Source organism: Anopheles arabiensis, chromosome 2, assembly GCF_016920715.1.
Source record: "Anopheles arabiensis isolate DONGOLA chromosome 2, AaraD3, whole genome shotgun sequence".
Lineage (NCBI taxonomy): Eukaryota > Metazoa > Arthropoda > Insecta > Diptera > Culicidae > Anopheles > Anopheles arabiensis.
The window spans coordinates 81,180,270-81,251,414 of record NC_053517.1 but is presented as its reverse complement, the minus strand read 5'-3'; the positions used below and the strand labels follow the sequence as shown (position 1 = coordinate 81,251,414).

Genomic DNA, 71,145 nt, shown 5'->3' with positions numbered 1-71,145 from the left:
TTCGTTGTGCATGGATTTGGATTCGATGTACAAGTTTTATTTAAAAAAATTACATTTACATTATATTTGTAGAAGTTAACCATTGATTTCTGGAAAACATTTTTATTAAATGAATATCTCTTCCTTCACTTCTGTCTTGTCGCTTAGCGGGTACATACAGTATGTGTCAGCCAACTCTGGACATTTACGATTTTCTATGTTTTTGAAGCTAAAATGTGCCATGTTTTTCTTTATTCTTCGTTTTCTTTGGCACAACAACCTTTGACGGGTAAGGCCTGCCCTGTCATCCTAGTTGGCTTGAGTTTCAGTGACTTACTGCTCACACATAGCAAGGAAGTCACAGTCCTACGTAGTTAAGTCGTACGAGTTGACGACTGCACTACCAGATCGGCGGAATTATTTATACACGTGTTCAACAAATACAGTGAACCTTCTCTTATTTGACACCTCTCCAATTTGAAAAACCTCTCTTATTTGAACATTTGGCACAGTCGCTTGATTTCCAGTACATTTTTGTTCCTATAATTTGGAAAACATCTGAAATCTGTATCCCTCTTATTTGAGTATGGTGTTGCCATGGTTATTGAATGATGTATGCTCAAATTGGCAATCCTGTTCGCAGTTTCCTGTAGAAACAGTTAAGGCTGCATACTAAATGTTCTGACTCTTTCTTGTTTGTATGGACCTTTCATTCACTTTCAACCTCTGTAATTTGAAAACCCCTCTTATTCGATAGTCCCTCTCAAATAAGAGAGAGTTGACTGTAGTTATTTCTGATAAAATTATGGACGTTAAAATGAATCAATCATTGCATAATCATTTCAATGTTCATTTGAAAAATTATTTAATTAATTTCCCATTTGCTGAAATAATAAAAATAAACTAGTCTCAAACTGATAAAAAATAATTATTAACGGCTCCCTAATCCTCGTTGAAAGCCCTTTTCTGTTTTTTTCTTCATTATTTTGCTATTTTTCTGCTATAACATTTTGAATTTTCTTTTATTTTGGCTAACATGCATATAGAAAAGGTAGGAAAACAAACGGATAAGGTATTATAACGATAGGCTGCCTGACAATTTGTAGCACAGTGTGTAAAGTTGGACATCTCACCAAATTACGAGTGTCCGGAAATGACTGACGTATACGTTTATATTACAGTGAACCCTCTCTTATTTGAGAGGCGATGGGACTGTCGAATAAGAGGGGTTTTCAAATTACAGAGGTTGAAAGTGAATGAAAGGTCCATACAAGACAAGAAAGAGACAGAACATTTAGTATGCAGCCTTAACTGTTTCTATAGGAAACTGCGAACAGAATCGCTAATTTGAGCATACATCTTTCAATAACCATGGCAACACCATACTCAAATAAGAGGGACACAGATTTCAGAGGTTTTCCAAATTAGAGGAACAAAAATGTACTGGAAATCAAGGGACTGTGCAAAATGTTCAAATAAGAGAGGTTTTTCAAATTGGAGAGGTGTCAAATAAGAGAGGGTTCACTGTATGTTTATATTAAATTTAATGTATTTTACTTTGAATTACCTACCAAAGTGACATTCAATTGTTTATTACTTAAATTATTTTCCACTTATAACTGGGCTTACTTTTCTATTTCTATTTATTCTTCTACTTGGGGTCCTACGCGGGCATGCCGGTCACAGGCTGATGACTGCAACACAGGATTTCTTCTAGCTTAATTTCTATAGTTTTTCAAATATCAGGCTCTAGCTATTGATTAAGTAAAGTGGGTTTTCATTGATATTGCTTTACCGATCCGATCACTTGGATACGCATCACATGCCATAAGTATCAATGAGACTACTTCCCTACACACAAAGGAATTATCGATGGAAATGCTGCATTGAGTCATATTTGTGTTTTTTTTCCTTCTTCGTCATGATCATTAAGTGTTGTTGTACTTAGCAAATCAAGCGTATTAGCCATGGATGAAGTGCCCGTACTATTGAATGCTTTAAGGCAGTACGGGGCTTACAGATAGTGCGATTCTGGAAGCAATAGTAGAACAACCTGTTCATACGGCTTAACAAACCGATAAACTATAATACAAATCAGCGATAAGGCATAGACAGCGCAGAAGATAAGCTGGGTCAGTCTATTACCAAATGATCCTCATTGTTTTATATTGTTCTGTGGTCTTAGTATAAAGAACACAATTATAACATATATTTGATTTGAATTTGTACTATTTTTCGACTCTAATGCTTTAAAATCTATTCAAAGTACGGGCTTATATATTGCTCGTCTGTTCTTGGTTTCTTTATGCCTTCGTGAGTCATAATCTAATGACTGGGAATAATTGGTTTTATTATCCAACACAACTTAGCCTTATAAATCTCTCCTCTGCTAGGCTCTTCCCGTGCAATTAGCGCTGCAAAATCAAGACCCATTTTAGCACGGCACGGGGAATACAATTACATTCCGCGGATGGCTATAAACCCTGCGGTCAGTCCTGCCACCACATCGGCCGGCTAGTGAGGCGTGAAATGAGTGACCGAGGCCACGCTTTGACGAAGATTTGTCGTCGGCTCTTCCCGCTTATTACACCCCGTACCCACGGTTGCACGGTTACGTGAATGCGGTTTTCTGTCCGGTGTGTGTCCACTACATTCTAAGAGCGCTGTCGATTCGAACCGTACGTTCGATCATGATCGATCGGTTTTTGGGTAAGCGAGTCTCCGTATCAGCTGTCGGTACGGAGTGGGCTAAGGAACCTCAAGCAATTTGTGCTACTAATTGCATGAACTGTCAAGCTCACCGAACTCACTTTCTACCGGTTCTAGTCAAATCCATTCTAGGCTCCCGTTTCCACTTTCCACCTGATCGCGGTTTTTACCCCTCCCCGACACAAGTCGTCACGCTAACTCATCGCCTTTCATTCACTTTTTTTCATTCATTTTTGAGTGTTTGTGCACTGGCTATTATGAATGAATGGCGCGGGAGTGTCAGGAGTCGCACCAAACGGTCGGGTGTTAGTGTGTGGCTACTTTCATAATCGCACCTGCAGTCGCAACTGACAGCATCGACTGTGCTACTACTGCTGTGTAATGATGATAAGCAACTCCCACGATTAGTGTGTATGGATGCACTTTTTGCCGTGCCGTGCCGTAGAGCAGGGGTTGGAAGTTGAAGGGGCCCACGATTGTTAATAAAAATGCGCAAATCTTGCGCATATCATCGTCGGAGGAACAAATGACTATGGATGTGCATAGCGTTCGCGTGCATCTCAGCTTCGGTAGTGTTAAGCATACACACACACACTTGATCGAGATGATCGTAAATCGCGTTTAACGCCCGCCATAAAGTTAGGCTAATTGCACCAAAGTGATGCCGGCTGTGGTCGCGCTCAGCTCGGTGACTTCCATCACACATTACCCGAGATAGAGGAATGGCACCGAGGGCGAGTTACGATCACACCGACAGCCTGACAGATGAGATCTTGCTGTCGTACGTTTTGTTACCCATTAAACGCTTGTGATCATCTATTGGAAGCTAATTGGATTTGTACTACGAGCTTGGAATTTCAGAATTCAGAAGAATCTTTAGAAGTAAGGATCATCTACGAGTGCCTGCTACTGATTTATAGACCCCTATATAGATGCTTAAGGGCTATTTTTGGTCGTCCACGGTCATGATCATAACACCGAGACCAAGCAACAGCGCGTGCCTCATCCACTGGAGTGTAATCGTTGTTCACAACCTAGATACCTGGACATGTCTAGTTTGGGTTTGTGATAAGATAGCAGTAATGGGATGCTTATTTGACTCTCGTTTGTTCAGCAAATTTGATGCGCTAGTTGATACGGCTCAACACTTTGAGTCTCGCTTATGATTCAGAATTTACCAGAATTCTTCCGCCACTAGACGCCATTTTTTGTTGCCGTCCGGTACTCATTAGCAAATATATAGTTTTGTTGGTGTGTGGCAAGGGAGTACACCGCATCCAATCGCTAGCAGTAAATCGAATCTAATCGAAATCAGTGCGCCATCGGTATCATCGTCCGATCTTATCCCCCCAGACTCGTGAGATCTGCCACCGGGGCGCCATTGTACGTCGTGTCGCAGGCTCCTGGTGGGCACCTTACACATAGGAAGCAACCGGGAACCAGGTAGCAGCTGGGGAGGCAAAAGGTTAAAGCTTCTCACTACCACTTTGCCCAGGTTTCGAAGGTGTGGAAGTGAGTATGATGTGGGAGAGTGTTTTTAAATTTGCATAATTAAAGTGGCATCTGCTCTGTGTGAACATTAAACATGCGAGGCACAATATGCAGCCGATGGCAACAGGGTGTGTGTGTGTTTTCGATTGGGATTGGCAAATGAAGCTGTTGCTGCCTTACTGGTGTGTTGTTGTTGTGGTTGTTTGATGAATGTTTTTATTTTTTGCTGTTGCCAGAGTCGCGTGGCGGGAAATAAAATCGAAGTAAAAGTAGCCGCTTGTTGAATGGGGAGGCGAATCGGTTATTGCTACGGTACGGTTTCGAGTCACACGCTGTAAAGGAATCTTCCACTGGGAAAACTGGGCAAGCTGGCAGCATAACTAATGGGAGCAATCAATGTATGTGATGTACGTCGGGAAGATGGGAGGGTTTCACACAAGTTTGAGAACAATATTCACCGGTCGATTATCGGTGTAATTGATCGTTTTTAGATTCAAAACAGAAAAAGGAAACGTTGTTGTGGTGTGGATGAGCCCTTGCTAACGTTTGAAATTAATACTAAACGCAGTAAACATGTTTCATAACTCAAAAAGTGTATTCTTTGAGTGGAATAGTGACTCTGTAAAAATGACTAAAGAGTCCTAATTGCTACAAGTAACAGTTACTTACTTACTTATCTGGTGCTACAACCGCTTTGCGGTCTTGGCCTGTCTCAGGAGTGTCTGAAACCGCTCACGGTCTTGCGCCTTCGTCGGGCAATCCTTAATGGCGGACGCCTTCGCGCCACCTTGTCACCTTGATTTGGGCCTACCACGCCTCCTCTGTCCTTGTGGACGGCCTAAAAGACTTTAAAGACTTTAAAAAGAGTGCTGGTAAATAAAAATCTAGAAACAAAACCGTATTTTTTTATAAAGCCCCTGTTCGCCTGTTTGCGAGCTTCTAATGCCTTATCTTATTACACAATATTACGTTATTAGGGTTTATTTTCCATAGAGACTTTGAGCCGATTGGCCTCATTCGCCTCTTAGGTGTTCGGGTCTATGGGATGTACATTTGATCCTTCGGGATTTGACTAGTTTTCGAAAAATAAGTTATTTTTCCACAGACTTTACTGGCAAGTGTCTTTATTTTCACGATATCCTAAAACAGGGGTCTCCAAACTTTTCAGTTCGCGGGCCGCATTGCTTCACAATCATCCTTGTTGAGGGCCATTTTGATGCTACATTTAGAATGAGTGGAAGTTAAAATCTCGTTTTAATAAGAAAATACTATTGAATATATCAAATTTCTGCAGCTTTCTTTTATCGAATCTTGGTTTTCATCCTTTAGAAGTAAAAAAAATAATCCGATAGAAAAGAAAGCTATTTAATTTAACCTGAAGCCAGTCCTCACGGGCCGCATTAAAGGCTCTTGAGAGCCGCATACGGCCCGCGGGTCGTAGTTTGGAGACCCCTGTCCTAAAACATCGGGGCGGTCCCGTGGTACAGTCGTCAACTCAACTCGAGGCCGGGCATGTCCGCGTAGCATGCTACACCAAATAGAAGAAGAAGAAGATCAAAACATCATGATACATTTCACTACCAAGTATCATTCGCTTCAGTGCCATTACATTCGATAATTTGTTTTTTCTCATTCCTAACTGGTTGGCTTGACAGTATTTGCCATGTGAAACAGTTCGAAATCGAATTGGACTTCACACGCTTCATGCTGCAATGCTTTTTGGTGGTATGAATTTGCACTCGTTGGGTCTGTTGCTAAAATTGGTTTATGTTGATTATGCTTTGAATTCCAATTTCACGTTGCGTGGCAGATGCTACTTAGTTGCAATTGTTGCGTTGTCAACAATCAAGGGAACCCGGACAAACCACCAAGTTAGAGTTTAGTAAATTTGAAGTATTTTTGAATTTGAAGAGTTCAGTAAGTTTGAAGCTGTATATTTACTTTGATCATGCTTGATCGTTGCGCGATACCAAACGATATTTTTGTGTTTACGGTTCGTACCGGATGTGTGCAAAGATTCTTTATTTCATTATGCTCCCATCGTGAAGTGTTACTTTTTGTCGGCTTATGTTTATGTTTCTCACTCTTGTTGTACTGCATTAGTCCGGTAGCTCACATTATCGTTCGCTAATATTAATATTGAGCAGACTAAATGGTTTTGTGATTTAAAAAAATACCTTAAACGAAACTTAAACTGTTGCGTTTTCAACAAATTGATTGAATCAGTCTTGAAGAAGGAATGGATGGGTAATGTTAATATCTTTCTACTATCACCCTCGAAATTGTGTCATCACTTTAAACTTTGATTATCATACAAATTAATTCTCACTTGAGCAATCATTCATTAACCTTTCCTGGAGGAATGCATTTACGTTACATCACACTACACACGAAGGGACGTGGTAACATGTCCGTAGTAGCAGACGCATACACTGTTGCTCCGATCGGAAACTTACCTTATGCAAATCAGCTGAATATCCCGCGCCCCGTGATGCTGGAAAGTTTGGACTACGTCAAAAAGTAGTTCTTTGCCGGTAGGGCGATGCCGTCCAGCCCAACACACGGAGGGGAAACCCCATACGCTCGGCGTACCGACTAGAATTCGGAGGCACGTGTGCGGGGGAAGGGCCTACAGTTGGAATTGTATTTGAGTCACCAAGCTGTTGTGCTGTGGTGGTGTGCAGGAAGATAATCCACCACACATCGCGAACCGATCGCACGCTAACCGCAATGTGTCGTTGTGCAGGTAATGTGTCGAGGAGCAGCTGGCAACGTGTCAGGCAAGGGGACTTCCTCGCGGCATTCCACAACACACCAATGTGATCTTTCACTGTGCCGTGGCACATCAGCGGAAAGGTTGTGCCATTAATCGTTTCTACACAGCTGCTCTTCCATAGAACTGCTTCGCTTACGAGTATGCGAGGTTCGACAAGTGCTTCACTTCCAACAAACAATCGATTGCTTTTGCATGAAAGCATACCCGTTCCCGGCCGTGGAAGTTTACCGGATCCGCCAAGAAGTTCCGGTGCGTGAGGAAATGTTTTACGGATCCTCGAGACACGGGAAGGTCAACCTGGACCTGCAGTTACTTCAAACTCGCCAACATTTCCTAATCGACGTTCCTTCGGTCCAATGTCGGAAGTTTGCAAGCCGGTGGGCGGGAGCGACCGACACTCACAAAGCGCGTCTAACACAGATCGATGCTGATCGATACAGTACTCGGGGGGTGGGCGGAGAAGGTAACTTTACATAATAGCTCCCACAGCGCTGCGGTGGTGGCGTCGGTGGGAATGTTACGTCTGTCTGGTACGCTTGACCCTCGGACGCACAGGTAGAACATATGCGCGTGCTGCTACTGCTGCCTGCAGCTAACCGAGTGGGCGGGAAACTTTTCACGCGTACTCTCGCGTACTTCCGCAGCCCCGGAAGCTGCGCGCAAACGAAGCACCCATGTTTACTTTGGCGCACTGATTTCCGCGGGCAAGTATTTCGCTACACGCACCCAACAACGCGTTCCGAGAATGCGTGTAGAAGCTCTCGCTCTCGACACGATCGTTCGTTCTAGGCAACCTTCAGACTCAACTGCGCTGTCGTCCCCGTGTGTTTACGAGTTGCGTCAAGGGAAAGCGCTCACCGTCGGGTTCATGGGAGGCGTTGCTTTGTGGTGAGAGTGAGACCGTTTGTTGCACCTTTCTTAAACGCTTCTATTAGCGTCACTTTTGGGTGCAATTGGGAGCGTTCCTACCCGTGCGTGCCAATGTGCACGATCGTGCGATGAAAACTGCAATGGCCGATAAGCGGCTGCTTCAGGGTCCTGACCGGTGAAGGTTCACTGTGTAGCATCAAAGTGCCAAAAGACGCGGAGGTACTGGAATTGCTTAAACAAATTGACACTCTGTGATGATCGGACACTGATAGGCATAATTGAATTAGTTTGAGCGATTGTGTTGCTTAATTGCTTGCCGGCGAGGTTAGCCGGGGAGCGAATTAAGCACTGGAGATGCGACGCTGGATAGCGGACGATCGTTTCAGCTCTATCATCACCGGTAACTGCTATCTGCCGAGTTCGAGTGGCTTCAATCCATTTCCGTTACCGATAAAGGTGCTCGTCAGACGAGTAGTTTAATGGTGTTTTGATGTGTTTTGATAAAGCAAACGTAAGCGAAAGGGAACATCGTGACATTTGGGATCTGCAGAAGCAACGTTAGGAGTTGCATGTAACGAATAAGAACAACTTGCTAGAATTGCACCATGATGCCTATTATTCTCTGGAATTGATTCTCTACAGCTGTGCGATCGCCACATCAAGTTCACTCCACTAATCGAATTGTATTCTATTAACCCGTCCGTCCGATCACTGTTATTGAGCTCGTAAGCAGCCTGTTCAATGTAGCGAATTATTAATTAAACGAATCCTCAGGAAGTCACAATAACCGGAAGATAGCTTTTGACCTAAAACTGCTCACCCCAGGCGTTCTAGAAGCGCCTTGCGGGGAGCACTTCTTGCACGCTCTTATCTTCACGGCATGTTGCATCACTTTGCCGGCAGCACGTCTGACTCAATATCGGTCACTTCGTGTGTTTGTTTGTTTGTTTTGCTTCCATTCGTCCGTCTGATCCGCACAAGTGCCCAACAAGCTAATCGATGGCAAGCCGTGCGATCGTGTTCAACTCGCACAGTGAAACAATCATTTCCTTCGCTGCAAAGTTCTTATCAAACACTCTCACTGTAGTACGCTAAAAACCCTTACTACCAAGACCTCGGTCAAGTGCGCTCCCGAGTTAATCTAATTAACCAAATAAGGTACTACCTCTTTGAGCCATTGATGATTGGGAGCCATAATTTTTTCCCGCCCTTTGCGATTAGGGAACCGGGCGCGGAGAAGCATTTAAAGGCTGTCGCTCTGTCGGTGAATCGCAACCGACCAGGTGTGCGCAACCAGGGGTTGCCGTCGGGGTTAAGTAACACGGTTCTCACCATTGTGTGTTCCGTGCTTTTCGGAACACGTACCCGATGCCTTGCCTTACTCGATGGCACCCATCTAGGGGGTCGAACCAGCCAGGATTCCATAGTTCGCTGTGCCAGCATCATGCCCCGATTACGTGGTGCGTGTGCATGCGTGTTCGAGAATATTCGCCTCCACCCCGCCCCCAGGAAGGTGAGAATATGTGTGCCCTTGATTGTGGCAGAAAATTAGAGAATAGAATTTATTGGGGCGGTATCTGAGACCGAGGCAGGCACGAACTCAATGCTAATTGTTAATTATTTTAAGCGATTAAAAGCACACCGGGTGTGTGATCTTGCGAGGCGAGGATCTGAAAATGAGATTCGGTTTTTGCTTTGAGCTCCTTTCACTTTTGAAGCAGTTTGTAGTGCGGTGTGCCCGCTCACGGATGACCCTTCAAGTGCGTTTCGCTCGATTGGTGCACCAACGATCACAAAGAGCTCAAGGGCAGTAGTGAGTGTAATTTCTATAAAACACAATAAAACTGTAATTGTATTTTCGGTGTAAATATTCCAATATATTTTCATTGGAAAACACGGGATTAGACCGTAAATCGCTGTTGTTAATTAAGCACGTACCGATTAGTGCCAAATTTTCATTCGTTAATTTTTAACCAGTTTCCACGATTCGGCCGAAGCGGAAACAATGAAAACGTTTCACATACAATTTTGTTATTCTTTCATGTTTTTCAGACATTTTACGTAATTATTCATCGCATTTTTCTTCCTTACCATAAGTTAAAAAAAATAATACTTTTTTAAACATTTTAATGAGAGTAGCAACGTGGAATGAATCTGATAATTTATAATGAATTTATTTTCTTTTAGTGTTTCAAGGGTTTTATTTTCTTACGGTTCTATTTAAGTTCTATTTTTGCTTCCTTACAGCGCAAGGAGAATTTTTAAATGCAATTTAAATGTATCTCTTTCCTTCCTCCTGCATTCATTTTCAAGCTCCTTGTCCAGTATTTTGGCCCATACTATGGTTAGGTGCTAGTTTTTCTTGCATATTTTTGGGCTCGAGGGAGTCTCTATCTCTGTATTTCAAACTATCATACCCTTTTATGAATAATTGTGAGTACTTTTGTGATTTTTCTGCCACGCTACTATCATAATATAACTTTAAATCCAAATTCAAAAATCCAGCAATTGATAATCAGAAAGCTAATTAGGATAATCAGAAAGTTAATTAGGAAAACTTCCGTTTCAATAAAAATGATCCAAACAGTTCTGTAACGCCCAATAGAGCGTTCGACGAATTGAAACAAATATTGTAAGTATCAAAACGCATTCGGGAATCAAAAAAAAACATTGGAAATCCTTTATCACAAGAAAGAAATTAAAAAAACTAATTAAATTATCCTTTAACGAATCAAAACAATAGAAAAATACTACTGTACCTTTCATGCATAGTTTATGATGATGATGATGATACTAGACCCTTAAGACCAGAAAGTTGGCCGATCGCTTGTCTAGTATGATGAGCTCGTAGCATGTTTTAATAAGGTTCATTCTGGTTTTAGAAAGGATAGCCTTGTAGTTTAAGGTATAGTTTGTAAGGAATATGTCAGTTTCCTTCGGTTTTGTCACTAAATGCTAGAAATCAGATATACTAGAAAAAAGACCTCACCTTAGCGAAATATGAATTCGATCAACTAATGAAAAAAATAAACCGATTAACTACAGAAGTATTTAAAGATCGGATCATTCCTTTACATTTCGTAAAAGGAGTGCCTTTTTATTTTATTGGTCAGGATTTCCCCGGGCGTGAAACATCCACTGACTGAGGGGCCCGGTTGTGTTTGCAAATTCTTCACACGTCCGGCACGGGAACCGAAACCACGCCGGTGCGTCTTTCCCGGGGAAACAAAAAATCCCCCCAAAAACAAAACTGGCCCGCTTTATGACCCCGTCCGTCAACCGTCTGGCAAGGGATCGAAGCGTGTGAATGTACTCGCGAAGCTGTTTGCGCGCTCTCATCACTCGTGCTCACACAATGTGCTCGAAGAGAGAGAGAGAGAGAAGGTAAGAGCGCATAGAACAAAAAGCAGCAGCAGCAAAACAAGGGGGGGAGCTAAAACAAACAAAACCATTAGAAAAGAAATGATCGGAACATGATCGCGAGCTCTTCCTCTTTACCTTGGGCATTAGACACAGGTGTGCGTGTCTCCCTCTCCTCTCCTGAAAGGAACCAAAAAACAAAAAAACCCCGGAAGGGTGCGTGCCCCACTGTTAAACAAACGCACCACCTCCAACACCTCCCCACACCCAAAGTGCATCTCATTTGTGGGTGCGCGCGCGCGCGCCCGCCAAACAGTATCGATGAAAGAGGTTGAGTGGGGAGGAGGCTTTGGAAGAATTAAACAAACACCTCCCTACTGTGAACCCGCACGAAAGGGGGGGGGAGGAAGAGGCGAATGATGCGGTTTTGCGAACGCTGGCGGGAGTGATTTAAGATGATAGCAATCGGCAGCAACTGCTCGCACAAACGGCAGGCGAGAAACTGCGCCGGTCCTGATACTAGTGGCTCGTCACCGACCGGAGACGCTCAGTCGTTGGCAGAACGCGGCTTCGAACGGATGTAAGCAACAGACCGTCCCCCTCTCCCCGCCCCGAACCCGTGGATCGTTCCCGTCTGCAGTGTCAGCTCTCGCAGTCGCATCTTATCATCCAGCCTAGTGCCTTAGCCTAGTGCCTTAGGAGGTTCCAACTCGCCGGATCTTCCCCACAAGGGTTGGCGTGAATTGTGCGTGCCCGTGCGAATACGAGGCAAACGGAGAGCAGAAAAAAGGTGAATTTTTGAGTGTGATTGTGTGTGAGCAACGTTTAGAAGAAGAGAACAAAACCGCAGCTGTGTTCCAAAGTGGTGTACAGAGTTTTGTTTTATCAGCAGTTTAGCCGTGCCAAATCGAAGGTACAAAACGGTTGTACCAAGATTTGCTTGTTTTAGAGGCATGCGTGCGCGGTTGAACAACGTGGTCATCATTTCAGGTGTGCCTGAAAGGCTGACAGTTCCTCTAATGGAGAAGAACATGCGTGCGACTGTTTGATATGTGTACTTTTTTTCGGAATACGGCCACAGTGTGTGTGTGTTTCTGTTCAGCTGAGCTAATTGTTGGTGCGTTTTCGCTGGAAAGCATAGCAACAGGGAAAGACATTTGCTACTGTGGGGTACACTATGGAGAAAGAAGCTTAGGGGCGTATAATTAGTGCACACAACATTCCAGCGACTCCTCACAATCGATCAGCTAAACTATCGATCAACGACGATTGCTTTGGCATTTGGTGTGTGCGTGTGCGTATGTGATACATACATGGGGTTTCAAATTCTTGAACCTCATTAAAGTGTGGTGCCGGTGTGCTTGAACTAACGAGCCAGGAAGGTGTGGAACAAATAGTGAAGAATTATACCGAGAACTATGGTGTAGTTAATTGGTGAAGTGTGGTGATCTACACAAATCAAACGACGCGTGTGTGGCGTTTTGCTTTTGGACTGAAACACTAAACTGCTGCGAATCAGAAATGTGGTGTATGGACGAAACGACTTCCTGTTTGCTGTCAACCGCTTCGCATAGAGTTCGTTACGCACGAGACGCCCTTTTTCCCAGTCCGATCTGTGACGGACGGACCAAGTACAGGCAGTGATCAATGGAAGCAGCAACATTTTATGGGATTTAAATTGACAAAAATTGTTCCCAATTTTTTCGTTTTGTTGAAGAAGCTGCATGAGGCCAATGTCTCACACCCTCACGTCAGCAAATCGATTTTATTGATTCGCTACCATCTCTCTTGCCATTTGAAGTGGGTTTTGGATCCATCATCGAATAACGTCACAACACACTACACTGCACTGGTTTGGCCTGGCTGGCTTATTGCGATGATAAAGTGTGATTAATATTCATTTTTGAGGCGCGTCAAACACGTCTGTCAAAAGTCTATTTGCGCGCGATCAATATTTTGCATGCGCAAACGCGAGAGTGTGCGACACGCTTGCGAGAGCCTTGGAGGAGGATCCTCGTGCAGCGATAGACAATTAATTTATGTTAATGGTTGTTTTTTCGTGCTGGTTTGGTTGTCTTTTTTTAATAAGATTTCGGAGATCGTCATAGGTTTTAGTGTGTTTGTCTCATCAGCCTCTGATTCACATTCAGAATTGGAAAGCTGATCTATATTTAACATTTCCCGCCCGTTTTTGTCCATATACTACGGGTGCTCCTCCATTTGGAGATGCTTGAGAATCGATCCGACAATCTGTGATGTATTAGTCAGTACGCTTGGCACAGCACTATGCGGGCAGTTTCATTTGGGCAGGATCTTTACCCATTTTGTGTTTTTGTATTTTTGTAGGGTATAAATCACTTCAAAGAAATTTAAACATAAACATGTATTACGTTTCTATGAAAAATTAAATTCTTATTCGTGTATAACTTCTGTTTAACTGAAACTTCCGTCCGATCGATCATTGTATCATTTAATTGTGCATCCGTCATTGTCGACGAGACAGTATGAATGGGATGCAAATGACATCATTCAGGCATCTGAAGACGAGTGCGGCTCATCACATTCCTATAGTACGAAAGGGAAATTAATCAAAATTGGCACTGAGACGCCCAATACGTAACTCTGGAAGGGCCCGATTCAATTGATGCTAATGAGGCTGCTGTTTCCCGTGCCGAGGATCAAACATTCAAACTCAATCGCAGAAGCTCAGAAGAATCAATCATCTCTTTAAACACCAAGCCCCTCCGTGTCTACCCTTTGTTTGCATTTGATCTTTAGTTGCACAGGTGGCGGTACTACCGTACGGCTGCCGGACTTTTCTTTCGATGAGTGGTGCAAACGTCGAGTCGAGTCAGCGGAATTGCTTGCGTAGATTACGATCTGCGGCCGTTCATTAGCTAGCTGCCGCTGCAATTTCCTTCTACTGTTGGGCGAGGAAGAAGTAGGGTTAGCTCACTCCGCCCACTCTTCCTCCCAATCGATCTATTTATTGTTTGCTGCGGTTGGAAAACTGGAAGAATGTACGGGCGTGATACGATACACACTCCTCCCGCCCCGGGTGACTGCTGGTACGCCGTGTGGCAGAGCATAGTCGACGCGTGTTCGCGTGTCGATCGCGATGGCGAGCTGATTGCCCCCAAGCGTTGGGTTGAGTCGAACGCGAATGCCAAGCCTCGCCTTGCCTGCCGTGATGAGGTTCAAGTGCACTTGATGCTTTGACGCCCGGGTAGTAGTAGCACTTGCAAATTGTAATGAATCAAGAGTCTGCTTGGAATCGGTTCGGTCAGATACTAACAATTCAATGATCAATACTCATAAAGGGGCTATGCGTGTCTGTGTGGCGTCACAGGATTTTAATAGTTTTGAATTTGCATTGCATTCTTCCCTCAACAGAATCCAACGTACTGGAACGGACATTCTCTCTCTCTGGTTCAACGTAATAGGCTAACCCAGCGCCATCATGACGGCCAAAGAGTATCCTCAAGGCAACGGCACGTTTCAGACGATGAATCTCAAGAATGGCAACGGTGCGGACAACATGTCCGTTGCCAGCCACAAAAGCACTAAGGATATATTGGATGTGTAAGTGTCGGACTATGTGAACCTTTGCAAGGTACTAAAGCCATGCTCTAATCCTCTACATAACATCTCTCTCTCTCTCTCCCCACTACAGCAAATTCAGCAAAGCACCAACCAAAGAGCCTGTCTCACAATCCGTATCGTACTTCAAACTGGTAAGTACGCCCGTCTGCTTTGTTTGCTCGCATGCAACAAAGTGTACTACCTCGCACACTCACTTAATCATTTGCGCTCTTCTACTCTCGCTGCACCGTCCATCCAGTTCCGGTTTGCCACGTGGGGCGAAGTCTGTGCGACACTGATGGGCGTCCTGCTGGCATCGATGGCATCGCTCGGCCTCCCGTACGGTGTGATTCTGTACGGTGAGTTTACCACGCTGCTCGTCGATCGTACCATCGGCATCGGCAAATCGACCGACACGGCCATCCTGTCGATATTCGGTGGCGGCAGAGTGCTGTAAGTATACGATTCTTCGCACACGTGCCTTAGTTGACCTCGCATGGCACGTTCGGGGTGCGCGCACACACACACACAGCCACTACCTGCACCGTAGTGAACCAATCGGTAACGATCGGAATCAATTACTAACAAGAGAAGACAATGGGGATGTGTGACAATGCGAGTCTGCCGGATTGGTTTGCCGTGCAGAGCAATTGGCGTTCGCGCCCATACACACGTTCAATCCGACGTTCGCACAAACAAATCAATAAAAGGCACAGCTATCGTTTTGCCGATAATGCTGTTTACACTGCTGAAGAGTTGGCCACACATTCTCGTCCCCGTGCGTGTGTTTACACAATTTGCTATCTCCCTCTCTCTAACCTGTGTTCGTGTTTATCCACTTTCTTTTCGTCGCACTCACAGCGTGAACGCAACCGAGCAGGAGAATGCCGCCGCCATCATGGAGGACGCGAAAGCGTTCGGGCTTGGCGTGGTGGCCGTCACGATACTGCAGTTCATCTTCGCCACGCTCAGCGTGGACGTGATCAACCGGTCGGCCCAGAAGCAGATCAGCCGGATACGGCAGCTGTTTCTGAAGGCGGTGCTGCGCCAAGACATGACCTGGTACGATCTCAACAGCGATGATAGCTTTGCCGTGCGGATTACCGAGTAAGTGTTTGGCAATCGTTTGGATGCTTCGTTGCTGATGTACTAACGAAATGATCGTTTTTCTGTTCCTCCCCCGGTGTAGTGATCTGGACAAGCTGAAGGAGGGTATCGGCGAGAAGCTATCCATCTTTACGTACCTGGTGATGTCATTCGTAATATCTGTGATATTTTCGTTCTTCTACGGTTGGAAGCTGACGCTTGTGATACTCAGCTGCGCTCCGATCATCATTCTGGCGACCGCATTCGTTGCCAAGGTGGGTATACTATTTTAAGACCAACCCGCTTGCTCCAAACTACCGCTTCACTCATAAACATTCCTTTGGCGTAATTGCGTGCTAAGCTCATTGAAATTATCGAATAATTTCTCTTCCAACCCTCCCCAGATGCAAAGTACGCTCACGGAAAAGGAACTCAAATCTTACTCGTCGGCCGGTGCCGTGGCGGAGGAAGTGCTCGGTAGCATCCGCACGGTGGTGGCGTTCGGGGGCGAAAAAAAGGAAGCCGACCGGTACCGGGAGCGTCTGGCCGGTGCCGAACTGAACGGACGCCGCAAGGGCCTGTTCTCGGGCATTGGCGGTGGCATCATGTGGTTCATCATCTACTGCTGTTATGCGTTGGCTTTTTGGTACGGGATCAGTCTGATTCTGGAGGATCGGGACAAGGATTTGAAGGATTACACGCCCGCCGTACTGATCATCGTGCTGTTCGGTGTGCTGGCCGGTGCACAAAACTTGGGCCTCTCGTCTCCGCATTTGGAAGCGTTCTCGACGGCCAAGGGTTCGGCGGCGACCATCTTTTCCGTGATCGATCGCATACCGGCGATCGATTCGCTGGGTGATGCGGGACTGCGACCTGGTTCGATGCAGGGCAACATCAAGTTTAGCAACGTGTTCTTCCGCTATCCGGCGCGAAATGATGTGCAGGTGCTGCAGGGGTTAAATTTGGAAATTAAAACCGGACAAACTGTGGCGCTCGTTGGTCCGTCCGGGTGTGGTAAATCGACGTGTCTGCAGCTGATCCAGCGTCTGTACGATCCCTTGAGTGTGAGTATCAGGTGAAAGTTGAGACTGAGTTTGTTCTTGGTTGATTCTTGTTTAATGTGCTCTTCTTTTTTCTCTTTTGCCAGGGTTCCGTTACGATCGATGGTACTAAGGTGAGCGAGCTAAACATTGGCTGGTTGCGCTCGTTCATCGGGCTCGTCGGTCAGGAGCCGGTCCTGTTCGCCACAACCATCGCAGAGAACATCCGTTACGGCAATCCGGACGCTAGCCAGAGCGAAATCGAGCGTGCGGCTAAAATTGCCAACTGTCACAGCTTCATCACGAAACTACCGAACGGGTACGGTACGATGATCGGTGAACGGGGCGCTCAACTGTCCGGTGGTCAGAAGCAACGCATCGCCATTGCCCGTGCATTGGTGCGCAATCCAAAGATTCTGCTGCTAGATGAAGCAACGTCGGCCCTCGATCCCAACTCGGAAAAGCGCGTACAGGATGCACTGGAGCGAGCAAGTAAGGACGCACGACGCTCGTCGTTTCGCACCGTCTGTCCACCATTACCAATGCGGACAAGATCGTGTACATTGACAAGGGTTTGGTGATGGAGCAGGGTACGCACGAGGAGCTGATGGCTGCCCGGGGCCTCTACTACGACCTGGTTGTCGCGAGCGGTTCACAGAAAACGGTGGATGATGACGAGAGTGTCCCGATGGCACCGAGCGCACTCTCGATGCGCCAGGAATCGGTGGACGATGGAGCGGAAGCTTCGGACGACGAGTCGGACAGTGGCAAATCGGACGAGAAGAACGAGGAAGAGCAGGAAGAGGTGTACCATGTGTCGCTGATGCGGCTGCTGAAGCTTAACGCGCCCGAGTGGCATTACATTCTGTTCGGTTGTGCCGCTGCCATCGTCGTTGGAGCATCGTTCCCAGCGTTTGCTGTGCTTTTCGGAGAAATGTACGGTGTAAGTAGGACCTGAAAAGCCGAGATTTTGAAATTCCTGAAGTCTGATTGATCAACTCTCCCTTGCAGATACTGTCCGTGGCTGACCCAGAGTACGTGAAGGAGGAGTCGAACTTCTACTCCTTCCTGTTCCTAGTTCTCGGGCTGATCACCGGCGTGGGCACGTTCTTCCAGACGTACCTGTTCAACATTGCCGGTGTTAGGCTCACGTCCCGTCTACGACAAAAGTCTTTCAAAGCGATCGTCAGCCAGGATATGGCGTGGTTCGATGAGAGCCGTAACGCGGTCGGTGCACTCTGCGCACGTTTGTCGGGCGATTGTGCCAGCGTACAGGGAGCGACCGGTACTCGCATCGGATCGCTGCTGCAGGCCGCCTCAACCATCTGTATTGGGGTGGGCATTTCGTTCTTCTACTCCTGGAATTTGACGCTCGTCTCGATCGTTGCCATCCCCGTGACGCTCGCATCAATCACGTTGGAATCGCGCTACTCGCAGACGAGCAGCTTGAAGGAAAAGCAGTCGCAGGAAGGCGCTACTAAGCTGGCGGTGGAAGCCATCTCAAACATCCGGACGGTCGCTAGCTTGGGTCAGGAGAAGCACGTGCTGCAGCGCTATGGTGAGGAAACGGTTAAGATTGATGATGCCTGTCGGAGGAAGACGCGCCTGCGCGGGACTGTGTTTGCGCTGGGACAGGTGATGCCTTTCGCCGGGTACGGGTTGGCACTGTTCTACGGTGGTAAGCTGGTGTCGGAAAAGGAGCTGGAATACAAGGACGTTATTAAGTGAGTATTGAAAGGAGGGTGTTTGGATGTCCAAGATGTCCAAGATGTCACTGGTGTTACTAATGCCACTTTACCGTTCTTTACAGAGTGTCGGAAGCCCTAATTTTCGGTGCCTGGATGTTGGGACAAGCGTTGGCATACGCTCCGAACGTGAACTCGGCCATCCTTTCGGCAGGACGCTTGATGAAACTGCTCGACCGTACACCGAGAATGCACAATCCTTCCACTTCATACCATTCACTCTCACAGGTAGGATCAAACGCAAAATTCAGCCTTTTTGTACAATCAACTAAAACTGTTCTTCTTGCTTATGTTTCTCCACAGCGCACGGAAGGTGATATCAAGTTCACAGACGTCGAGTTCCGCTATCCAACACGTCCGACCGTCCCCGTGCTACAGGGACTAAACCTGGACATTGGTAAAGGGCAAACGGTTGCCTTGGTTGGACCATCCGGCTGTGGCAAGTCGACATGCATTCAGCTGCTGCTCCGTTATTACGATCCCGACAGTGGCAAAGTGGTACGTATCGATCTATAGAATCTATCTCCAAAGCTTATATTATCAAAGTACTCATCGATTCCCTCAATCCGGCAGGACATTGACGGTACCACCACGACGGAGTTCTCGCTCAACCGCATCCGCGCCCAGATGGGGCTGGTATCGCAGGAACCGATCCTGTTCGATCGTACCATTGCGGAAAACATCGCCTACGGGGACAATACGCGCGAGATCGCCATGCCGGAAATTATGGAAGCGGCCAAGATGGCCAACATCCACGAGTTTATCGTGAACCTGCCCAAGGGCTACGACACCAGCCTGGGCAGCAAGGGTGCCCAACTGTCCGGTGGCCAGAAGCAGCGCATCGCCATCGCCCGCGCACTGGTGCGCAATCCGCGCGTCCTGCTGCTGGACGAAGCGACCTCGGCACTGGACAATCAGAGCGAAAAGATCGTGCAGAATGCGCTGGATCATGCGCGGACGGGACGAACGTGCATCATCATCGCCCACCGACTGACGACGATCCAGAACGCGAACCTGATCTGCGTCATCCAGAACGGTGTGGTGGTTGAGGCTGGCACGCACGACGAGCTGATGGCGAAGAGCCGAATCTACGCGAAGCTGTACCAGATGCAGCAGGTAGCGTAAATGTGTTGGCCCAGCTCGTCGTGAGCTGATGTTGTTCCTACTACGTAACTGTTGCACCGTACTTTTGATGACTGGCAGATACGCATCCTTCAGATGAACTAGGTTCATTTGCTTGCAGTTCGGTTGCATGTTGCTGCATCGTTTTGTTTTAGGGCGTTGCAGTTGGAATTCTTGGATTGAACAAAAGCATGCCAGCAGCAAAGGCCACAACGTGAAACGTACAAGACAAAATCAAAGACTTTATCAAACTAAGAGACACCGTGCCGTAGAGACCATAGTTCGGAGTCGGAGAGAGCAAGAGATGTATGTTTCAGTACAGCTTTGCGGGGACCGATTCCGGCTATTGCCCACCGTTCTTTTTGCATCGCCATGGCATCATCGCCCTTTTTGCCGACCTTTAAGTGTGTGTGTGCGTGCTTGTGGAGATGGGTTTCTCACGCGGGAACACCAACATACGTGATAATCGAAGCGCCTCCGTAGATTGTAACCTCTTAGTGATAACGATATACCTTTAGGCTAGAAGCAAGCGAGCAAAAACAATGCCAAACCACCACCCCGAGAAGACGGGAAATTGATGCGCACCAAAGACGCACACGACGCAGGGGCGCAATCGGGAGCGCGTGGCACGGTGCGAATGTTGCACGCGGCTGGTGAATGAATCGGTTTTCGCCAGGGGCCACCGCCCCACCTCGCACCCCACCAGTAGCGATTGCCGGTTGTGGTGCAATATTGCCTCCAAAAATTTGTAGAAATAGATAAGCAAGGTCAAACGCGCGCAGTATAAGCAGTAGCTTCGTTTTTTTCCCTAGCCTAACCACTAGTTAGCGACCGTGTAGGTAAACAAATCTCAGCTTCATCAAAACACGGAAACACGCACAGGAACGAATCAATCATGGTGTGGTGGTGGGTGATTGTTAGCAAACTGAAGTGCATAGTGATTGCAAATTATTTATATCTCGCGTGTGTGTGTGTGTGTGTGTGTGTGGGTGAATGAAAATAAGAGTGATTGTGTGTGTGTTTGAAAGTATGACAAGTTAAAAGAATGAACGGGGTAGTTCCGACGATTGATTATATTGACAGTTTGATGATGCACTGCACAAAGCAGCAAAGTGGTGATAAGCGTTTGGCTCAAATCCACCCGCTCAACTGGCTCATCTCTTTGCGGTGAATTCCTTACTACACTTTACACCTTTATTCTGATGCACTATTTAATATTACTTAAATAAATTATACAAAATATATCATGCTACGTGGTTTAGAGAAGTTGTGAGCGTAAGAAAGAACACAAACAAGTGGCGTATGTTTGAGATGACGTATGACATGAACGTAGGAAATGCGCATACCGAGCACGTGCTTTAACAGTGTTTACCAGACATTTTGGGTTGTTTCGCCATTTATTTTTGTGTCGGCCAAGTAGGGCCTAGTAGGGTTTGATTTTATTTTCAAAATGTTATACATTTTTTTACTATATTCCATTACACTTACAGTGATTTTTCTCTAAGATGCAATCTTTAAGATAGTTCTCGTGTAGTTTCTTTTAGATGAACCGAACAGTCTGGTCAACTTCCATACATTTAGGTACTTTCCAAATTGACCTTTATAATTGACCATTATATAAGGGCACGGTCCATAACGGGCTTTATACCACAACGTGCGAGTTGACGACTGTACCACAAGGCCGGTCCTAAAATAGTCAGACGCATTATTTTCTTGTAATTGAGCCACATTAAGTTGTGAATTTATAACCGGAAAAGTTCACTTTGCAGTTCAATTTCACCTCGAATCAAATCGAAATATGAATAGAAAAATCTTGATCACTATGCCTACTTATAATTGAGGTTAGTTTTGCTTAATGACCCCCTTGCCACCTCGAAGTTCTAAGTAGGCGCTTAGTTTGTGGTTGATTCGCTCTTATTCAGTGCAGCACAAACTGATCGATTGTGGTCCCCGTCAGAGCAAGTACCTTTTCCGGTGTACAGGACGTAGCTGCAAAAGAAGGTATCGTTATTAATGTTTAAAAAAGGAAGAAGAATGGTTCGTACACCTAAACATGAACATCATCACTTACCAATCTCTAACCACTCAATCGGCAGTCCAGCATCGCGCCGTGCCGAAGCTAGCGCATACCGTAGAGCGAACTGGACGGTAACTCCCAAGTTGAATGCCGGTTCTCCCGTTGTCTTTGACCGAAGTACACCCGCCGGGTTCGAACTCTTCTGCAGCAACCGTACGCGCATATCTACCGGAATGTCACGCGCACTCGGCGGCTTGTAGTTCCACGTGCGGTAGTTGCTAAGGGCGCCTGTACTCCGATCGTACCGCAGCTCCTCCAGCAGATGAAACCCGACCGCCATCACAAAAGCTCCCTCAATCTGTCCAATGTCCAATAGAGGGTTCATGCTCTCGCCCGTATCCTCCAGAATGTCCACACGCTGCAGCTGTACCTGCCCGGTAAGTACGTCCACCTCTAGCTCGACTGCACAAAGTGCCCACACGGTGTATCCACGTAGATCCGTCTGTTTGGTGTTGTAAGAAGCGGTTAGATCAATCCGTCGCTGGTAGCACATCTGCACGATCGCTTCCCACGGAGCGGTCCGATTATCCTCCCGCACGGGACGAATGCGTTCGAGCAGAGTTTCACAGGCACGCCGGGCCGAGTACGCCACCACATCCGTGCTGATACTGCCTCCCTCTATGAATGCGTTCGGGCTGCCTACAGTCGTGTGTGGCTTTACCGTAACCAACGCCAACGGAATGCCGAGTGTGTGGGCTACAACCTGTGCCACCTTTGTGTTAACACCCTGTCCGATCTCGGCAGTGCCGATCGTGACGGCCACACTCCCATCCACGTGGTAGATTGACACCCAAGCGTTCATGCCACCAAAATAACGAATCGGATGACCCATCGGAACGATCGCAATTCCTCGCTTCTTCCAACGATTCGTCTCGTTGAAACGATCAACAGCTGCTTTACGCTCCTTGAAGTCCACCTGCTCATAGAATGCTGGCAATAGGGTGGCCATGCTGCTGCCTGGTTCCATATTGGCAAGCCGAACTGTAAGAGGATCGAGCCCAGTAACGAACGCCACATGCTCCATGATCGTTTCGATGGTGGCAATCGACTCGGCTGTACCGGGCGATCTTAACCAGGTGGTGCTAGGTGAGTCAGTAAGGGCACCGCGCATCCGTAGTCGCCAGCTGTCATCACTGTAGCAGTTACGGAACGCCTCTCGGAACAGCATCGTCATCGCTTCGTACTGGGACACACCCTCATCCTCGTAGTACGTGTTGGAAAGTCGAACAATGCGTCCATCCATCGGACGCACGTCCACTTCGTACTCGCATTGACCTCCGATACGCTTACCGATTGCCTTCATCGTAGTCTCGAACGGTAATACCATCCGAACCGGACGTCGGGTAAGATAGGCGCCCAGGGCACACGCACTGGCGACCCATGCTCCGCGGGACAGTTTTCCTCCAAACGATCCACCTACAGGGCGTACAATAACGCGTACATTACACTGGCGCCAGTTGAGTGACTTTGCGATCGCGTTCTGGACCATGTGGCTCGATTGGGTAGCACTATACACATCCATCCCGGTCCCGTCCTCCGATGGGATGCATAGACAAGTCTGAGGCTCTAGCGTGAAGTGTGCTTGACTGCGAAAGTGACACTTGCCCGTAACCTTTACGGTGTTGATAGTACTGCCCGCCCGGTTGTACGATCGACCCACTACGTCCGGTTCTAGCGTCAGGATACGATGGCTTGAAGTGCCATGGGCGAGCACATCATCCACCGTGGGAAGTATCGGCTCATCATTGGACTCTCCGTAAGTCATCTTCACCATCGTTGCTGCCTCTGTAGCACATTCGAACGACTCAGCCACCACAATACCAACCGGCTGACCGTGATACAGTACGTAACCACTACACAGAATCTCCTCGGGCACATCCCGAAACGGGAAGGCCGTGTTGAAACCTCCAACAAGTGAGGCGAAATTATTCTTCCCAGGAATATCTTTGGCGGAATAGAACGCCACAACACCCGGCATTGCGAGAGCGGGCGATGGATCAATGGCAGTAATCTTTCGATGCACTACGTTTGCCAGTACGAAGGCGGCGTGCAGCTCGTCCGAACGACTTGGAAGATCGTTGACGTAGATCGCTTCACCGGCCGTCTGGTGAAAGGCTTCCAGCTTGGGCAGTGCTTGCGTAAGCGGCCAGTTTGAGGGATACGTATCGAAAGGACTGAGCGCCGCTGGAAATGGGACGCTGTATTTTCGATCCACCCGAGCGGACTATCGGGTTGGCTACGCGACGATCACGTGGTGCAATATGAAGGACGAAACGGTACAGTAAACCGACTGCTACCTGGCGACGGTATGATGCATCTGCGGCTGGTTCCGTATGTCCACCGGCTAGCTCGGCGTTCAATACAGCAAGCGTTTCCTGCAGCATCACGTTGTTGAACGGGTTCTTGCCCGCGAGGTACTGCTCCGTGCGGGTTGCGCGAGAAAACTGTGGTGAAGAAGATAAGGAGATCAAGGGTTACAATGAGACTTGTAATATACGACCTTGGAGAAGACGAATTTTACTTATATCTATATTCGCTTTGTTCTTTGTTGGATCTCCGGATACAAGATCACAGACATATCTTACACAGCACGGTGATCAATCGAGGCCTTATTTCAATAGTCTTGGATACTCCATAGCAACAAATTGATCTTTTTCCCTAATGTTATTGTATCTGTAAACTGTAGATAAGGTTCTCCTTATAGAGACTTCACATCTCTCTAAGATCAATCGCTCCGGTAATCCGGAAAATGTAACCATCGGTTTCCACAAGGTTAGTTCCTTACCTTAGTTCTTATCACAAGTTATACAATATCTTCAGTATTTCTGAAAACATTGGTGCATGGGAGATATAAAGTCTCAACGGCCTCAAGCAAAGTAGATGTGTGTGATCGATGAATGATCATACCTCTAATCCCAACTGAGCAGTTCAGATAAAGATTTTCTACATCAAGAAGCAGTGGAACATCACACCTCATGTGCAACGTCGTGCATAACTCACCGCAAAGCATACCAAACCTTCCCAAGTATTTGGAAAATACATCTAATTTGGTAAAATAAGACATAACGTTCATCGCGTGATCTATCAACCAAAACCGAATGAATAAAACAAATCGTTCTCGGTTCAATCTGTTACCAGAGCTTCTTTAACGATTCCTTTCACTTACTACAACTCCTCAATCCTCACAGTAGGCGCGAATAGCATAAAACAACACCAGCAAAACAGTACCCACCTTCGGTCCGATGCCGCCGAAGCAAAGACACGCTTGCTCGACGTTAATTTTGCGTGCGCACAGGCGCAACAGAAAGGCGGCGTTGACATGGGCGCTCGCGTTCTGCGCCCTTGCGGCTACCTTGTACGAGCGAAACACGCACCGGTCCGAGTCGAGCGGGGGAAGCGTTACGTTCAGCAGCACCCGTCTGTGCATGTTATAGCTGAGAAACTGGCCGGGCAGCAGCTTTTCCATCGCACCACTGGGGGAAGCTGCAAAGAAAAGGTAGCAAAAAAGTGAACACCGTGAAAGAGGAGTTGCCTGATTGTTTTTCCCTCTTCTAGCTTACCAATCGTCATCTCGACACCGATAGCTTCGAACAAAACGAACAGATCGGATGGAAACTCGGGATGGCGATGTTTGAGCGTTAGATTCCCGGCGATCGTCCCGACGTGCCGCACTGCGGGATGTGCGACCTCTTCCACATGACGTGCCAGCTCGCCACAGTACGTAAAGCGCCGATCGGCTTTGGCCGCCTCTCGCAATATCTCAATCAGCTCACTGAGCGTCACATTCGCACCGACGATCACCGAACTTCCGATCCAGTAGTTGCGCAGCTCCTCCACGTGACGCACATCGATGAACACTCGCAAGTCTGCGGCTCTCCGGTACACACCGTGACCCGTGTTGCCCGCCACCAGCATGTACGTCCCAGGACTCACGTCCTCCTCTCGCAGGATGTCAAATATCTCGTCCACTGTGCGCACTCGAAACCACCGACGATCTTGATGCATGAACTGCAGCTCAATCGTCTCATCGGAGCAACCCTTGGCTGAACATTCCCGCTCACAACCGACACAGCTCGCCCGGGGCAGATCTTCGATGTCTGAGGCACAGGTGATGCCCATAGCCCGTCGAGCTAGCCTATCCTCGGGTGGTGCATCGACCGCGAATGACTTGAACGCATCCAGAATCGGTCGATAGCCGGTACAGCGACAGATGTTCCCTGCCAGTGCCTTCTCCACATCTACCATCGTGACGCTGCCATTGTTCGCCTCCAGCAGGCTGTACATGCTCATCACCATGCCGGGCGAACAGTAACCGCACTGTGTGCCGTTGAACTGTGCCAATCGCTCCTGCACCGGATGGTATCCGGTCGCCTTCGACCCAATGCCTTCCACCGTAAGAATGTCCATGCCATGGCAGGAGAACACCGAAAACAGACACTAAAAGAAACGGAAACCAATCAGAACTAGCACAAACACACACCGAACTAGAATGCCGACTGAAGAAATGAAGCACCACTGACCGAGTTCACTGAGAAGGTGATGCGTTGCTTGGTAACCGGATGCGTGTCGACCACGTTCACGATGCACACGCCACAGCCCCCCTCGAGACACATAAACTTGGTGCCCGTCAGGTGTGCCTTGGTGCGTATGAAGCGGTTCAGCGACGCATCGATCGGCAGCTCGTCCCTGGTAACTGACCACGACAAGGGAAGAAGGGAAAGGAAAGGCACGAAACATCAGTTTTGAGCATAAAAACAACCGAATTTCGCTTTTCGTACCCTGGTACAGCTTCCCGTTGATGGTGAACTTCACGCGCATGGTGACGCACTGACGACGACGTGGCTATGCGCAGGTTTCACACGGAGTACGCAATTCAAGCGCAAATCCAACACTGACGGGGGAAGACTGCGCACCAGCGGTCAGTAGGCTCCAAACGGCAACACGATTGCACGCATCACCGAGCTCACCAACACGGGGAAAATGAACGGGACTAGTTGTCCTTACACGTTCACTCAACGAGGGGTGTATGTGAAGACGACTGGGAAAGTGAAAGCTTAGAACATTATATAGAGCAAAGCCCTACATGCGCGTGTGAGGTTTTAAATGTGCGCATAGAGCATGATGAGTCCGTTGTTATTTCTTCCTCCACAGCGAAGCTACCGTTTGAAAGCTATTCGGTGGCGCACGATCGGTACGATCGCCACGCGAATCCGTTCGAAGGCGCACGGTCGGTTGGGTTCGAAGATTTGGAAAAGCAGCGTGCCAGTTCCCCGGTTGCTGCGATCGAGTGCACAACGTTTTACCAGCACTGCCCTGCCAGGAAAAATGGAGGGAAATGCTAAGAAAGTAATCGCTATGCTTGGTACGACAAGTCAATAGTCTAATGTTAGTTTTCCGACAAGAAACAAAGTAGCGTTTTTCTAATTCATACATGTTGGTTTCTTAGTCGTACACCAACTATATTTCGATACAATGACAAGATACAAGTGTTCACATCGGCGGTCGGAATGATAAGAGAACGATCGCCCGGTGCGAATTCCATAAGTTCTTGATGGGTCCTCCTTTTCGTATGTTTTTTTAGGATACTACGATTTCTCACACTTGGCTTGGCGTTTAACAGCTAACTTGACTCTTTTATAGTGAAAGTGACTTATATACGACGGGAAATGGACTCTACGACACATTTTTTTGAGAGACACTAAAACACTAAAAAATCCTCATTCTTGTTCGCAAATCACATAAAAATCACTTTTCATAAGAAACAGTCAAGAAAGGGTACCAAAACTCTGGAAACACATAAAAAACACTGTAAGTACCATTTTTTGAAATCTGATTGCTTTCTCTGTTTCATCTGAAGCATGATCATTTATAATTTTATCTCTCGACTAATGAAATAGGAAGGACACTTTTGCCTATTTAAACCTTAAAAAATGAATTGCAAATAAATTCGGAACTTTATAAAGTTAGCAATTGTCAAACAATTCAATTCTCTTTATTTCTTCGTTTAATGAGAAATATCATTATTTGGGCCGATCTGGTGGTACAATCGTCAACTCGAACGACTTAACAACATGCCCGTCATGGATTCAAGCCCCGAATAGACCGTGCCTCCATACGTAGGACTGACTTTCCTGCTACGGTATCAAAAAGTCACTGAAAGTCAAGCCCACTTCACTAGTGGGTACAGGCAGGATCATTATTTTCAGATCTTAGTGTACTTTATTAGCGCCGTTTGATATAGCAAATGATATATTATACTTTGGGTTGATTATACATAGTAATTAGAAAGTATGCCACAGATTTTTACAGTGTTTTATATGTACAGCAGTCGCCAATGAAGCCACGATGCTGCCCTACAAGATTACAGTACCTTGCACTTCATTCGTATTTGTACTGATCGATGGAACTCTCCAACAGGGCAAATATTTTCTCCGGCGTCATGCCACTACCTACAAGTAATTGAAAACCAAGAATGAAGATTGTAATTAAATACACAATAGCAAAAAACCCACAATATGTACTAACCCATATGCAACCAAATGTCCGGTAGGCCTGCATCTCGTCTTGCCGCTCGCAAAGCATTACGCACGGCGTAAACGATCACCGGACTTAGCGAAAAGGCCGGCTCTCCGGTGGCCTTGGAGCGCAGGACGCCACCAGCGTTGGAGCTTTTACTCAAAAACGACACACGGAAGTCAACGGGAATGTCCCGATGGCCCGGCATCTTGTAGTTCCAGGTACGATCGTTCACCAGCGCACCATTTTTCGGATCATACACCAGCACTTCGGTCAGGTAGTAGCCCAACCCCATCACGAACGCACCCTCGATTTGGCCAACATCGATGCCGGGGTTTATGCTTTCGCCTACATCCTCCAGTATGTCTACTCGCCGTACAAGCACCTGCCCGGTGAGTACATCCAGCTCAATCTCACCACATGCCAATCCCCAGATGGTGTAAGTGCGCATATCGGTCGGAGTGGCGTAAAACGACACCTGCATATCCACGTCGTCCATAGCGGCATTGCGTACCATCTCTTCCCAGCTAGTGCGCCGTAGCAGTGTACGGTAAGGACGGAGTCGTTCGAGCAGTATCTCGCAACATCGTTTGACGGCCTGTGGAAGAAAAGTGTCATAAATAAAAATCACAATTCCACACGAAAATCCATTTCTGGACACCTACGAAAGCGACACTATCCGTTGCCTGCGTATGCTGGGAACCGTTCGAGTTGGCATTCAACAAACTGTCCGTAGGCTGTACGACAATCTTCTCGATCGGTATGCCCAGCAGATGGGCCGCCACCTGCGCTACCTTCGTGTTAATGCCCTGTCCCATCTCGATGCCGCCGTGCACGATCGTCACCGTACCATCGTCACTGTACACCGACAGCACCGCGTTCTTCATCGAGTTCAGCTCCAGCGGGTACTGCATGGGCATGATCGCGATACCCCGCTTGTTCCACCGATTTTCCCCATTGAATTGGTCAATCTGTCGCCTACGCTCGTCGTACTCCACCTGACGCCGGAAGCGTGGCAGCAGCGTGTGCATCTTGTTCTCGCGCGAAATGTTTGCCATCCGCACGTCCACCGCATCCAGCCCTGTCTGGTGCGCAATGTGCTCCATGATGTTTTCCGCCATTGCGATACCTTCGGACGAGCCCGGAGCCCGGGCCCACGTGTTTGGTGGAGCGTCCGTGCGAGCGATCTTTGTGCGCAGCTTCCAGTAGTCCGTTCGGTAGCAGTTTTTAAACATATCGCTCGTTATCGCGCCGAGCATCACGTTCAGCGTGGCCCCAGCATCGTGTATGAAGGTGTGCGACAGCCGGCTGATGCGTCCGCTCGCGTCAAACGACACCTCATACTCGCTGACACTTCCGCACCGCTTGCCCGAACCGGACATTGACGTCTCGAGTGGAAGGATCATCCGAACTGGGGACCCCTGTTCGGTAGGCGGCCACTGCACAGGCACAGGCGATCTGAGTCGCTCGCGTTAGCTTCGCACCGTACGCACCTCCAACGCGCCGAACGGTAAGGTTTAGTGAGCTTTCACGAACCTGCAGCGCTTGGGAGACGGCGATCTGCACGTGATCCAGCCACTGGGTCGCACAGTACACGTCCATCGAGTCGGCGTGCGGAACGCAAAGGGCGATCTGCGTCTCGAGCTGCCCATGGTACTGACCACGCAGATCGAACCGGCCACTGACGCTGTACGGACCTTCCTTGGCAAGATGATACCGGGCACCGTGACGATCGTATGGTTGATCGCTAACACGACTATAGTCCAGTGCGTCCACCACGTCCTGCACGGTCGGCAGAATGATCCTATTGCTGGCCGGTTTATACTCAATCCGAACCTTCGCCACGGCAGCATTGGCCAGCTCGAAACTATCTGCACAGATCATCCCCACAACCTGTCCGGCGAACTGTACCTCTCCGCTGCAGAAGATCTCCTCCACCTCCGGGGAACCCATCTCTAGTGGCATAAAGTTGTTGAATCCTGGAACATCTTGCGCGCAGAAGAACGCCCTCACTCCGGGCAGAGCAAGCGCTTCAGATGCATCAATCGTCACGATCTTTCCCCGGATCTCGTTCGAGAGTACCAGCGCACCGTGCAGTTCGTTCGGCAACACTGGCATATCGTTAATGTACTCTGCCTCACCGGAACACTGCGCCAACCCTTCCAGCTTCGGTATGCTTTGGGTGAGTGGCCACCGTTTCTGGTAGGTGTCGTACGTTTGCCGACCGCTTGAGACGAGCGGCCGCTCGATCGGTTCCATACCACTGCGATACGTTCGACCAACGGAGGGATGCACACTGAGCGCAAAGCGATAGAAGGCGGCAAGAGCGAGCTGTTTGCGATAGGTTGGAGATGCATCGGGAAGTATCCAGTCGGGTTTTAGCTCACGCTCGAGGGCTTTCAACGCCTGGGAGAGTGTGCTGTCAAGGAAGAGGGGCTTGCCGGTGAGGAAGCTTTCCGTTTGTTGCGCATGTACAAAAGCAGGATTGATGCCACCGTAGCAGATGCGGATGGAGGTGCAGAGCTTGCGATCGGGACACAGTTGTAGCAGGAAGCCGGCATTTACGTAGGCTCGGGAGTTCTGGGCAACGGGCATAATTTTGTACGATCGTAACGTCGTGCTAACGTGATCGTGGGGTGGAAGTCGGACGGATGTTAGGATGCATTTGTGCATGTTGAGCTTCAGGAATTCGAGTGGTGATACGACGAGAGGATCACTGTCAGTGGAGGACACTAAAAAGGGTGGAAAAGCAAGGGAATAAGGACATTGAGAGTCTAAATATTAAGGATCATCTCGGGATACTTACGAACAGTCAGCTTGGCGCCTACAGTTTCTAGTAGTAGAAATATATCCGAAGGAAACTCTGGATGTTGATGCTTGATCATCAGATTGCCCCCGATTGTACCGACATTGCGCACGGGCAGATTAGCCACCTTTCTGATGTGCTTTGCCATCGGTATGCAGTAAGTAAAGTTTAGATGTGCTTCCGCCGTTTGCTCTAGCAGTGCAATAAACTCGGTCAAACGTAGGCCAGCTCCCACCACAAGATCTTGATCAACCGAGTGCCGATGAAGCTCCTCTACTGCGTTTACGTCTATGAACACCTTCAACCGATCGGAACGTCTATACACTCCATGCGCCGTATTCCCGCTGACGAAGGTGTACGGTTCGCTGTTGGCGATCGTCTGCAGCACATCGAAGGCTTCCGAGAGCGTCAACACTTTAAACCACTTTCGTCCATCGGCAAACTTGAGACATTTTGATGGTGAGACAGAACCCTTTCCCATAGCTCCAGCCGTTGGCGTGCTGCCCACCAAATCCTCAATGTCCACAATCGGTGGCTCTTGATCTTGATCGTTTGCGAACGATTTGAAAGCATCCAGGATCGGACGATAGCCGGTACACCGACAGACGTTCCCATCGAAGGCCTGTTCGATCTGTGCCGCTGTCAGCGCAGGCTCAACTGTTCCTTCCTCAGCTTGCTGCTGTTGGCCGTGCTTTCGGGAGGCAAGCAAGCTGTACATGCTCATCACCATGCCCGGAGAACAGTATCCACACTGTGAGCCACCGTACTCTGCCAGCCGGCGCTGGATGGGATGGTAGGAACCTTTCCTGTGCCCACCGATTCCCTCAATTGTGACAATATCCTTTCCATCGCAGGAGAACACCGATACTAGGCACTTTTAAAAGATACGTAAAATCATAGAATTATAACGAGCTTCACGTTACGCTTGAGGGCATTCAAGCAGATCAAACTAGTTACCGAATTTGCTGCCCACGAACGACGTTCGCGCGTGGCCGGATGATAGTCCGACACGGTAACGACACAGGCGCCACATCCACCCTCCCGGCACATGAACTTGGTCCCTTTCAGATGGGCATGATCGCGGATGAACGTGTTTAGCGATGTGTCCGCCGGAGCGGTCGTGGCGCGTACTAAAACGAGATAGCCAAAACAAGGAATAGTTCAATAATCGAACATATAGCCCTTCAACTTGGTCTTTGGATCCAATAAAGAGCACCGTAATGATCGTAAAGAAAAAGGAAAAGTAAATTCCCCTTCAGGCGTCAGTGCTGTTGATTTTATGGTCAAGAAATATCCAACTTTTACGGCCAGACACGAGCCAACCGTTACGGTTTGTGGGTTTGCGAGTCGAATAGGTGATTTTTAAAGCCCCATTTAACAAATACCGCCGATTAAGCGCTCCGATGGTATACGTTAACATTGTAGTAACCTTCAACGATCGATTATTCAGCTTCATTCAAGCAAGAAATTATGCGAATGCTTCCAACAATGATAATGTACGCGCAGCCATCATAAACAGCACTTCACATGTTGGAAACATCCTTTGAATGTGGGTACCCAAGCGACAAAATCGACATGCTTTCTCGCTCTCTCAGGTTTACTGATCTATTGGGTAGAATGAGAAAGCATGTCGATTTTGTTACTTGGGTATTAAGCTACAGATTGCTCTATTAACCACTCGTACGTATAGGTTTCTCTTTCACACGACAACGCTTTCGCTACGACTTTTACATCTAATCACTCTGACTGCTTTAATATTGAAGCTCTCAACGTCGAAATAGTCACCAAGATTCCCAACAGTCCGGCTCACACATTCCGACATTCCAAAGGCGTGCAGTGCTGCAGATCAAATCACGCCCATTTGAAATTCGATCACACGTCCACTTCGCTTCCCTTACCCGTGTACTGCTTGCCGTTGATTGTGAAGCGCACCACGTCGTCCATAATGATTTTTCCCGCCACGGGACGCACGCACGGGCGCACGCTAGCCTATGGGCGTAATATAAGCAAGTACCAAGTGTACTGATCACTCTCAGCCTCAGGAAAAACGTTGTGCACTCGTTCGCGGCAACCGGGGAACTGGCACGCTGCTTTTCCAAATCTTCGAACCCAACCGACCGTGCGCCTTCGAACGGATTCGCGTGGCGATCGTACCGATCGTGCGCCACCGAATAGCTTTCAAACGGTAGCTTCGCTGTGGAGGAAGAAATAACAACGGACTCATCATGCTCTATGCGCACATTTAAAACCTCACACGCGCATGTAGGGCTTTGCTCTATATAATGTTCTAAGCTTTCACTTTTCCAGTCGTCTTCACTTACACCCCTCGTTGAGTGAACGTGTAAGGACGACTAGTCCCGTTCATTTCCCCCGTCTTGGTGAGCTCGGTGATGCGTGCAATCGTGTTGCCGTTTGGAGCCTACTGACCGCTGGTGCGCAGTCTTCCCCCGTCAGTGTTGGATTTGCGCTTGAATTGCGTACTCCGTGTGAAACCTGCGCATAGCCACGTCGTCGTCAGTGCGTCACCATGCGCGTGAAGTTCACCATCAACGGGAAGCTGTACCAGGGTACGAAAAGCGAAATTCGGTTGTTTCTATCCACAAAACTGATGTTTCGTGTATTTCCTTTCCCTTTTCCCCTTGTCGTGGTCAGTTACCCCGGACGAGCTGCCGATCGATGCGTCGCTGAACCGCTTCATACGCACCAAGGCACACCTGACGGGCACCAAGTTTATGTGTCTCGAGGGGGGCTGTGGCGTGTGCATCGTGAACGTGGTCGACACGCATCCGGTTACCAAGCAACGCATCACCTTCTCAGTGAACTCGGTCAGTGGTGCTTCATTTCTTCAGTCGGCATTCTAGTTCGGTGTGTGTTTGTGCTAGTTCTGATTGGTTTCCGTTTCTTTTAGTGTCTGTTTTCGGTGTTCTCCTGCCATGGCATGGACATTCTTACGGTGGAAGGCATTGGGTCGAAGGCGACCGGATACCATCCGGTGCAGGAGCGATTGGCACAGTTCAACGGCACACAGTGCGGGTACTGTTCGCCCGGCATGGTGATGAGCATGTACAGCCTGCTGGAGGCAAACAATGGCAGCGTCACGATGGAAGATGTGGAGAAAGCACTGGCAGGGAACATCTGTCGCTGTACCGGCTATCGACCGATTCTGGATGCGTTCAAGTCATTCGCGGTCGATGCACCACCTGAGGATAGGCTGGCTCGACGGGCTATGGGCATCACCTGTGCCTCAGACATCGAAGATCTGCCCCGGGCAGGCTGTGTCGGTTGTGAGCGGGAATGTTCAGCCAAGGGTTGCTCCGATGAGACGATTGAGCTGCAGTTCATGCATCAAGATCGTCGGTGGTTTCGAGTGCGCACAGTGGACGAGATATTTGACATTCTGCGAGAGGAGGACGTGAGCCCTGGGACGTACATGCTGGTGGCGGGCAACACGGGTCACGGTGTGTACCGGAGAGCCGCAGACTTGCGAGTGTTCATCGATGTGCGCCACGTGGAGGAGCTGCGCAACTACTGGATCGGAAGTTCGGTGATCGTCGGTGCGAATGTGACCCTCAGTGAGCTGATTGAGATATTGCGAGAGGCGGCCAAAGCCGATCGGCGCTTTACGTACTGTGGCGAGCTGGCACGTCATGTGGAAGAGGTCGCACATCCCGCAGTGCGGCACGTCGGGACGATCGCCGGGAATCTAACGCTCAAACATCGCCATCCCGAGTTTCCTTCCGATCTGTTCGTTTTGTTCGAAGCTATCGGTGTCGAGATGACGATTGGTAAGCTAGAAGAGGGAAAAACAATCAGGCAACTCCTCTTTCACGGTGTTCACTTTTTTTCTACACCTTTTCTTTGCAGCTTCCCCCAGTGGTGCGATGGAAAAGCTGCTGCCCGGCCAGTTTCTCAGCTATAACATGCACAGACGGGTGCTGCTGAACATAACGCTTCCCCCGCTCGACTCGGACCGGTGCGTGTTTCGCTCGTACAAGGTAGCGGCAAGGGCGCAGAACGCGAGCGCCCATGTCAACGCCGCCTTTCTGTTGCGCCTGTGCGCACGCAAAATTAACGTCGAGCAAGCGTGTCTTTGCTTCGGCGGCATCGGACCGAAGGTGGGTACTGTTTTGCTGGTGTTGTTTTATGCTATTCGCGCCTACTGTGAGGATTGAGGAGTTGTAGTAAGTGAAAGGAATCGTTAAAGAAGCTCTGGTAACAGATTGAACCGAGAACGATTTGTTTTATTCATTCGGTTTTGGTTGATAGATCACGCGATGAACGTTATGTCTTATTTTACCAAATTAGATGTATTTTCCAAATACTTGGGAAGGTTTGGTATGCTTTGCGGTGAGTTATGCTCGACGTTGCACATGAGATGTGATGTTCCCACTGCTTTTTGGTGTAGACAATCTTTATCTGTACTGCTCAGTTGGGATTACAAGTATGATCATTCACATCGATCACACACATCTACTTTGCTTGAGGCCGTTGAGACTTTATATCTCCCATGCACCAATGTTTTCAGAAATACTGAAGATATTGTATAACTTGTGATAAGAACTAAGGTAAGGAACTAACCTTGTGGAAACCGATGGTTACATTTTCTGGATTACCGGAGCGATTGATCTTAGAGAGATGTGAAGTCTCTATAAGGAGAACCTTATCTACAGTTTACAGATACAATAACATTAGGGAAAAAGATCAATTTGTTGCTATGGAGTATCCAAGACTATTGAAATAAGGCCTCGATTGATCACCGTGCTGTGTAAGATATGTCTATGATCTTGTATTCGGAGATCCAACTAAGAAGAAATCGAATATAGATATAAGTAAAATTCGTCTTCTCCAAAGTCGTATATTACAAGACTCATTGTAACCCTTGATCTCCTTATCTTCTTCGCCACAGTTTTCTCGCGCAACCCGCACGGAGCAGTACCTCGCGGGTAAGAACCCGTTCAACAACGTGATGCTGCAGGAAACGCTTGCCGTACTGAACGCCGAGCTAGCCGGTGGACATACGGAACCAGCCGCAGATGCATCATACCGTCGCCAGGTAGCAGTCGGTTTACTGTACCGTTTCGTCCTTCATATTGCGCCACGTGATCGTCGCGTAGCCAACCCGATAGTCCGCTCGGGTGGATCGACAATACAGCGTCCCATTTCCAGCGGCGCTCAGTCCTTCGATACGTATCCCTCAAACTGGCCGCTTACGCAAGCACTGCCCAAGCTGGAAGCCTTTCACCAGACGGCCGGTGAAGCGATCTACGTCAACGATCTTCCAAGTCGTTCGGACGAGCTGCACGCCGCCTTCGTACTGGCAAACGTAGTGCATCGAAAGATTACTGCCATTGATCCATCGCCCGCTCTCGCAATGCCGGGTGTTGTGGCGTTCTATTCCGCCAAAGATATTCCTGGGAAGAATAATTTCGCCTCACTTGTTGGAGGTTTCAACACGGCCTTCCCGTTTCGGGATGTGCCCGAGGAGATTCTGTGTAGTGGTTACGTACTGTATCACGGTCAGCCGGTTGGTATTGTGGTGGCTGAGTCGTTCGAGTGTGCTACAGAGGCAGCAACGATGGTGAAGATGACTTACGGAGAGTCCAATGATGAGCCGATACTTCCCACCGTGGATGATGTGCTCGCCCATGGGACTTCAGGCCATCGTATCCTGACGCTTGAACCGGACGTAGTGGGTCGATCGTACAACCGGGTGGGCAGTACTGTCAACACCGTGAAGGTTACGGGCAAGTGTCACTTTCGCAGTCAAGCACACTTCACGCTAGAGCCTCAGACTTGTCTTTGCATCCCATCGGAGGACGGAACCGGGATGGATGTGTATAGTGCTACCCAATCGAGCCACATGGTCCAAAACGCGATCGCAAAGTCACTCAACTGGCGCCAGTGTAATGTACGCGTTATTGTACGCCCTGTAGGTGGATCGTTTGGTGCGAAACTGTCCCGCGGAGCATGGGTCGCCAGTGCGTGTGCCCTGGGCGCCTATCTTACCCGACGTCCGGTTCGGATGGTATTACCGTTCGAGACTACGATGAAGGCAATCGGTAAACGTAACGGAGGTCAGTGCCAGTATGAGGTAGATGTAAGGCCTACCGATGGACGCATCGTTCGACTATCCAACACCTACTACGAAGACGAAGGTGTGTCCCAATACGAAGCGATGGCGTTTGTATTCCGAGGTGCATTCCGCAACTGCTACAGTGATGACAGCTGGCAACAACTGTTACGTGGTACACTTTCCGACTCACCTAGCACCACCTGGTTACGATCACCCGGTACAGCCGAGGCGATCTCAACCATCGAAACGATCATGGAGCATGTGGCGTTCGTTACTGGGCTCGATCCTCTCACAGTTCGGCTTGCCAACATGGAACCAGGCAGCAGTATGGCCACCTTACTGCCAGCATTCTATGAGCAGGTGGACTTCAAGGAGCGTAAAGCAGCTGTCGATCGTTTCAACGAGACAAATCGTTGGAAAAAGCGAGGAATTGCGATCGTTCCTTTGGCTCATCCAATTAGCTATTACGGAGGTATGAATGCTTGGGTATCTATCTACCACGTGGATGGAAGTGTGGCTGTTACGATCGGAGCACCAGAGATAGGGCAGGGCATAAACACAAAGGTTGCACAGGTGGTGGCACACACGTTCGGTATTCCTTTGGCACTAATTACGGTGAAGCCACATACCTCTGTTGGCAGCCCAAACGCATTCGTTGAAGGCAGTAGTATCAGTACGGATCTAGTGGCGTACTCGGCCCGGCGTGCCTGTGAAACTCTGCTCGAACGCATTCGTCCCGTGCGGGAAGATAATCGGACCGCTCCGTGGGAAGCGATCGTGCAGACGTGCTACCAGCGACGGATTGATCTAACCGCTTCTTACAACGCCAAGCAGACGGATCTACGTGGATACACCGTGTGGGCACTTTGTGCAGTCGAGCTAGAGGTGGACGTACTTACCGGGCAGGTACAGCTGCAGCGTGTGGACATTCTGGAGGATACGGGCGAGAGCATGAACCCTCTGTTGGACATTGGACAAATTGAGGGAGCTTTTGTGATGGCGGTCGGGCTTCATCTACTCGAGGAGCTGCGGTACGATCGGAGTACGGGAGCGCTTAGCAACTACCGCACGTGGAACTACAAGCCGCCGAGTGCGCGTGACATTCCGGTAGATATGCGCGTACGGTTGCTGCAGAAGAGCTCGAACCCGGCGGGTGTACTTCGATCGAAGACAACGGGAGAACCGGCGTACAATCTGGCAGTTGCTGTGCAGTTCGCTCTGCGGTATGCCCTAGCTTCTGCACGGCGCGATGCTGGATTGCCGATTGAATGGCTAGAGCTCGGTAAGTGATAATGGTTACGATCTGCATTATGTCCAGGAAGTTCTCAGCTTAACTATTCCATTTTTACATTCCAGCTACATCCTGTACACCGGAGAAAATACTTGCCATGACAGGGACCACTATTGATCAGTTTGTGCTGCATTGAGGCAACACTTTTAGTAGTTAGTACGATATAAACATATTGTTAGTCAACTCTTCAGGTGGAATCTTGGAAAAAAAATTCTAGATGTTAGATTGTTGAATGTAAGAATATATCAGTAGTTAACAAACTGCTCAGTAGTTAACAAGGCTGAACACACTCAATTAATAATAAGCTATAAAATATAAAAAGATAAGTCTATTCCGTAATTCCTAGGTCACTATTCAATACAATATAATAAAGCTCCAAACAGGTAAAGCTTATCTTATAACTGACCCCGAACCAATGACGACTATTGAAATGGTCCTCAACCTATGCCGGTCCTGGAGCAGTGCTGGAGATCCTGAACCGATATTTGACCCTAAACTTGTAGTGTAATTGGAACTAAACTTAAAGTCATACCAGTACCTACAATTGATCTCGAACCCATGTCAATCCGGGAACTGATTCTGTTCTTGCCGGAATATACTGGAACTGATCGTGAACCCGGTTAGTTCCTAGAAGCGATCCTAGACCCATATCGGTATTGTAATTGATCATGAATCCACACCGATTCTAGAGCTGATCCTGAACTAAGATGAGTCTAGGAATTGTTCTGGAAGCCAGTTCGGTATAAGTTCTGAACGTTTATCGATCCAGCAATAGATTTCGATGTCATATCAGCTCCAGAACTGATTCAAGCAAATACTGTTCCTAAAACCTTTACTGAACCCACCTGACCATGTTACTGATATGAAATCCGATGGATCCGATATGAATACCGACCCTGAAACTGTTCATGAATGTATAGCAATACTGGATGCAATCGGGTCGCAACACTACAATCGATAATGGTCATGGAACTGATACCGTACCAAAACAATCTAGAAACTGATCCCGAATCATTAACTGTCCTAGAACTGAACCTGAACTTATACAAGTTCTGGAATTCATCCTAACGCCACATCGCTCCTGTAACTGAAGCCGCATCCCAAACCCATATCGATAAAAAAAATGGTTCTGTTTAATATGCCATTCTAAAAAGTGAACCTGGAACTGTCTTAATGCACGAATTGCTAACCTGTTCCAGTTCCGGAACCGGTACAGTAAAAAGTATTCCCGGCAACAGCTGTTTAAAAAATACAGATGAGAAATGTTCCCATCTAAGTGCTCAAAAAGAGGCACAATTAACGCACTCTCCAGAATTGAATTTATAAAACGAATAATAATTAAAAAAAAAACATCTTCACGATTTCATCGGCGGCATCCCACTGTGCCGTAGCAACAACACAAATCAGCTGACAAGCAAACTGTCAAACGGCGAACGTCATGCGAGGCAGTGCGAGTACGGAACGGTGCTGTTGTTTGGCTACATTTTATGGGTTTCGTAGGTGTTAATTTTCGTTTCTTGTTGTTTTTTCGGTTTAATTTGTTCGCGTGTTTTGCGGAACGCGAAGGTGTAAATTTTATTGCAGCCCGTCGTGAGCCGTGAGTTATATTGAGGTGGAAAAGTTTCGTGCCTATTGGAGGACGCTTTTGCGGGCCCAAACCATCGAAAAGCTGTTCCGTGGTGTCAACGCACACCTACACGGGGAGGGGGGCCTAGGGAGCGTTCCAAGGCAATGGGAGCAGCATCATTTGCGGAAGTAATCTAGCAAACAGCAAACAGTGTGGTTTTGTTCTTTTTGCGGGATCATCAACTCCTCGATCATCCAGCAGCTGGAGCCTGTGCGTTCATCACAACCAATCTTCATCGACACCATTTGTTGGGGCTAGTGTTCCAAATCCGTCCCACGCACCAGTGCGTACATGAAGCAGAGGCAACCCGTCAAACCGTAAATAGGTAAGATATTTATCTCCACTTTTCCCCTTCACCCACGCAACGCAACAAGAAACTGCTGACTCATCGCGGAACCTCGCGCAAGAGAAAGATGCGGTCAGTGTACCTGGGGCCCAAGGATATCTTTGGCCGTGGCGAATCTGGTGCCATCTCCTACCTGTATAAGGTGTCCGGTACAGCTGCATATCGATTGAGATTTATGGAATATCAGTGCGATGCTAACACGTATGATGTCTCACCCTTTCGGAAGGTCACACATCACGTACAACACATGCCCTTACTAATGTTGTGTCCCGCTCCGATGGGCTCGAGGTGTTTCTATCGTGTTTTCCCCCCCGTAGCTGATCTGAGTGTTTGTGTGTGTGTGTTTAGAGGGGGAAACCAACTCGGTCCACTATTCATTGTGTGAACTTTTCTCCACACCCGTTTCTCGTAACCTTGGCAACCGCGCAGTTAGCGATGGACCGTCATAACGAACAGCAACAACAACACCGGCAGCATCTCCGTTCGGAGCAGCAGCAGCAACAACAATGCGATCTGGCGGAACAGCAGCTGCTGGTGGAAGAAGAGGGCGTATTTGCAGCAGAAACAGAACACCAAGCACCGTTCGTCCAGTGCGGGGCAGCGGAAGCCAGCGTGGAACTGGCCGGTGCAGAATGTTCCGGCTCGGCTCGCGGACCCGCTAACGGTTTGTCCTTGCCTAGAAGCACCTGAATGTATTAGCTGTATACACTTGTGCCAAAGGAAACAACATTACATACGGCTGACTCGAATGTAATGTTGCTCTTCCTTCTACTCCTCTCTATCGCGCTCTCTTTTTCCTTCTCTGATTTGTTGTTTTTTTTGTTACCTTCAAACGATTCGTTTAAATTATAATTTTCCATTTTCTTCTCTTCTCTTCCAACGCTTCCAAAATGTAGTAAATATTTACCATCGCACACAACACACCCACACACACACGCTGCATGTGAAACGAGGTGAGCAAACGCGCTACCCCGTCCGGCACGTTGCCTTTTCTGGTTTGCGGCTGCTTGAAATGAAAATCCACCCAATATTGTTGTCGTTCCACACTGGCGCCCCTCGTCAAAACTACGCACCCCGCACATGGCGTGCGGCATGAGAAAAAGCACATGCAAGTGCGACCCCACACAACCACCACCTTCCCAACCGGGGTAGAATAGGATGAACAATATTTTTCCTTTACCCCATACCTCTGAAACCTTTCCCTGCGCTTGACCGCGTGCGAATTGGTCCCGAGTGGCCCGCAGCCATTCAGCGCAGAAATGTGTTGACAATGAGTCAAACAAACTCAGTACATAGGAGCAAAACAGCTCATCAACAACAACTCTGCCCGGCATTGACACGGCTCTGCAACCTGAGATGGGCAGCGTACGGCCTGCTGACCGCGTGTGAAGCGATGGAAGTGATAGAGAGGAAGCTGCGGACAGGAACACAACAGTCCTCCGAGCACATTGTGCAGGCTCGTGTTTCTGTGCACTTTTACTATTATCAGTTACGGCAGGTCTGGCTTCCCGTTTCCTCTCCCGCCGGTACGAATGATCTTTAAAGTAGCAAATCGCGAATCGCGACCGACACAAACACACACACCCACAAAAGACTGTTTAAATTGCGATGTAATCTTTTAGAAATATTTGTACACATTCCTGTATGATTAATTTGTCGTATGCCCTCTATATGGTCCAGTCTCGTCCAGTGACACGCTGTCTGATCGTGCTTAGTATTCGTTCTTTCTTTGCTGTAATCCGCCGGGTATAATTTACTCGATTCATTGAACTTTCAAGTTTCCAAATATGCATGCGTCTTCACTTCGGTTAATTACACCCAAAACTGTGCTAAAACAATCCGATGACTCAAAGCACGTGTTGTTTAATTATTCCGGTTATTCACGGTTTTAAAGCAAACACGTCCGATACGGGAGAATTTTTATTGCCTTTCTCTTCCTCCCCCACGTTCCTCCGCTTTAGGATGCAATTTTCAAAATTTCCTCTATCATATTTGTTCGCCCCTCCTCGCAAACACACCCTGCCAGATAAATACGATTGCACCTTTCCGTATCACTGATCGCGACCGGCGCGACATTTGTTGACAGAACTGCCCGAACTGAAACAGTGCCCTCGACTACCTTGTTACACATACCCACCCACCCCCTTTTACCTTTTACCCTTCCGTTGGGCTTCCGTGTGCAGTGTACGTACGCATGAACTGGCTCTATAAATGGTCCTGATAAGCTAGAAAATGCAGGGGGTGGTGGATCTCGGACCGGTGGAGGCATATCCCCCTGCCTCTCTCTCTCTCTCTTTCCCTTCAAATGCCATAAAAACCCCCACTAACCCGCGACACGGACGGAGGATGCGGTCCGAATACGTTGATCCATGCGCAAACATGTTGTTTGCCTCCTTTGCTCAAGGCGCCCATCACACCAACACACAGCAGCAGCCGTGTGGTGCGTGATCACGGCCAACCCCAACACGGCGCGATCGGATTGTCCGATGGCAGTACGTGTTTGGCACCGTTTGCGAGCAGATCGTTGCGCTGCATTTGCGCGAAACGTTCCTTGCGTGTGAATTTCGTGGTGTGTTTGTGTGTGGCACCACCATGTTTGAAGTGATATTTTTGGAAAGAATGGAAATTGAGCATCTGCTGAGATACCTGGACACGGACAGGGAAGGCAAAAATGGGGAGGAACGAACGTCACAGTTGCATCGAATCCGATCCCGCCACATAAGTGAGTTGGAGCTGAAATGGGTTTTAACAAATCGTTACGAAAATGTGTTTCAAATTGCGTGTACACGTAAAGAGACTGGTTGAAATCCATTGAACTATGGATATGTGAATGTATATTATGGACATTTATTCCAAGTGACCCAGAGTGGTATAATATTTACATTAAGCCAATGCAAACTTATCAAAAATTCAGTTGTAATATACAGTTTTGTCTAAAAGCCACGTTTAACAGTCGTCATGAAACGTCGCACGTTAGGATAAAACAATGAGTTGTGTTGATTGTTTTTAGTTCTTTAATTTATTACTAAAGATGTTGAACCTCGTATTTCATCGCTTAAAAATGAAAAGAACAACTTCACTTTTCACATCCATTCTTAGCAAGAAACAGAAACTCTTTGTGTGTTCCATTTGTAGCCTTCAACTCCTCGATCTCTTTCACGCAGCATGAAGAGAACACTCCTACTGTTTCCGTACCTATATTTGTTCTTATTTAATTTATCCTTTTTTAACTACGTTCAAGTACGAAATGTAGAGAAAAAAAGTTACCCTACAATGGCACTAATTGTTTTCACTCTTTAGCTCATCATTACGATCGGTTTCACCTTTCTTTGCACCTGTATGCCCTCCTCCTCTTTTAGCTTCTCTATAAACTCCGTTTTTGTGCGTGTGTTTGTCGATGTTTCAGCCTCACTTTTTCCACCGATTGCACGGTTAATTTTCTTCTGTACAACTCAATATGAAATGTGTCAAACGGCACTGTTCAAAACACCCTTACTAATCGTTACTTTCTTCCCGCTTGTTTCCAGTTCGATCCCGGGTACGCTACTGGCTGAACGATATCGTCGATGAAATGCGAAAGAAAAGCCCGGCCTCGGTACAGAAATGGGTCGATTCGATACAGATACCGTCCGGTGCCGGTGCGGGAGAGCAATCGACCGGTTCCGATGCACAGATCGCCACAGGACAAGACAATGATCCGTCGGCGTACGTGTCCAACTACACCCGGTCCGATCAGCTAGCGGCGGGAACGGTGCCACAAACAGAAGGACACGATCGGCCTGACCGCGGCTGGACGGGTGCCGGCGAAACCGGTGAACCGCTCGAAACGGACAGCGAAGAGGAGCGGCAAGCATTCGCGTACGAGCATCAGCAGCAGCACAGTGACCAACCGGACCGCGTACTTATCGATAGCGACCTGAACAAGCACAGCAGTACAAGCAGCACCACTAACCATGGCCTTCCTTCGGAGCCACCGATCAGTTCTCTTGCCACCAGCACACCGAAAGCGGCCAAGCCGGACGAGGGTGCGAAACAGATGCCAGTAAGCGAAGGAGCAGCACCGTCCGGGCTGTCGATTCGGAACTTTTTGTCGAAAAAATCGCTGCTCGGAAAGTTCAATCGATCCGGATCGAATCTCGAGCAGAGTCCGCCGACGACGACGACGACAGCAGGGGAAGGTGTGGCTGAGATGGGAAATCCGGAACATGTCGAGCATGGCCGGCACAGTACGGAGAAGGGAGAAGTCACAGCCGCACCTTCACCCTTCGTGGTGGGAAAGAGCAAAATAAACGAGTTCTATGACAAGCTGAACATGAACAAGGCCAAGTACGGTTTGATGAAGGCGAAAAATCTGGACATTCGCAACATGCTGAGCGGCGGGAGTCGAGAAAGCGCCGACGCTCGAAAGGCACACGAAGCGCAGCCCGTCCAGTCGGGTGCGGATGAGCCAAACCCCGTTGAGAGTGGCTTCGAGGGTGAGCTAGAACCGCCGGCGAGTGAATCGGAGCACGAGCGATCCGTATCGCCGCAGCATCACGAACCGCTGGAGGTCAGCGTCGTCGACGTGGATCCGACCGATCCGTACGAGTTTTCCTTCGACGAATCGTTCCCCAAGTCGGACGAGCTCATCCCGGGCATGATCAGCGAGGAGGACGAGGAGGAGAAGGAAAACATACTCGACGGTGCGTCCGTCCTGCCGGGCTACGGGTACGATGCGTACCTGAACCCGCCGAAGCCGAAGACGCACCGCATGGGCATTGGGCGGATCGGGCGCAGCTCGAGTGAAAATCCGCGTGCCACTGCCCGGCGCTACAATCTGATGGAGATTGGGCGCAGCTTCAGCGAGATGAACGACGACGACGATTCGTTCGCGATCAGCGAGTGCAACAACAGCTGCCCGAATCCGTCCTCGCTCAACACGAGCTCGAGCATTAACGAGCATGGAAGCGTGAGTAATCTCACCCGCTCCGTGCCAGTCAGCCCGATACCGCGCACGTCGAGCAAGCTCAGCATTCAGCAGGACCACCCGTCGCAACACCAGCTCCACCACCAGCAGCAGCAACAGCAACCGCTGCACCAGCAGCAATCGTCCCCGAGGCGGCGCAGCACGATGCTGGTGAAGGACAGCTCACTGCAGTCCGACTCGAGCCGATGCTCCAGCGTGGAGAGTTTGCTGAACGCGCGCAAACCGGACCCGGAGAAGATACTGCTCAATCTGGGCTTTGGGCCCGCACCGCACAGTACGGACGTGTTGGCGAAAATACCCAAACGGTACGGGTTGCCTTTTTGCGTGGCAGCTGTTTTGCCCACGGAACACTAACGGGTTTCATCTTATTGTTTGCAGGTTTTTAAAACCCTCCCAAGTGCGTGGCGTCGATACGGAAGCGTTCCTGCGCCAGCAGCAGCTGTCGATGCACATCCACGAGAACAGCGTGCTCGGCTATCGGGGGCTTGTAGGTAAGTTTGCCGGTCCGCCGGGACACAACTTCAAACGATTCATAACTGCGCGTCCAAAACAAGCGCCGGTACATGGTGACAGGGTGGTGTAGGGGTACAGTCAATGCTTTTTCACCCACCGTTACCAGTCATAGACAACAGGCAAAGGTGACTCACATGTGTAAAACTACATCGTTTCCTTCGATTTCGATTCTTTCTTCCATCCCCGTGCCGTGATGGTGTCGCGTTCGTCTATTTAGCCGATTACGAAAAGCTGCACATACTGCAGCGCTTTCAGTCGCGACCCATGTAAAAAAAACCGACCCATGCTCACAAACTTCACTCCATGGTGGTGGTGGTAATGGTGGAGGGATATGCCACCCGTAAGCATACGCATTCATCCTCATCATATAGCCAAGGGATCGTTGCTGCGGTGTCCATCCATCCAGGCGGGTTGTTACAATCGTACTTTCGTGTGTCCATCTCGTCGTCTCGCTCACTGCACAACTGTGCGCACAATCATCAAACAGACACATGCACACTTACCTGTCCCGTCCTGTCTCTCTAACGCTAGTCTAGTCTATTAGCACCTACTTAATGTACACTACACGACATGTTGTGCATACGATTAACAACGGACGAAAAGGGGGCGCAGTAGTTCGTTGCGTGGAGGATACGAAAATAAGGTGGCTAGCAACAAGGAGTTACAGTGTCAAACTTGTGGTAAACAACCATTTCCACTATAGTGTGTGTTTATTATGTCTGCTTGTTTTCGAATGTTCTTTGTGCTGCTGTTCGTGTTGTTCGTTTCGGGTGCATTTGTTTTTATTTGTTCTTAGTTTATTAACTGCATGATTGACACTTTTTCAATTTAATAAACATTTCACATTTATTGTACTATAACAACTATTTAACATACCTTATGCTTTGTCGTTAGATTGTTCTTTATTAAATTTTAATGTAGAAACTATACGATCAAAATGTAGAAAGTTTGTCTGTTAATCATGTTTGAGTTTTACTAAATTTATAATTTATACCCACGAATTTCTGTACATACTTACCATTATTTTTGTGTACTTCGTTTCGCCTGAGTTTCGTGTTTCGCAACATTATGATTTTTAAATATTGCATTTGTGTGATTTGATTGATTTGATTGGTAAACACACCAAAAGCAAACTTGAACATTTCTTTAACCGATCTCGCCCTTTCCCGCCCCCGGCAGGTAATCCACACATTCCACCGTCGATGATAGTGGCCAAAATTATGGAACGGTTTCAGGAGAATGACTCAAAGACTCGTCTGACGGCGGCGGGCGTGCCGCTGCTGCAGCCCGACAGCCGCAACTCGTCCGGCCCACCGTCACCGGTACCGATGTCACGGCATGCCTCTCTAGCGACGGCCGATGGTCGTTTGAAGTACTAACTCTAACCACTACTCACCCCTCCAATGGGAGGCGCCAACGCCGCCGCCGCCGCCGCCGTACACGCCGAACAGCGAGACACAGCGGACGACGTCCTCCTCAAAGTGATACTTTTTTATCGTACTACCGGGTACCGCTCAGCATATCGCTGCTCATACAATCAAAACACAACACCGTTAAGGAGAATTACCATTTTTACCAACCTTTCGAGAAAACCGCCACAAATTACGTGCGATGCAGATGAGATTTTAGACAGTTAGCGTTAGGCAGCGAACCCCGACAGATAGGGGCAGGGCGACCTTTTACCACTCCTTACTCTGAGCATCTATTTTAACAAATGCATCGACCATGTTTGTGAACCTTTTATGCACTGCTTTGTGGAACTGCTATACTTAGTCAAAGTGGAACGCGTACTATTGTACCGCTTTAAACAAAAAATCCACTTTCTCCAAACGAGCTTTTATGAGATTGTAGACTTTGTATATCTTCGATATTCCCTGTTTCTCTATATTTGTTTCTATCGATCAGCATTATTTATATCAAACTCAAACAATACACACACACAGTAAAGGTTGAGTTGGGGGAGTTTTAGCTACAAGCGAAGAGTTTTTAAAAAGTCTGTGAAAATAGACATTTAAACGAATTAACAAGCGAAGAGAGAGACTGTAAAACAGACGAGAAACCCGATACGGCGTCGCACGCATTCCTTTTCGTGGAAAAGTTTGTTTTCTTTCGTACCCTGCAGCCCAAGGCGCACACTCACAGCTTTAGAGACTCCTTTATATAGGCCTTGTTGTGAAGCGGAATCAGTGTTGTGTAGCATGATTTACCCCCCGTAGGATGTGAAGTAGGTTCGGTGTAAGATGAAATGGTGTAAGATATTAGTAGAAATCCACTGATTTGTTAGCAAAAGAGCAAGAAAAAAAATTTAAAAGGCACAAGCTGTCGGTGGCTAAAATAAGAACAGTTTCGTAAGTGATTGCACCAAGCCGTGACGAAATGAATAGCAGGGAAAAAAAGGAGATGAAATTAATAGATAAAAAGCAGGAATCTTGCGGGATAAGATAGCACCTCAGTCTAGAAGTAGTATCTTTTATCGAAATTCAAGAAAACAAATCATTAAAAAATCTCTCTCACTCTCTCTTTATAAATGCATATCTATCATATCAGTGATGCGTGCTCTCCCGTGTTGTTGCACAGGTGTCGGAAGCATGTAGTGAGATCGTTCCAGATTGAAACTTAATAGCAATAGTTTTATTGTACTTCATTTCACATACAACCATTTCGGAGCTAGGGAGCAAAAGTTATAGTATTTCTTCATAAACTACTACTTTTATAAAGTTACACATTTTACGGCTAGGAAGGGGATCTATTTCGCGCGAGGGCTCTATTGCGGTCATTTATCTAGCGTTAGAATCTCCTATCACGCGACACTGGGGAAACTAAAAGCACTTGTTAGAAATGAATAAACGTTGTAACGTAAAAGCTCTTGAACGGTATTGTAATGTAAAGATGGCAAATTTCATCACAAATCAATGGATTTGTAGCCAAATATGCGAAAGAAATGATCTTCGATCTTCGGTCTTCCACAGAAGACAAGACAATAGTTTCTCCATTATACTTCTTGACTGATTCCCCGTTCAGAAACATGAATGTACAAACTACAAACTACAACTACATTTAATGAACATACAAACTTGATTTTTTCCTTCATTTATTCAATTGATCTGATACAGTCATACACTTAAGAGAACTTCTAACCTCTTCTAATCGTCAGCAAAATAGTATAGAAGTCCGATACGAACTGGGTCACGGAACATAATATAAGCTTCGTGCGTACGATATTTCCCTCAAAAATGAGCACCAAAAAGCACACTCCATTGAAAGAGAGCATTACCGCACCAACATGCCCCGAACAAGACAGGTTCTCTCAGACCCGTACACGCAGCGCACAAGACAGAGAGCCACAAATCGACCACCAATCGACATTGCTAGTGGTGATGGTGGTAGTGGTGCATCGGTGCACTGGTATTGGTGGCCGCAGCAACCGCACGCAAGAAGTGGCCCACACAAGCGGGGAAAAGGTTAGCTTCACTTCTGTCCGCACCGTGGAAGCCAACGGTTCTCGCGCAACTGCCGTGACGGTCGGTCCGCTCTACACATTCGCGTCCATCACAAAGCGATCACCTTCCATCCCCTTCCCTTTGCCAACATTCGACCAACATTCGAAAGCGCGTTCGTTGCTTGGTGCGCGTTGATGTCGTGGCGACTTCTTTGCGCGAACGCTCCCTCGTATATTCCCTTCACTTGAGCGCGTGAGGGAAGTGTGTGACATTTAAGAGATCGGTGCACACAAAGCACACAGATACGCATCGGTGGCCCCGTAGACGGTGATGAAAAAAAATCGTTTAAAATTGTGCATTTTGTGTTGTTTACGCTTATCTTTACGCTGGAGCGCCGCGCACACGCCAAAGGAAGTGAGTGATAGTGATCTATTTAGGGGCGGTAGGCGGTAGAGAAGAAACGCGCACACGGAAAAAAATCATTGAAAACAAGAAACAAACCCCGTCGAACAAGTGTTGCGCGATATAATACCGCCAAAGTGCGAGAAGCAAGAACTGATAAGGAAACAAGAGGAAGAGCAAGATCGATTCCCAGAGACTTGGTGTGCTCGAGACAGAAGCCAGCAGACAACATAATTATGCTGCTGCCGACGGTGAATCGATTGCCGAGGATTGGCTGTTGCCTAACGCTGGTCGCTCTGTCGGTGCTGCTGCTACACGCCCGTTCTGGGAGCGGCGCCGTCGGTATGTATAATATCTCACCATTTGGGCCTAGCCCAAGCGGGCAAAGTTGCTCGCGATCATAGAAAGTAAGAGCTTAATAGGCCACATGTTAGCAGCAGCTAGGCACTGGTGGCCCCTCAGATGGTTCATCTTCCTCCCTTCCCGTGGGATGTGACCAGTATGCTTGCCCCATAGGACGTAGAACGAGTTCCACAGCTTGTTCTACCATCAGCGTCTCATTTCTCTAGCGCGTTGATGGGATGGATTGCCATCTCGCATGCGCGCATACACCTCAGATTGCACCTGAGGTGGTTTGGCCTTGGAGCAGTTCGTTGAAACGATCGCTAAGCTCCGGAGTCCATTCCACGCTCGACTTCCTGATCGCGTCCAAATACGCGTGCAGGATCTAGAATGCTCGCTCTGTGGGAAAGTGGCAATCAAGCTCAAGCAAAGCGCGTAAAAGCATAGAAGATTGCGAATAAATGTATGATTTACATGAGGGTGCATGGGATCAGGATGGGACGGAATATTAATCGTCATTAGCATCTGCTTGAGCCTTCTTCGGATCCATTCCTACCGAAGAAGAACCAGCCCAAGAACCTGTTTGTTTCACGTTAGACAAATTCCGAACGTTATTACTAATCGTTCGCTTCTAGGTATTGGCCGCTCATACTTCCTCATTGCTGGTTTCCTCAAACGCAACCGCAATTCTTAACCCATTCTTGGTTGGTTGTTGTGTTTGGCTTAGTTTTTGTCTTCCTTTTGTTGCTCCCGTAAAAGGGGCACACCGCCAATAGCATGACTCATGCAGCCGCGATCGTGGGTCGCTCTGCATTCACTAGCTGTGTAAAGTGCGCCAATTAATCCTCACACATACCTCGTCTCACCACCATTTTTTCGCTGTGAAAGTTTCCCCGCTTTTTTCACAAAATGACGGTAGAACGTATCATGAGCAATTTCCGACACCGCACACGTAGCGTCGTTGTTGTAGGTCACCATCCGATGAACGTTAAGACTCTTAGGTTTCGTAGCGGAGTGGAATATTTGGATGTTTTTCGGCTGTCGGACGGTTCCTATCTGCGATCTTGTAAGGTGTTAATTTAAATGCTGATCGCAGCCGATCGTAGAATTTGAAACATTGCGAAACTCACCCATTAACACTTGCTCAAACATTTGAAACATTCAGTTTTATTGTATACAGTGGAAAGTAGTCAACAATTCTCAAAAATTTAGCTTTTCCATCGAATTTTGTGGATGCAACCACAGGGGCCCAGCATTTGGGGACCGGAAGATGAACCACGCGTATTGTCAAACGCCCAAAGTGCGTCTAAACACGAACACGATAATGAACGGTGTGGTATTTGTTTTTTTCTTTCCTCATCTGCCGTTTTGTAAACAAACATTACACTCCCGCGCCCCAATTTAAGGGCCTTTGGACTGGCCTGGTGTTTGAGGAAGACCCCCCCCCCCCCCAACCGTGTGATGAATGTACCGACTCAATGTACGCGAACCGGTAGGGCGTTTCTGTATCAGGTTTCCCGGAAGAGCAAGCCGAACAAGCGAACGCATTATTCAACTCCCTGCTCAGCAGAGGTTCCATTATGGAAGATATGAGTTACTTCTTGAAGTTACTATTACGGGGTAGGACCCAGTGGCCTATTCCATAGACGTACCTACTCTAACAAGACTGGACGTTGTTCAAGGAAGAGTCGAGGAAGCCTATTTTTCTGGACAGTATGATCGCGCCTAGTTCATTACGTCAAATCAGGAAAAAAATCGAAGTAGAAGTACCTATTCCTAGAAACATGATATCAAAAGGTTCTTCTAGGATCTTTAGTTTAAATAATAAAAAGAAGAAGAATCACATATTCCTAGCAACAGATTAACAACAAGTTCCTCAAGGATCTGTAGTTTAAGTCTTCCCCTAACGACATTAGCCAACACAGACTTCGAGGACCGAAACTGGAATTTGGAATTATTGAATTCGGTAACCATTTTAATCACTATCACAAGTATCTTCACATAAACCCCTATCTAGATATGCCACTTTCACCTTCGGCAGGCCCAATAGTGTGCCATTTCTTTGCCGAATAGCTTCCGAATGAATTCCTTCCTTTAGGTCATTTGCCCTGTAGCTCAAGATTCCTCGTAGCATTAATGCGCCACAAAGAAAAACCATCAAATGGATGGCCCTACCGAAGGGCGCTATCAAGGATTGAGTCGAGTCATGTAATGCTATGCCGGTAATGAACACAAACAAACACACACACACACACCCACAACACCATACATATCCGATACAAGCCACTAAGCTAGACGCTCCGATGCCTCTTGGTTGCCGCGCAAACCAGTTATCCAACCATGACGCCATGGCCGTGGGGGTTTTCAGTGGCCGCATACTTGCAAATACTGCGCACAAACTACACCTTTTTCTTGCCCACTTCCCGGTTTGAGGCGTGACAATTTCCTGGCCCTTGCTGTGGCGGTACCACTTATCCAACCTCTCGCTATGCTTTTCACAGTGACGGACCACGATCGGGTGGTGACGTGCTACATCTCCACCTGGGCCGTTTACCGTACCGGTAGCGCGTCCTACCCGCTCGACGCCTTCGATCCCACCCTCTGTACGCATGCCATCTACGCGTTTGCCGGGCTGGATGAGGAGAAGAATGCCATCAAATCGCTGGGTAAGTTTGCAAAAGGCTTCTAGTGTTCCCTAATCTAACTAATGCTTCTTACGAATTGCTTCCGTTGCTCCCCTTCGCCACAGATGCCTGGCAGGACCTGAAAGACAACTACGGTAAGGGTGGGTACGAAAAGCTGACCGGCATGAGGGCCGCACATCCCCATCTGAAGGTGCTGCTCGCCATCGGTGGCTGGAACGAGGGCTCGGAGAAGTACTCTAACCTGGCGGCGAACCCGGAACGGCGCCAAGCGTTCGTGAAGAATGCACTCGACTTTGTCAAGTAAGTGCCAGTACCCAAAGGCGAACCTTTCGCAAACTCACTCACCTTCTTCCTTGGCTCCCTTTGCAGACAGTACGGGTTCGATGGGCTTGACCTGGACTGGGAGTATCCGACGCAGCGCGGCGGCAAACCGGCCGATCGGGAAAACTTTGTCGCGCTCGTGCGCGAACTGAGCCAGCTGTTCCGCAAGCACAACCTGCTGCTAACGTCCGCGTTCGGTGCGGGCAAGGACACGATCGATTCGGCGTACGACGTGAAGGCGCTCTCGAAGTACCTGGACTTTCTGCACATCATGTGCTACGACTACAAGGGCAGCTGGGACGGACGGATCGGGCCGAACGCACCACTAACCAGCCGCGACTTCCTGAACGTTGAGTACTCGATCGAGCATCTGCTCGAGCTGGGCGCACCGGCCAGCAAGCTCGTGCTGGGACTCCCGTTCTACGGTCGCACCTTCGTCAGCCCGATGGCGAAGGCCCGGTTGGGCGACACGTCCGATAAGGTCGGGTTTGCCGGGCCCTCCACCAAAGAGAACGGGTTCATGGGCTACAACGAGGTGTGCGAGGAGCTGAAGCGCAATCCGGACGACTGGACGCTCGAGTGGGACGCGGCCGCCTCCGAGATGGTGGCGATCAAGTCGAACGGCACTGCCTCGCAGGTGGTCGTGTACGATAGTACGCGCTCGATCGCAAACAAGGTACGATTTGCTGTGCGGCAAAAACTGGCCGGCCTGATGGTGTGGTCGGTCGATACGGACGACTTCAATGGGCTGTGCGCACCGGAAGCGGACACGTACAAAGACTTTGGCGGAGCGGGGTTGACGATACCGCCGCCTGTTAGTGGCAAGTACCCGCTGCTGAAGACGATCAGCAACGCCGTGCTGGTGGCGACCGACGAGCAGACGCAGGAGAACGTCATCCCGAACGGGCCGGAAGAGGTGCCGTCGGCCGGCGGTACGTCGACTGGACCGTCTGGGGCCGCATCAGTTGCCGGGGCTAGTTGGCTGCTGTCGGTGGTGCTCCTCGTTGCCACCGTGACCGTCACTGTGCGAACGCTGTAAAGTAGTGCGTAATCAAAATTCTGTAAGTTTACCTGTGTTAATGAAACTCCCAATCGAAATGTTGCCAAAACATTATTTCGCCTTACCAAACTCGGCTCCTGTTCGGCCTGTTCTTTCATAGATGACAATTTTCAACAGGAATATTAAACACGTGTTGCGGTGTTGTGTTGAGTATTTTATTTAATACAAAGCTGAGGAACAATAGGCATACACACTAGTGATGGGCAGATCGACCCGAACCTACCAGGTCGGAGCCATCCGTAAGCGATCCGGAGTCGTTCGGATCGACCTTAAAAGTAAAAGTAGGTTCAGTAGGTGCAAGAAAGCATAAGCGACTCCGACCCGTTGGTGCAGCAAGTTCGGGTCGGGTCGGTCCAAGGTGGTTTTATTACTCGACCCGAACTCGCGGCCCCAACGGGTCGGAGTCGCTTATGCTTTTTGCACCTACTCATCATTCGGGTCGACCCGAACTCGTTGCACCCGCGGGTCGGATTTGATTCCGACAGTATTTGAGTATTTGGATTTGACCTAGCGACAGTATGACGGTCTTAATGAAAACAAGGCTTGGATGCTGTTTCTCTAGCACTTGTAGATGCATTGAACCAAAATACTGTTGTGCGAATCGACGATCTTTCCAGTACGGCCATCTTAGCGATGTTTAGTGATAGGTTAGGAGTCGACAAAAATCTGGAGTCGACTCCGATCTGCCTGCGACAATTTCGGAACCGATTCGGAAAGGCAGATCCGCCCAGCATTATCCGGAGTCGTTCGAAATCGTCCGGAATCGCCCGGGGTCATCCGGATTCGGAGTCATCTGAAGTCGGCCTGAATCGGCAGGAGTCGCCCTTCAAAACAAAGGCCTGTATACAAAGTGCACGAGCAAAGTAAAAGACAAAAAAAAACACAACGTAATGTAATGCCTGCTTACAAGCACATTGCACCTGTTGACTCCAATGGCTCCTGTTGACTCCAATCGATACCGATTCCAGTCAACTCTGATCGATTCTGAACGACTCCGAAAGACTTTGATTCTGATCGACTCCGGCCGACTCCGGACGACCTCAACTCAAACGTCTCCGGCCTAGTCCAGACGACTCCGAACGACTCCGGATGACTCCAAACGACATCGAGCGACTCCGGACGGCACCGAACAACTCCAAATCCGGGCGGAACTAGTGGTTCGAATTTTGCCTTGTTTTATTATGGTAAAATGTCGGTAAATCCTTAGAAATAAAAAAGGAAGGCAACTATGAAGAAAACTTAAGTAAGCTTGCGAAAGTGCTAAGATCATTAATTTATTTTATTGTCTCACCTTTGATGTTTAAAATGATATCCGATCAGTTTGTTTCTAGTATAATGTGCGATATTGTTATTTGCTGTATGTCGTTTACAGGGTTTCTCGCTTTATTTTAAGGCTATGGGACAATTTCCTGAATCTTTCGTATGCTGATGTACACACGTACGTATCAACAATTTGTTAAACCGTATGTCCAGGTCTAGCTGTAAATGTTCGGGAAACGTGCCACAGATTTAGCACGATGTCCTGGTGAGTTCAGGCATTATCAACGAAACCCTGTGTTACCAATCCCTGTGTTGGCCACCTAATTTCAAGAGAGCCCGATCGTGCTTGTCTTATGTGTTTTGTAGGGATTAGAAACAGTTCCTTGTTTAAAAACAACTTGACTTCAACAACGAACTTGAGTCAAACTCGAATTCTCTCTAGCACAAGTTATGGCATAACTCATTACTCAGTATTCGCCGAAAAGGGAAAATAGCGATCAAACAATAGTGCAAGGGATGGAGCAAGAGCACAGTATGCTTTTATTTTGTGGCCTATGGAATAGTATGCAGCCGAATACTGCGCTACATCCGGTGTGAAGCAAAAATAACTCTTAATCTCTCCACCGGATCGCATCATCGCATGTGTCTGGTTAAGATCATCAGCAAGCACACATGCTAGGAGCTGCTGTTGCTCCTCGACCCATTGATACATATTCTCTAGTGAGGGTAAGTGAAGCTCGATCGATTCGTTTTGCTTGCTTTCAAATAACCGAATCTGCAGCCTGTTAAACACCAAGGCATTGACTGTCTTTTTCACGTCCCCACTGCCGGAGAGCATGTTGTAGCAGAGCGAGTCGTGCGCCAGCAGGTTCCGATAGTTTCTGCCCTGTATTATCGGTATGCCCTGTTTGATGCGCTGAAATCTGTCGCCAAAGTATCCAACTGCGGTCAGTATTGCACACAGCTCTAGCTGCAGCTGCTCCATCGTAGCATTCATGTCTTCCTGTACGAAGATATTCCGTCGCACCGGATCCACCTGTTGAAAGTCTGGCCGGGCCAGAATCGTTTGCAGTTTGCGGTGGCGCTCGTCGTACAGTGTCTGCAGCTGTTGCTCGTCCCGCTGGCGCAGCTTTTGTGTATCCGTTTCGTTCCATGGTAAGCGTCGCTGTTTACAGAATGACTTCAGCACGCTCCACTTTTTGTCCAGCAAGAATATGTTCTCGTAGTACGGAGCTAGCAGCTCAGTTAGCTGTTCAACACCCTCGACATCGTCGACTCCTTCACTTATGTTAAGATCTTCGATCAGTTGGCGTGTATGGTTTTCATAAGATGTTTTCGCCTCTCTAGTAGCATCAACAATCCGCGCAAGCTCATTGCACACGAGTTCGGTATCGATACCTGATAGTCGAACAACCATCCCGGGGACGCGCAATATGCTCGAGCCATTGCCGATCCATCTGTTGCAAATGCTTTCCAGCACCGCATTCGGCCGGTACGCATTAATCTTCGAGTGCAGCAGCCTCCGTATTGTAGGTAGATCGTTGCACGAAATGCACTTTTGGCGCAAGCTCTCGTAATCGAGCTCCTTTTCGGGTGCTAGCATCGCCTTCACCTCATCCACAATGCCACACTGGACTTGGAATATGTCCTCTAGCTGTGAGAACTCAACTGTATTACCAACAGGATTTTCACTCAGCTCCTCCAACAGCCCCTTTACTTTGGCAAAATACTGCGTAACCTGCCCGAAAACTGTCTGTATCGGGGTAGAAAACACATCCTGCTCGCTGGTATAGATCAGTAGCGATCGTAGCGCATCTAGCGAACCGAACCGCATCAACATCCCGTAGAAGCTGCGCCGCACCTCTGCCATCACCACGACAAAGAGCAGATTCATTACCATCCTTATGACGACTGTCTGTTGGGGAAGAGAGCTATACACTCGCCGTTCCAAATTTGCGTCAATCAGCAATTGTGAGAGGGAAAATGGTCGTGCATAGCTGTTGCGCAAAGAAATGACAATGTCTGCGAACCGGCGCGTAATCATGCAGCCCACGGCCTGCTTCAGCCGACCGTTTGGCATGTTCGGGGTACTTTTGGTGTTTTTCAGCATCTCACCCAGCGTCATGACGGTGCGCTTTAAGCAGTCCTGAAACGTTTCCACGTTGGCTGGTTGCACTCTGGACACATGTGAGAAGACGATGTAGATTTTGTGCAGTGAGTATAGTTGCCTCAACTGGCCGTAACATTTGATCAGCTTGCGCCTGGTGCGTCGATCTTTCCCTCGCATCAAATGCTCCAAATCGAACGATTCGCTTGCTACGATTGTAGCGGCAATTCTGTCCACTGGGTTCCGTTTCAATTCTGCCAATATACGGTCGGCAACGTTTTGCGGCTGCTTGATGCAACTTAACCTATCCTCAAATTGTTCAATGAGCCATTGTTTCTGCATTTGTTGAAGTGCTTTTAGATCGTGTGCCTTTGAATTTGCCCATTCGTTATCTTCCTTCCTTATTCTTTTTATCATTTCTATTATGAGCGTGTCAGGATTTTGGTTGCTACTTCCGATTGCGATCCATTTCGCTTCATACTGTTGGCATATGGTCCCTTTACATGATATCTTCATTTTCTCCATCAACTCCGCGATCAACGATTCTTTTTTGTGGACTATCGTACTTTCGCATTCGCCAATTATCTCCCTTAACTTCTGCTCCGTCTGCTCGAGAAAGCATTTTACCTTCACCAACTGAAATGCAATCATACGAACAAATTCCATCACGATGCGTTTGTTGATGCTGAATCGGTAAATGGCAAACTTAGGTGGATCTGTCAGAGTGTTCCAAAACACGGCCAAACAAAATATTGCCTCATGCAGCCTCAGATGTTCGAGGAATTTTCTTTGATGGTTTTGGTTTAGGTAGTGCAGAAAGTACAGGTGGTTATGTATCACCAGCAATCGATGCAGCAACCGGTTATCAATATCGTTACACGACGCATTATCGTACCTCTTCCCAATCACGGACCAGCAGTCGATCACAACACCAGCTTGAGCCTTCCATTCGTCAACCGTTTTACCGCGACCGCCCGTCCACTTGCCCGACAAATGCCGAAACTCATAGTCAGCCAGTATGCCGAGGACAAACAGTTCCAAATCCACCGCTAAAATGGACAGTTTTACTCTTAGCTTCGTTAGCGCGCAGGTAAGGCATTCGAACAGCCGACCCTCGTCGTACTGCTTGAGCGAAAGAAACGCTTTAAACAGCGGTAAGGAGTTGTGCTTCAGCATCCTATAGCAGGCGGTGGAGTCGTCGGCTCCTTCGATGACGATTTCGATCATCCGCTCGAGAAAGCCGGCAGCCGCAGTGCTTTCGGTTTGCGCATGTGCCTCCACTAAGCCGGCCAGCACTGTACGGCCCTTGCTATCAACCGTCTCACTATCACACAAGCCACTCCTCAGCAGACAGCGCACCAATCCGAGATGACTCATGTCGCCGGTCCGTGCACAGTGCAGCAGCGGGGAAATGCCGTACACAGATTCGAACAACAGCATGGTTTTGATGGACGATCGTTCCAGGGTACGGGCCAATGTCTGCTCATCTTTACCGGCAATCGATTCGAAGATTTCGCCGAATGCACAATATATCGCCATGTTTTGTTTCACCGCCGGACATTGAACGAACGCACACACACACACACCGCTTGTTGAATGGGTTTCTCTTGACTGGCTGTTTGTTTGTGGAGATTGTCCGTGACGATGAGACTGCTTCGTGAATGCCCCCAAAATTAAGCTGGTCCACAGCACGCATACGCGCGGACGCTTTTGCGAATGTGCAAAACTCTCTTTCCATCTCTCAATCGTTCTGCGAAATCAAACTGAGAGACTTATCGCTATAAACCAGGGGTCGGCAAAGTCCAGCCCTGTGGACTAATTGAACTAAAGATACTCATTTAATCCTTGATTGTAGAGTACAGAAGGATGAAATGAATGAATGAAATTCAGCAAGCGAATCCATACTAATGGGAAGTACTTGAATCGAAAACAATAGAACGTTAAAATAGTTTGATAATTTTGGTGAATAGCTTTTGAATTTATAATACAGAAATGTATTGCAAATGGCTAAGCTATAGCACGAGAAAACAGCAATCCTGACATTTGATTGTAAACTGTGCGTTAAATTTCAGTACAACAACTTAGTAGCTTTTAATTTATGTACTGTTATTATTTAAATCAAAAATAAATTAAATAAAAAAACTAATTTTTATTAAATAATTAACACTATTATATAAAACTAGTACACAGTGGTTTCTTGATAGCGGCAAAACTGTAAACTTTTGTGATACAATATGTCAATATGCCCTAATGCGACCAAAATCTTAGTTGAGAAATCAAACAATCAAATGAATGTTTTCAAACATATTTCCTGAGTACTTTTCACGTTACATTCTAGTTGATTTGGCATCCCGAAGACTCACTTCAACCAAGACCAAAAGATGAGATTTCAAGCTTAGAATTAGGCCAAGTGGCTCAAAGACTCTAGAAAAATAAACAAAAACAAAGACTAAACGAATGGTTTACACTAGTGATTGGTAAAGTTGGCAAAAATCCGGAGTCGACTCCGATCCGGCTCCGATAATTTCGGAATCGACTCCGGAAGGTAGGACCGCACTGCAATATCCGGAGTCGTTCGGAATCGTCCGAAATGGCCCGGAGTCGTCTGGAGTCGTCCGGAGTCGAAGTCGCCCGGAGTCGCCCAGAGTCGTTCGGAGTCGTCCGGAGTCATCTGGAATCGCCCGGAGTCGTTCGGAATCGTCCGGAGTCGACAGGAGTCATCCAGAATCGGCTGCAAACGGAGTTATCTGGAGTCGGCCGAGGTCGGCTTGTATAGGAAGTGCACGCGCAAAGTGTAAGACAAAAAACACAACGAAAGGAAATGTTTGATCACAAGCACATTATACCACACGGCTCCTGTTGACTCCGACCAACTCCGATTCCGAACGACTCCGGACGACTCCGGGCGACTCCGAACAACTCCGAATGACTCCGGACGACTCGAACTCCGGGCGACTCTGGACGACACCGAACGAATCCGGACGACTCCGGGCGACTCCGGACGACTCCGGATGACTCCGGGCGGATCTAGTGGTTCCATTTTGCCGGAGTTGGAATCGGAAAAAATGAAAATCATGGTCAAAGTTTCATCAAATTTATGGCGACTGGATAATTTAGGAATACCAATATTTAATATTGTAAAAAAACAAATGCCCGACACGGGTTCAAGCCCCGAGTAGACCGTGCGTAGGACTGACTTTCCTGCTATGGTGAATACATAGATTACTGAAATCCAAGCCTACTAGAATGGAGGGCATACAGTGACGTGGTCGTATACAGTGACCCATGACCGACATAGGTTGTTGTGCCAAAAAAGAAGAATAAGAAGATTATTACCATTTTCTCTTTTGACGTTGGTGTAATGGTGGTGTTAAAAGAATAGAAGATTAGGAGAAACATTATTGCAAAACTTTACTTAAAAAACTTGCCGACCCCTGCTGTACAGTGCTAGGGATGAATGAGTTTGCGTGTGCACGCAAACATCAACATAAAACACGTTTTTCTTCTTCTTTCTTCGCATTATGGCTGTCTTCGTATCATTTTTATTATTATTATTATTAACCACATTTGCGCGGATTTCTCGGTCTCGGGGTTTCGGTTTGTGTTTGTGTCATTGCATTTCTTTTCTAACAAATGAATACATAATATTTATTTCGCGTTTTGCTTTGTTCGTGCGATTGTTCGCATCTGGTGCACCACATACAAACACACACATACACATTTTACACGTATTTTTGTCTGTTGCTTGCTGCTCTCTGCGGTGAAGAGTCGATTGGCAAACGTTAGAATATTACCTCGCTACAGAACTAGAAACCGTCGGAAGTGACACTTTCGGGTGCGAACTCAATCCCACCGGCGATCTTTATAGTACACCTAGTAGCAAATAGTCTCCATACGGTCCAGTAGTCGCAGTAGTAGTAGTAGTTGTTGTTGTTGTATTAGTAGTGCGGATTCGTTTGTACATGGCAACAGATCTGTTGTGTGTGTGGCTCCCTCTGATGGAAACGCGCTAAACTATTAAACTATTATTTGAGCGATTTGTTCTTTTTTTTTTCTTCTATTACCATTCTTTCCCACACTGACCGACCGACTTTAGTATATTTGTGTGTGTGTGTGCATTTTGTTCCTCTAACGCCACTAAGGATAACTTAACTACACTGTTTTAAGGTTCTACGGGAAGGGGAACACACGATCATTGTGGGTGATGCCGGCGGGGAGTCCACCAACCCCGCGTGAAGTGTAAAGACAGAGTGTAAACGAAATTCCTACAAACATTAAATTGCATAAAGCTTTACCTAGTTAACAGCAATGTCAGCATCGGGATGCTGTTAAGTGTGTATGTAACGAGGGTTTTCTTCCTGTCTACTAATGAGTGAGGAGCGTACATCTATTTACACTAAATATCTATACCGACGTAGGGGTATGAACGAAATATTTGGAGTATTTTGAATATTTGTAGCCTAATTTGCTAGTTTGGTGGCTCTAAACGAGACGCGAACGTATTAAAGCTGCTGCAAACAACAAAACAAAAAAACACTGATGATCGGGGGAGATCATGTACGCGGACGATCACATCCTCTGGCCTAATTTTGCCTTTAGGTGCCAACAAAAAAAAGAGTTCCTAACAACTCCTAACTGGGGATTGGGATTAACGACGATTAACAGGCTGGACTTTGGAGGAAAGAACCCCCACGTTGCCTAGATCTGATGGACGCGATCGTTCCGGATGGATAGGTTGTCAAGTAGATGCATGCTGCTGGAGGGCGTACACTTGGCCTTTAAAGTTGCTAACATAAATCAACAATTCCTTGATGCAGTAGGGGCCTCTGTTGGGTTTGTTGAGCTGAATGCTTGCATCGCACCGAATCTTGGAATAGCCACTTCTCTGTCATAGCCGCATAAAGAATCCTACTCTTAAACAAGCTTCATCATTCATGAACCTCCCTGGACCTTGGAGGACCACATCTACACGAGCTGCAGGATAGCCGGGCCGGTGAGCGATGCTCACACGTACACTTCGTCTCACAACCGCCGATCATTGGCCGCCCGTCTCCGCTCACCCTCACTCGATGGATGATCCTCATTGTCCTCGTTGCTGCTAATGCTATCATTCACGTCCGTCGGCACCGTCCGACGACTGCCCGTCACCGTCACCGCGATCGTGCCCTCCCCGTTGGAGGACGAACCGTCCGACGAGCCGATACCACCGCCCCCGGTATGGTACGCCCCATGGGTCCGTCCCTCCGGATACAGCAGCCCCACGTCGCTGCCGCTCAGGTTCTGGATGATCGAGCTGATGTTCGTGCCCAGGCTCTGCCGCTTGATTGGCGTGATGTTGAGATTCTTGGGCGATTTCGGCTTCGTCGAATGGCTGCTGGCCGGCGTCGTCGTCGTCGTCGTCGCCATCGTCGCCGCCGACGCCGACGTCCCCGCACCATACGGTCCCGGCGGCAGGTCCTGGCAGAGCGAAGTGGATGAGCGACCACCGTCCGGCGGCGGTTCGAAGGGTGTTAGCGTTAGTGGTGTCGACTTAAACCTATGCAATTCCTTCATTACCTCGTACTGCGAGTCGGGCGCCAGGAAGATGTCGTGCAGGTTTTTCGTCGACCGCCGGTGCGCCTCCTGGCTCTGCTCGTTCGACGAGTACGGGTAGGAGGCGATAAAGTTGCCATCGGTCGCTGAGGTTTGCTGCGGTTGCTGTTGCTGCTGGTGCGATTTCCCACCAGCCGGACCACCACCGATCGATGGGAAGTTTGTACTGGGTGTGGCCGGGGACAGATCGGTGTAGTCCGTCCGCTCGCCCGAATCCATCGAGCACATGCTCTGGCGGGAGTGGTCCTTCGGCAGCAGGGACGATCGCGGCATGACGGGGGCTTCTCACCCAGCCCACCGCCATGCACCGCCGACTGGGGGAACGGTTGCCGGCTCCGGACCGATGCCTCACGCTTCCCAAACCGCTGGGCGATGTACTCGTCCGCTTGGTCTTGCTGCTGCTGCTGCTGCTGTTTCTCCTTTTTGCGTCTTTGGTTGGCATCTTCGTAGTAGTTGTCGTTCTTGACCGACATGTTGCAGCAGCTGCTCACGTCCGCAAAGTACACCTCGGACTCGGTCGGCTCGAGCAGCTTGCCACCAGCCGCCTCAGCCTCGAGCGTTTCCACCGTCTGGAAGGCGCCGTTCTCGATGCCGACCGCGTTGGGGAGTTTTGGGCGCCGGTTGCGCGGTGGCTGAGAGACGTGAGGGGCAACGTGCACTAGCCCGTGCGATGGAGAGCCTCGTGCCGGCTCATCCACACCTGCTCCTCCTCCGGTGGCGGGAGGTAGGTTCGGTTCGTTGTACTCGTTCTCGGACGTTTCGAGCGAACCGGGGCCACCGTTTGCACCGAACACGTTTTGTACATTAACCCGGCCACCACCGCCCCCTCCACCCGTCGACTGACCGTTGCTGTTGTTGGCCGGTCCGATACTCTTGGCGCCCGCCTCTACCCGTTTCTTCGCCTTGCGTGCGGGCAGTGTGTTGGAAAACCGATCCCGCCCTGGGCCGTCACTATCGGAGGGTGTGTTTTCGTACGCTTCCTTCGACTGTGGTTTGCAGTAGCTGGTCGTCGTCTGCTGTTGCAGCCGTTTGCTGCCACCGAGATTGCTGCCACTGGAAGAGGCTCCTCCAGTACCGCCACCACCACCACCACCACCCCGGCCATAGTTGGAAGGGAGTGGCTGCTGGTTCGGGCCGTTCAGTGCCGCTGGTCCTCCACCGACGTACTGCTGCGGGATGCCGTGCACGTCCACGCCCATCACCGCGTGCTGATGGCACTCCAGCATGGCAATCCCTGGTCCAGCGGCACCCGGTTGCATAAGCGGTGAACCTGCCATGCCACCACCCCCACTGGTCGGATCTAGCAGCGGCGGGCCACACTGCACCGGATGGATGTACTGATAGCGACCACGCCGGGCCGGACTGTTCGGGTCGCTGTACGGTGGCGGTGGGCCCCAAATCCCGTACTGCTGATCGATCACGTTGTACCGCGGCTGTCCCGGATCGCCGAGCAGGGTACCGCCGGCCGGTAGCATCGGCCCCGTCACTCCCGCCCGATTCGAAAACCCGTACTGCGAGTCGGGACTGTGCGGGGACAACCGTTGCGCGGTATCGTTCCGCTGCCAGGGCATGCGGGGCCAGCTCCAGCCCGGCATACGCCGTCCGCTCGACGCATTCAATCGACCCCCGACACCCGGTTCCTCCCCGCCCGGGTTGGGCGAGTAAAAGTTGCCCGCCTGACCCGGCGTCCAGAAGCGACCGTCCCCTTCCCACGGGTACGCTGACGGTGGCAGTACGCTCCGATGCGCATGGCACTGCTCACAGCACCGACAATTGCCCGCCCGTCCTGCACCTCCTCCAAGCCCTGGGCCAGCACCACCACCGACCCCACCAAGCATGGCCGGACCGGCCGGTAGCACCGACCCGGGAGGACCACCCGGCTGGCCCGAGTACAGCGAGCGACATCGCAACTCCAGCTGCTCCCAGTACATCTTTTTCCGCTCATGGCTCAGCAGCTGGTACACGAGCATGCAGCTAAACACGGCCACCAACACACCCGCCACCGACAGGCCAAAGACGGCCCGCAAGCAAGAGTACAGTGCCCCATGCACGACGCCACAGTCGGAGGTCGAGTCGAACACGAACCGGACGCTATCGTCCACGCCCGACTCCGTCTGCTTGTCGGCCGTCACCGAGTAGCAGGTGCAGGTGCGCGTCTTCTGCGTGTACTCGCACTCGCGCAACACCTGCAGCCGGCTCATGTGCAGGACGGTCGTGGTGACCGTCACCAGGGCGCAGGTTAGAGCCGACGCTAGCCCACACGCACCGGACAGTTTGATCTGCAGGAGAAAAAAAGCATTCAATTAGACAAGGGAACTTCCAGTGTATGAAGAGCTAACTCCCTTACCAAGTAACTGTACCGGTTGCGGCGTCTTGCCAGGCTCATAATGCAGATACCCGTCAGCATGAGCTACAGAGAAAGAACAGGAAGACAAAAATTAGGTCAGAATTCATTTATACTCCAACAAGAATGCAAGAATGACTCACCAGCGTGGCAGGGACGAACGTTGGCACCGTTTCGAAGTAGCCGACCGTGCTGGTGTATGATCGCAGCAGGAAGTAGATGCCGAGAAAGAGCACCCCGAGCAGGCTGGAGATGCCGCCACATATCAAACACCAGATGACGTACTTCCGCACGCCGGACGTTGAGGAAGCTGTGGAGGATAAGGGAACAAACAAAACAGGAAACTCAGTCAGTACGGATGACGTATGTCACTCGGCGGGATGCACTGGAAGTAGAAACTTTGGGCTGGAGGACAGTGTTGGAATATTAACCCGCTGTGGCTGATGGTGGACGCGGTGGTTCTACCGGTGGTGGGGCCCACGTGCACGTCGGCACACTGTACTGGACGACCTGCATGAACGGATATCCGTGCATGGTTATGGCAGGTGGTGGGCAACACTTATGGAAACTTCCGACGTACGACAACTAATCCTGAACTAGGCTCACCCACTAACTAACACTTAGGTACTAACACATCGTTCGATTGCAGGACTCTCTTTCACGATTCCCAAACACTTACGAAGCAAATACTATACTACACTAAACTATCGACTACTATTGTTGCTGGCTGTTGTACTATCGGTTTTAGCTATGGCGGAATCTTCCAAAGAGAACCTTCTTCCTGTCGTCTACAATCCGCGCACTGTTTATTGTACTTTGTACTAGTTTGTTTTGGACACACGTTGTGTTGTATTATACAATCATGCCTGCTCTTTCCTGCCTATGCACACATCTATTGCTGCAAAACACACAGCCTCCACATGGTAGCCAGCAGGAGGGTTTCCGCGCGCACCTCCACAATCTACTGTTGAGCGGTCTTAACACAACCATAGGACTGGTTTTGGGACGTTGGTTTCAGTGTCTCGCTCCCTTATAGCAGTAGGACACGGTACCACCCACCCACATAGCCTCTTATCAACACATTCTGGTTGTAGGGCCTGGTCGAGATTCACACATTCCCACACCCAGCCCAAGCACACGGTCGCGCGCGCACACACACAGGGTAGGGGTGTTGTCACTGTTTTCATCGAACAGCTTGCAAAACTTCGCCAAACACCTTTCTCCTTCGGTAGCACTAGCAATTCTAGTGCGAATAAAAACTGTTTACTTCCTTTCCGCGCAAAGGCGCACAGACCACCCCCATTCGCGTAGGACACGGGAACACACACACACACACCCAGTCGGTTCACCAAACTTTTGACAGGCGAAATGAGTTTGCTGACTTGTCGCCTCGGCGCGCCGTCGTCGTCGTCCTTGCTTAAGTTTGGTCGACCCGTGGCCCGTGCCCGCACCTCGTCATGCTTGGTTTTGATGCTGTGGCATTTCTGCAAAACAGTTTCGCCAGCATCAATGCATACCAATGCATATGCCACGCCAAGGTGAGAAAGAGAGAGAGAGAGAGAGGGTCCGATTGTTTTGTGTGGACGGAGGTGGAAGGATGGTGTGGTTGGCTCGTGTGCGCAGGATCCGCCCGTCACGTGCCGCGCAATGGTCCTGGGCGAAACAGTGGAGCGAAACAAGTGGGACGATGCCGATGTTGCGACTCGATGAGGGTTAAAAGGATTCAAAATGACGGTTGAGCTGCTCATGCTTGCTTATCGAATGGATGGGGATGAATAATAGCGTTTCAAAAAAAGTTCATCACATTTGACGGTTTTAAACGACGTAAGGAGTTCAAGAAATTCCAACAAATCAAGGGAATCGAGAGCTGCTCCAGGAGTGTTGATTCCTTGGACCTCTTCCTATTAATTCCTTGTACTTGGATTAGTTCCTTCAATATTGGCCTTGGTTATAGGTCAATTAAATGGCACATTCATTATTTCCTTATTCGAACAGGAGCTTGGTAGATTTAAGTTGTAGTGACCTACTCGAAGTTAAAGGGAACCTTGAATTTTCTACGCGCCCTGTAACCGAGCCAAAATTAAGTAATTTAAAACAAAAGCCACTGCATGATAAGTCCTACTTAATATGGTAATGAGTATATACAGGGATTTACAGGGGTTCTCATAGTTGCGGGACACTTCCTAGATTATATCTTAAGTGAACTATGAAATGAATTGGACTTTATGGCACCCTTTGATGGACAGATTCCTTGGGAAATCCAATTGTATATGTCCAATAAGGATGCTAGAGTTCAATTCCCATTAGAGGTGAGCCAAATGAACCATAAACCGTACGGATCATTCGGTTCACGTGAAAAAATTAATGAACCGGTTCACAAAAATAGAACGGTACATCAACGATACATCTAAATACAGGGTTTTCCGATAGAGCTCAAGACCGCGCGGCACTTTGTTGTATCGACGAGTGTTAATCGCAAGACTACGAAACGATATGTGAAAACTTTGACAATACCGGGATCTGCGGATTTGTATCACAAAACTGTGGCACACTTTTTCGGGCACACTATCGCACACCAGGGACATATGGCTTGACAATTCAGGCGACTAGGCCAACAGATATGTAGTTCTACAGATTTTTGAATAGTATACCGATTCACAGACTCTACACGTATTTTAATGTGTAAAAGAACGAATGAACCAAAACCACGTTCACGTTCATTGTGATGAACGACTCGGTTCATTCACGTTCACTTAAAAGAACCGAAAATGCCCACCTCTAATTCCCATGTCTTAAAGTTCTTTCCTATAAGAAAGAGTCAACGAAGTATCCCACAACTATGATAACTCCGGGAAAATGGAACTGTAAGGGCCCATGGTAAAGGTTTGTTTGTTCTTCTTCTTATTTTTCTTCTTTTTGACTTAACGAACTACGTGGTCATGCCGGTCTATACACAGGCTTTTGAGAATTCTTAAGAGTGCCATGCTGACGAATTGTCAGTCACTCGCTGCATAGGGACGGTCCAAACGAGGCTTGAACCTAGGACAGGCCCATTGTTAAGTCGTTCAAGTTAACTACTGGACTACAGGACCGCCTTATTCATTCTTAGGTACCCTGATGTATGTGACATGGGTACTTAAAAGCCCGAAAAGAGAACTAATTCTTTGGCTATATCTTTCTACAGCCTATACGGCTACATTCTGCTCGAATAAAGAAGTACAAGCAACTGTTGATTCCAGATGTTCCTTGTTTGTTTACCCTTTGGCCACATAAATTCCCAATACCTTACTTTTATGGAGCGGAAAGGTAAAATGCAAAACCACGACCCAAAATCCATCTAAACCCCAAAGCCCAAGTTGTCCCAATGTTCAAAGTTCACGATCAAGTCCCAACTGTGCCCCGAGGGTTTTCAGTTCCGCTCACCTTCGATTTCAATTTGAAGCCATCGCAACCCAACTTCGATTCGTTCCATTTCAGCAGCCTGGAAATATCAATTCCCAGCGACCCGAAGTGCGAGGTTGGTACACAAAGTCAAGCTTCCCCGCTCTTCCTCCAATAGCCCTGCCCCAACACGGGGCAAAATTGGTTCAAATTATCCTACTTCCTACTACGGACAGCAGTGCCGAGTCATCGCGACCGAGCGAGAGCCGGTAGCGAAAAGAGGGGTCCCGACTTCTTTGCTTACCCGTTTCAAGCCGCTGGGCGGTGGTCCGTGCGCGGGGTGCCGGTCGGGGAGGTAGCGGTGGCCCCCGATCATCCTCGGAGATCTCCTCTTCCAGCTTGCTAGTCTCGAGACCGGGCGTACCGTCGCTGTACACCTCGATGTGATGGCTGTGGGGGCCCGCACCACCAGCGTGCCCATGATGGTGATGATGATGGTGATGATGATGGTTGTGATTGTTCCCATACTTCCGCTCGTCGCCGAAGCGAACCGGTGAGTTCAGTCTTGAGCCATTGTGGGCACTACAAAGAGCAGGGAGAGACAGTGAGGCAATTTCAGATAGGGGTCGAGCAAGTTGTGGAAGGGCAGGTTGTGTTTAATCATCAGGAAGGGGAAAGTTTAGTAGCGCGAACGTGGGGGGGGGGAGGGAAAGAAAACAGAAATCAATCAAACAACATCGGCGTCCGTGGGACTTACAGTGAAATCTTCTTCGTGTCAAGATTAACATCCAAAACGCTGGGCGTATTCTCGTCGCAGGAACCACCCGCACTCGAGTTGCCGCCACCCGGGCCCAGCCGGGTCGGTTGTTTGGTATTATCACAGGAACTGGAGCTCGATGGCATGTAGTGATGGTGGTGTTGCTGCGGCTGCTGCTGCTGCTGATGGGCGTGAGGATGATGATGAACCACCGAGGGATGATGGTGCTGCAGTACCGCTACACTGTTGTCACTGGTGTAATCGAGATCGGCCTCGGCGGTGGTGATGTTGTACGCCGGATCATGATGCAAATGATAACGATGCGGTTGACCCTGTGACGATGGATGCAGCGCGTCACCGCTGTTGTTTGGCTGTTGCTGCTGTATCGTCATCGTGTCCGATCGTTGCTTGACCGTTGCCTTTCACGGTGCATCGGGACCCGAGCACCCTTCACCTCAAAAGAGAGCTGGAATGAAATGGAGAGAAAGAGAGAGAGGGGGGGATATTAACATTAAAACTCTTGAATTAAACTCACGAAACCGATCGCAAGCAGCCAGCGTATTGCGCAACGCGCAGTGAAACCAATATGACTTGTAAGCTTTTTTTGCTCTCTTTTGCGTTTGACCCATTTGCAAGTAAGCGCGCGCGTGCACTCTGGCTGCAGTACCCGGCGGGTAGGTCATTCGATGATAAAGGGTACACTGAATCGTCACACCAACCAGTGCTGTGCAACGTTGTCGATTTTGGGTAACATTTACAGTTTTGCGATCTTTTCCGACTTCCTATCGTTCCGTTGCACGTGATCTTGCTCTGTTGGAGTTGATGTTTGTGCTTGTGTGAGAACTTCACTTCAGACTTTTTAAACTCAAACTGCCGAACAACGAAACACCTTCAAAGCGAATTTTCCCAAGTACACACGTTTCTTTTCGTAAGAATAACTTTTCGGCACCTCTTTTAATTGCTCTGCGGCATGTTTACTGCAACCTTCTACTGGAAGGACCCAAAAGCATCTGCTAATTGAGGGACACAAAACGGACGTCTACCTGTGCCTGCTGGAAAAAAGATCCCTGTTTTAGCACCATTTTCCACAGGTAGCTGTTACAGCGAGGGTGCCCCTTCATGTGGGGTTTGGGTTCATTACTGTCCCTTACACGTAACCCGGAACGTGAAGGTTCGTCCCTTGTAAGGTTGGTTGATAGTTTATTGTGCACTGCGTCCCATACGAAACCCTTGTAGAACAATATATATCTTACACTTAGGCGAAAATGGCCGATAGAAGATCGCAACCCAGGCACTGTAGCGAAGCGTGAGACCGTGGTAGGCGTCTCGACAGGCTCGAACGCCGTCATTCATCTTGTCGACGAGCCACCAATACGCGAACCCTCTGTGTTGGCGTTAAAGGTCTCAAGAGGAGTGGAGTGGTTTTATTGACGGGTTGTTACACATTTTCCTCGGTGCCGCAATCCTCCCCGGGGCCGTAAACGTTATTAAGCTATTTTACGGCAGAAATCGATCGGAC

General features: G+C 48.6%; 5 protein-coding genes and 1 pseudogene across 7 annotated transcripts in view; 3 read left to right on the top strand and 3 right to left on the bottom strand.

Moving 5' to 3' along the window:
* Window positions 1-11,737: 11,737 nt before the first annotated feature.
* On the top strand, window positions 11,738-21,004 carry LOC120907592 (multidrug resistance protein homolog 49-like). The gene is given in 13 exon segments (XM_040319083.1): window positions 11,738-11,975; window positions 14,579-14,767; window positions 14,859-14,919; window positions 15,027-15,220; window positions 15,629-15,874; window positions 15,957-16,128; window positions 16,258-16,917; window positions 17,001-17,385; window positions 17,388-17,836; window positions 17,905-18,617; window positions 18,704-18,866; window positions 18,942-19,136; window positions 19,212-21,004. Coding segments are annotated over 12 exon segments (3,912 nt in total). The 5' UTR covers window positions 11,738-11,975; window positions 14,579-14,645; the 3' UTR covers window positions 19,764-21,004.
* A 36-nt stretch (window positions 21,005-21,040) lies between these two features.
* Window positions 21,041-26,751, bottom strand: LOC120907608 (annotated as a pseudogene).
* Window positions 26,752-27,799: 1,048 nt separating this feature from the next.
* Window positions 27,800-33,325, bottom strand: LOC120907621 (xanthine dehydrogenase-like). The gene is given in 7 exon segments (XM_040319085.1): window positions 27,800-28,286; window positions 28,363-28,951; window positions 29,019-29,774; window positions 29,776-31,085; window positions 31,160-32,033; window positions 32,117-32,289; window positions 33,058-33,325. Coding segments are annotated over 7 exon segments (3,819 nt in total). The 5' UTR covers window positions 33,104-33,325; the 3' UTR covers window positions 27,800-28,215.
* Window positions 33,326-33,501: 176 nt separating this feature from the next.
* Window positions 33,502-38,844, top strand: LOC120897231 (indole-3-acetaldehyde oxidase-like). The gene is made up of 6 exons (XM_040301926.1): window positions 33,502-33,726; window positions 33,812-33,984; window positions 34,068-34,944; window positions 35,024-35,274; window positions 36,066-38,514; window positions 38,589-38,844. Exons 1-6 carry the CDS (start codon window positions 33,687-33,689, stop codon window positions 38,657-38,659), a joined length of 3,861 nt encoding a protein of 1,286 aa, XP_040157860.1. The 5' UTR covers window positions 33,502-33,686; the 3' UTR covers window positions 38,660-38,844.
* A 1,102-nt stretch (window positions 38,845-39,946) lies between these two features.
* LOC120908520 lies at window positions 39,947-54,254 on the top strand. Of its 3 annotated transcripts, XM_040319599.1 has the most exons (7): window positions 39,947-40,475; window positions 40,926-41,160; window positions 44,024-45,767; window positions 45,841-45,953; window positions 52,661-52,825; window positions 52,909-53,104; window positions 53,174-54,254. In XM_040319599.1, the coding sequence occupies exons 2-7, from the start codon at window positions 40,932-40,934 to the stop codon at window positions 54,162-54,164; spliced, it is 3,438 nt and encodes a 1,145-aa protein (XP_040175533.1). In that variant the 5' UTR covers window positions 39,947-40,475; window positions 40,926-40,931; the 3' UTR covers window positions 54,165-54,254. The 3 variants fall into 3 exon arrangements, with proteins under 3 accessions (XP_040175533.1, XP_040175535.1, XP_040175534.1); XM_040319601.1 differs by lacking the exon at window positions 40,926-41,160; XM_040319600.1 differs by lacking the exons at window positions 39,947-40,475; window positions 40,926-41,160 and adding an exon at window positions 41,393-43,218.
* Window positions 54,255-61,170: 6,916 nt separating this feature from the next.
* LOC120894934 overlaps window positions 61,171-71,145 on the bottom strand; it is a 16,383-nt gene continuing 6,408 nt past the window's right edge. The window contains 6 exon segments of the mRNA XM_040297834.1: window positions 61,171-63,422; window positions 63,425-65,423; window positions 65,492-65,554; window positions 65,632-65,798; window positions 69,174-69,451; window positions 69,627-70,092. Coding sequence (XP_040153768.1) covers window positions 62,575-63,422; window positions 63,425-65,423; window positions 65,492-65,554; window positions 65,632-65,798; window positions 69,174-69,451; window positions 69,627-70,018 — 3,747 coding nt within the window. The 5' untranslated portion in view covers window positions 70,019-70,092 and the 3' untranslated portion in view covers window positions 61,171-62,574.

Bases quoted from the DNA above. Each gene is read 5' to 3' on its own strand.
- LOC120908520 (XM_040319599.1), top strand. From the start codon at position 40,932: ATGGACCGTCATAACGAACAGCAACAACAACACCGGCAGCATCTCCGT. The intron at 45,954-52,660 runs GTAAGTTTGCCG...TGCTTTTCACAG, and splicing joins CGGCTATCGGGGGCTTGTAG to TGACGGACCACGATCGGGTG. The intron at 52,826-52,908 runs GTAAGTTTGCAA...CCTTCGCCACAG, and splicing joins GAATGCCATCAAATCGCTGG to ATGCCTGGCAGGACCTGAAA.
- LOC120897231 (XM_040301926.1), top strand. From the start codon at position 33,687: ATGCGCGTGAAGTTCACCATCAACGGGAAGCTGTACCAGG. The intron at 34,945-35,023 runs GTAAGCTAGAAG...TTTTCTTTGCAG, and splicing joins CGGTGTCGAGATGACGATTG to CTTCCCCCAGTGGTGCGATG. The intron at 35,275-36,065 runs GTGGGTACTGTT...TCTTCGCCACAG, and splicing joins TCGGCGGCATCGGACCGAAG to TTTTCTCGCGCAACCCGCAC.